Source organism: Oryza glaberrima, chromosome 6, assembly GCF_000147395.1.
Source record: "Oryza glaberrima chromosome 6, OglaRS2, whole genome shotgun sequence".
In the NCBI taxonomy this organism is placed as follows: domain Eukaryota; kingdom Viridiplantae; phylum Streptophyta; class Magnoliopsida; order Poales; family Poaceae; genus Oryza; species Oryza glaberrima.
Window position 1 is genome coordinate 6,492,420 of NC_068331.1, and position 72,089 is coordinate 6,564,508.

The 72,089-nt window shown below is 41.5% G+C and overlaps 5 protein-coding genes and 1 long non-coding RNA gene across 7 annotated transcripts; 3 read left to right on the forward strand and 3 right to left on the reverse strand.

Moving 5' to 3' along the window:
* The first annotated feature begins 5,871 nt into the window (after window positions 1–5,871).
* On the forward strand, window positions 5,872–9,032 carry LOC127775610 (transcription factor TCP14-like). The gene has a single exon (XM_052301874.1). It carries the CDS (start codon window positions 6,426–6,428, stop codon window positions 7,623–7,625), a length of 1,200 nt encoding a protein of 399 aa, XP_052157834.1. The 5' UTR covers window positions 5,872–6,425; the 3' UTR covers window positions 7,626–9,032.
* Window positions 9,033–21,264: 12,232 nt separating this feature from the next.
* LOC127775750 (sphinganine C4-monooxygenase 1-like) lies at window positions 21,265–23,750 on the reverse strand. The gene is made up of 3 exons (XM_052302040.1): window positions 23,447–23,750; window positions 23,041–23,309; window positions 21,265–22,411 (listed from the first exon to the last, which is right to left on the reverse strand). Exons 2-3 carry the CDS (start codon window positions 23,266–23,268, stop codon window positions 21,845–21,847), a joined length of 795 nt encoding a protein of 264 aa, XP_052158000.1. The 5' UTR covers window positions 23,269–23,309; window positions 23,447–23,750; the 3' UTR covers window positions 21,265–21,844.
* A 4,235-nt stretch (window positions 23,751–27,985) lies between these two features.
* LOC127776513 (uncharacterized) lies at window positions 27,986–34,296 on the reverse strand. Its single transcript, XM_052302913.1, has 5 exons — window positions 34,040–34,296; window positions 32,911–33,865; window positions 31,881–31,997; window positions 31,332–31,780; window positions 27,986–29,030 (listed from the first exon to the last, which is right to left on the reverse strand). Exons 2-5 carry the CDS (start codon window positions 33,853–33,855, stop codon window positions 28,454–28,456), a joined length of 2,088 nt encoding a protein of 695 aa, XP_052158873.1. The 5' UTR covers window positions 33,856–33,865; window positions 34,040–34,296; the 3' UTR covers window positions 27,986–28,453.
* A 1,378-nt stretch (window positions 34,297–35,674) lies between these two features.
* On the reverse strand, window positions 35,675–40,279 carry LOC127777912 (probable galacturonosyltransferase 9). Of its 2 annotated transcripts, XR_008018386.1 has the most exons (3): window positions 38,978–40,278; window positions 37,565–37,920; window positions 35,675–36,148 (listed from the first exon to the last, which is right to left on the reverse strand). XR_008018386.1 is itself a non-coding variant. In XM_052304537.1 (2 exons), exons 1-2 carry the CDS (start codon window positions 40,211–40,213, stop codon window positions 37,642–37,644), a joined length of 1,515 nt encoding a protein of 504 aa, XP_052160497.1. In that variant the 5' UTR covers window positions 40,214–40,279; the 3' UTR covers window positions 37,267–37,641. The 2 variants fall into 2 exon arrangements, 1 of the variants encoding a protein (XP_052160497.1); XM_052304537.1 differs by lacking the exon at window positions 35,675–36,148 and having other exon boundaries at window positions 37,267–37,920; window positions 38,978–40,279.
* A 4,111-nt stretch (window positions 40,280–44,390) lies between these two features.
* Window positions 44,391–45,327, forward strand: LOC127777839 (glutathione S-transferase U10-like). Its single transcript, XM_052304457.1, has one exon. The coding sequence runs from the start codon at window positions 44,460–44,462 to the stop codon at window positions 45,234–45,236; it is 777 nt and encodes a 258-aa protein (XP_052160417.1). The 5' UTR covers window positions 44,391–44,459; the 3' UTR covers window positions 45,237–45,327.
* A 4,900-nt stretch (window positions 45,328–50,227) lies between these two features.
* On the forward strand, window positions 50,228–51,553 carry LOC127777755 (uncharacterized). The gene is made up of 3 exons (XR_008018365.1): window positions 50,228–50,736; window positions 50,841–50,917; window positions 51,250–51,553. It is a non-coding gene; the product is annotated as an uncharacterized LOC127777755 (long non-coding RNA).
* The last annotated feature ends 20,536 nt before the right edge of the window (window positions 51,554–72,089 follow it).

Genomic DNA, 72,089 nt, shown 5'->3' on the forward strand with positions numbered 1-72,089 from the left:
TCAGGATTATTACTTTTCAAGCTTTGAGATCATGCCATGCATCTCAATATTATTTTTAGATATATATAATCATCACTAGGAACTTAATGCTAGATCATTAAAAATGGTAATGCTCTAATGCGCCTAATTCATTAGCTTGTGCATCGGTTCTGATAATTAAGCAACTTGCTGAGCCGATTAAGGAAGCTGGTTTCCGTACATATGTGTTGGTTAGTGAGCTAGCTGCAGACTGTTTGCAGCAATCATGCTGTTCAAACTTTGATAGTAATATTGTTGTCGCACCCAGCAATATTATGTTGCAAGTGGCCTTTCGGGGACCTAATTTAAGAGAGATTCCTTCTGAATTTCTGATAATTTGTACAGGTCAAAGATGTGCGGGTGAACACTTCTTACAAGTCAAAGATGGTCCACCCACTCACCCACAATTCAGGTACATGTCCAAACCTAAAATAATGTGGCACTCAGCTTACAATATTGATGCCATTTGCTTGTAGACTATGTTTTTCCTTTTTGGAGGCTTTGGCAACTTGTCTTCCTAATTAAGTTTTTTAAGCAATGTAATGGAGTATCAACTATGCTGCTGCTGCTGCTGCTACTATTACAGACTGATGGGGTATCAAAAGCTGAGAAACTGTACATGTGTAGATTGCTTCCCTCATCTTTTCCTCTTTACCACCCTTTTCCACAAAAGTGATATGGAATTCAACCCTTTAAAGGCTTTAAAAATTGGTGGCCATGCATCAAATCTTCACCCCAAAAAAAGTGGAAACCATGCAGTGCTGCTATAAGTACACCAAGGCTTGCACATGTTAACTATTAATTGTTTACAATGCTGAGAGCTCTTTAATTTGTCTTAATTTGTGACTTTCTTATTTCTATGGGATTAATTACTGTGATAGTTCCTTAATTATATGTATCTACACTCAAGCTGTTTGGTTTGCATTAAACATGTGAAGACGATAGGCAGTCTGCATGTATGATAGATTGAGCACTAGTAGTGGGAGAAATAGCTCTGCCTACCTGTGAGGCTGTGACAACTAACAGCTTTTGCTTTTTATCATTCCTCTCCATGTTAGGTCCTATACATTCACATTAACTAATCGATCAGTATTCATGGCAATTCAGGCATGGCTACCTTGTGTTTGTCTAGTTAGTTTACTCTCCCTGCATGTGGGGCCGGCCATTGATTAGACAAGTGAACTCCCCCGGTTAATTTTGATAAGAAATGTCCTCTCATGCATCAATTAGTCATTGCTAACAACTTAATCAAACTGATATTATTATACGTAGTGTAGTGAGCAAACAATTGATTGTCCAGACAAGGGTGAAGAGACAAATTGCAAATATATACTATGAATGCTTGTTCCAGAAGGATACATGGTCTATCTATGAAGTCATCTCTATATGAATACATATGCCTCAACCTAATTAATCTCATCACAAACAAAATGCAGAGCTATTCAAGTTAATTAATCTCATCACAAACAAAATGCAGAGCTATTCAAGTGGTTAACCTTCTTAGTGATACTGAAATTCTAGTAATACACAAAGATGTGACAAGACTGATGTTTTTTTATAAATATTCACATGTGCCATCTGCTGATCCATTAGAAATTGGTATGGATTATCACCATAATTAAGCATTATAGTAAATGTGAAACAATCACAATATAGTAACTCTGGAACATATTGTATTACTTGTGTTGTAGATCAGATGTCGGAAATTGTTTCCATTATCCAAAAGGAGTGCTAGCTCATTAAAAGCTAGAATGTGGTTAGGGGGCATCCTTAAATTTACTCTAATAAGTAAGAAAGGAACATGTAGGAGGTTTATATATCTAACACGATGGAGACTCATGGACCACACAGCAATTCCTGTGGTTCACAGGAAACACCAGAATCACATGGCACCGCCTGTTTAAAAGACAGAATTGATTTCATATGTCTTTCATCGTGTCCTTTTTTCTCCTATCGATCAATTCTTGTTCCAATTTACCACCCCTCTCCTTGGTCCTGACTCACACGGTCACACCTTCTCCTTAATTTAATTAATTATTTTAGCGGCAATACTTTTCAATCCAATATTTTGGAAGAGTAATATTTTCTGTTAACTAACTGGATTTTGTACGGTCTTCAGGAGGTACCAAGAAATTACGCACTGATTAATCAACAATATCTATATCCAGGTATGTCAAAGGATTAACACTAATTAGCGCTACTAGTTACAAGTGATTGTGAAAAATCTATGTTTGAAAAGTATGTTTATGTCATGAGTACACATAGCATATCTATTTGCCACTCCTCTTGGGCGCCTAGAGATGTGCATTGGCCCCTGTTTCTTGCTTTTGTTGTACATGTAGTTAAGTTGTTTGGCCTCTTCCCCTCCATATATATAGCTACTCCTAGATGTGTACAAGGCCAAGAAAACATGTGAGGATTCACATAGCTACTACTCCATAAATCAGCAAAGACATCATGGATCGATTTGTGGTAACACGAGACAGGCAAAGAGGATATACTGACGCTGCACACATGAAAAGCTTACCAGTTGGGCTCACGGCATCGACCGACCAGCTTTCTTACAGGTAAAGGCAAATCTACAATTAGCTACTATACGAGGAAATATATATCGGAAACAAAAACTTGGGTGCAAACTTGAAAATCATCGCATACAAGTTTTTAATTTTTTTTAAAGAGTCTCATGTATAGCTAAGGTTGTATTAGACAACCATATAAAATGTGCCTTTGATTAATGGGGATTTTGAACCACCTCATGGACTTGTGCCTAGTACGTAGTCTTATGATACATTTTAATCTATTTCTATTTACTAGCAATCCATATCCTTGATAAAGAGAGAGAAAACTAGAAAAAATAACTTATCTATAGTAAAACAGTGGGATCTTTGTAGTAGAATACTCTTTTTTTAGAAAATGGGATAAACCCGGCCTCTACATCCGATCGGATGTACACAGCCAAGAATACTCGTTTTTATGCGCCGACATGCCACCACGACATCATAGAAACTGACTATGGAAGGATCCTTCTAGTCTTCCCTAACCATTCAAACCAATCTGAGGTTGGAGATCCCGCACATGGCACACCTATCAGGTAGGCTATCATCCTTGTGCTACGTTAGATTCGGAAGTCGATTAGCATTGATTCTCGGTTCACCCTAACTCCACATCCATCCTCGCCTTGGTGCCTATGAGAGAGCCGAGCTATACTATAAGTCTAGCCATTATCCACACTGGCTTATGGTAAGTACGATAATTTCTCACAAGAGTTTTCGTGAATTGTGGTAAGTGAGATAGTATCTCAAGGCCATTCCCTATGAGTCTTAGGTAGCCGGCGTTGCCTCCCCCTCAATGGATGCCATAAATCCCCTTTAATGCACAATAATTCGATTTAGGGTTTTTTGTTTATAGTAAAAAAAAATAGTGAATATTCTAGAAATCATGACTAAATTCATATGAACTCCAGTAAATTCTAAAAATGCCAAAAGTCCAACTAATTATAAATTGGTTTCATGTGTTGTTTCATTAGATTCTAACGTTTCCGAAGCGCCATTGTACTTCGAGATCATCGCAGAGGTCCAAGTGTAGAGCAAGGCAAGTTATACTATTGTTCTTGACTCTATTCTACGTGAATTAAGCAAATGTTTTGCTTACTTGAAGTAAGCATTCATTGTTTCACAATTTCACATGGGATGTCAATGACCTATATGTAGTTGTAAGCTATAGTTCGAATACTATCATTTCCTCGATGACTTGGGTAACATGTGACTAGATGTTTGCCTAGGGATGTTTAGATCAACTAGCTCACTATTGGGATAATTACCTCTCTATTTTGTACCTAGGAATTAATTAATGGTGACACTTTGCACATGGTTCATGAGGATGACTAATCCAACTAAAAGATGACTAAATGGTGAGTTGTCGGTGCATGGTTTTGTTGATGCATCTATAGCAATTAAGGACTAATTCGTCAGAAACCCTTGTAAAATATTATTGTACTTAGCACGCCAGCATGATCAATGGTTGGGCTTATAATACAGCTCGCTCCTCTCCCAGGCACCAAGGTGAGGGTGGGCATGATGGAGTTGCGTTGGACCAGGGAACAAGTCCTGTCAATTTCTATGTTCGGCAATATAATTTATAGGGTGCACAAGATCAAAGAGAGATGGTGACACAGATTTATACTGGTTCAGGCCCTCGAGTGAGGTAATACCCTAGTGCAGTTGGTGTAGATTGGATCTATGTCGAGAGGTGCGGAGATCAGCAATGGAGTGGCTGATGGCGCGTGTAATGGAGTGTGTGAGTAACTCTTCAGGGTTCTTGCTGAAGCCCTTTATATAACGTTAGGGCTTCCGGCGGCATGCATGTCGCAATATCCCTTATAATCTAGGTACGTGCAATCTATTTACATGGGATTGGATAATATTTCTTATCTCTTATCCCTTCCTATACATTAAGGATAGCCACATGGACCTGGCTACTCGGCCTGCTCTATGTGACACGGCACAAAGGCCTTCCGTGAGGTACCCGGGTATCGTGCCCTCCACAGGTGTTGATCGACTTTTAAGTCCACAGTGGTGCAAGGGATATTTCATTTACTTTGAGTCATTATATGCATGTGGTAGCTTGATAGCTACTTAGTTAAAGCAGTTTTTATCCATATCATCTCGGAACCTCCGGAGAATTGACTGAAACCTAAGGTTCCAAACAATTGACCAGAGACTTTGAGAAATAATTTAATCCGCTACAAAAGTTTGTTTAAATTTCAGTTTTCGCCTATTCACTCCTCTCTAGGCTTTACAAGGGACTTTCAGCATCCACACAATAAAAGGTAGAGTTGAGCATATCGGTTATATGGAGAAAACATTAAAAAATTGAGGATGATGTAGAGAATATAAACAAAAGACAAGGTAGAAACTAACTGCAAGTTTATATGCAAATATAGCATGTCTAATTCCCTCCTCATATGTGCACCACACATTATAATCAACATCCAACTTGGTATGATCATCCAATCTTGGTTCACAAACACCAGAAGAGATTGTGCATACATGAGCATTTTATAAGTTTGTACACTAAATTACATCCAACTAACAAATTCGTATGCCATCAATGCAATTTGCTAACAATGAGTTTAATAGCAAAATGCTATACTTTCTATGGGTAAATTGACACTCATTTTAATGTTTGTCCATTGACAATACAGGAAACTATTCTAAACTCTCGAGAGAATATCCTCTCATTGTTTGCATGTCATCCAAATGATTATAATTTTCTTTTTAAAAAATAAGCAAGATAAATTAATATGTGATAAATCACTCCACAAGTATGCAAGGTTAAATTTAACTTCAACATGTTGCAATGAGAAAAAAAACAAATTTAACTATGAATATACGTTAACTAGCTTTTTTTTCAGATTGTGGAAGTTAAAATTTAACTTACATGTTTATGCAGTGATATATCATATATTAATCAATTTTCTTAATTTTCCATAACTATTTATATGACATGCAAACAATAATGGGATATCCTTTGGAGAGTTTAAAATCCACTCCATTGACGATATATTGTAATACTAGCATAATGCTCATGCTTTGCTCCATGTAAAGGAATATTTTTTATCGAAAATATATCAGTATCACTTGTTTGCTTATTATTTACATATATGGTATTCACTTATTTAAAACGAGAACCCTAGCCCTAGCAAAACCGGGCCGGGCTGGGCCGGGCTTCACTGCTTTACAAGAGCCAGCTTAGTGAACCTAATAATTCTGCTCCTGTCCTCCTTATCCTGATCAGTCCTCGGTCGGCTTTTCCTCTCTCTCTCTCTCATAAAACAGAGACCTTTAATGCGTCGTGATCTCTCCCCTCCAATCCCGACAAAGTACACACACCATCGTCTCCCCCTCCTGCCTCGATGCTAGCTCTCCCATTCCCATCTCTCCACTCTCCCTCCTATCATATGCTCCTCCCTTCTCCACTCTTCTTCTCAAACCCTCTCTCTTCCTCTTCGTCCTCCTCCTCTTGCAACCAAAAAACACCATAAAATAGTAATCCCAATCCACAAGCTCACCTCTCTCTTGCACACACACACACCTGACACAACACTTATACATCATACCAGAAGAAAAACCAATTCGATCTTGCCAAATTACCTAGCTATAGCATATAGGTAGGTAGCTAGGTAGCTTGGTTTTCCCTAATAGCTCTAGCTTGATCTCTTTCTAGCTCTACCGGCGGCGTGGCGGCGGCAGCGGCGGCCGCACCACTCTACATCATCACGTACACCTGACCAGCTTAGCGGGAAGCCCCACAAGAAGAGTTTGTAGGTCACCAATCAGATCATCAGTTCATCTTTGTGGTTGTGTGGGTGTGTGTGTGTGTGTATATACCATGGCGTGAGAGTAGCCATGGATGTCACCGGAGACGGCGGAGGAGGAGGGCGACGGCCCAATTTCCCCCTGCAGCTCCTCGGGAAGAAGGAGGAGCAGACGTGCTCGACGTCGCAGACTGCCGGGGCGGGCGGCGGCGGCGTCGTGGGCGCGAATGGGTCGGCGGCGGCGGCGCAGGGGGAGCTGCAGGTGAGAACGAAGGCGGCGGCGCCGCCGAAGCGGACGTCGACGAAGGACCGGCACACGAAGGTGGACGGGCGGGGGAGGCGCATCCGGATGCCGGCGATCTGCGCCGCGCGGGTGTTCCAGCTGACGCGGGAGCTCGGGCACAAGACCGACGGCGAGACCATCGAGTGGCTGCTGCAGCAGGCGGAGCCGGCGGTGATCGCGGCGACCGGGACGGGCACCATCCCGGCCAACTTCACCTCCCTCAACATCTCCCTCCGCTCCTCCGGCTCGTCGCTCTCCATCCCTTCTCACCTCCGCCTTGCCGGCTTGGCTGGCCCTCGCTTCGGCGGCGGCGCGCGGGCGGCGGACGCGTGGGACCGCGTCGTCGGCCTCGGGTTCGGCGGTGCGGCCGACGCCCCGTCCTCCGCCACCTCCTCCTCCTCGTCGCCGCTTCTGCTGAGCTTCCACTCCGGTAGCGTCGGCCTTGACGTGTCGCCGCCGTCGGCGTCGACCTCCCCGGCCGCCGCCGACCTCTCCCGGAAGCGGCGGTGGGAGCAAGAAATGCAGCAGCAGCAGCAGTACCAGCAGCAGATGGCCGGGTACACGCAGAGCCAAATTCCTGCGGGCACGGTGTGGATGGTGCCGAGCAGCAACGCGCAGGCCGCCGGTGGCGGCGCTCCGCCGGGAGGCGGCGGCGAGTCGATTTGGACGTTCCCGCAGTCAGGGAGCGGCGGCGGCGGCGGCGCGGCGACAGTGTACCGTGGCGTGCCAAGCGGACTACATTTCATGAACTTCCCGGCGACACCAATGGCGTTGCTCCCCGGCGGGCAGCAGCTCGGCCTCGCCGGCGCCGGCGGGGGTGGCGAGGGGCACCCGGGGATCCTCGCCGCGCTCAATGCCTACCGCGCACAGGCCGCGCAGCCGGACGCCGGCGCGGCGGCGCAGAATGGAGCGCAGGGCTCAAGTCAGCATCGTCAGCATCAGCATCACGGCGGCGCCGGCGGCGGCGGCGACGAGCGGCATGAGAGCATGAGCGCCAGCGACTCGTAGGGCTTCCGTTCCGTCCGGTGTGTGCCCCGCATTTTCTCTGGTTTTGATCTGTTCTTCTTTAATTTTCTCCGTTTTTGTTTGAGTTGTTGTCTACTAATGTCTATGGCTTTCTTCCTCGACCCATTATATATTCATGCAAGGATCATACAGTTGCATTCCATGCCATCTGCATAAAAATATCTTATTGTGTGCTCTTAAGAATGGATCACCAATTTCACCATGATAAAGCTCTTGCAAGTTGCAAGTGGTAGGGTTTGGTTAGAATGCTAGAGAACCTTTTTTTAAAAAAAAAAAATGAAAATGAGAATGCTAGAGAACCTAGAATCATTAATCAATAAATCATTGCTTTGGTATATTGATCGATCGATGAGGATTATCCACCAACTAATCCTCATCCAATGCATGCATGCAAGCTAGCTAGCATCCATTCGATCTGCCACTCTAAATAATTTCTTGTTGGTTATCTATTGCGTACACATTTCATACATCTTTTCTCTGTCACCGTATATAGCTTTTGCAAGACAAAAGTTTTTCATTCGAATTGTACTACTGGCATGCATGCATATAACCTCGAGAAAGTTCCTTTCATTTGAATGCATATGCAGTGCACGGTTCTACTAGCTAGCTAGCGGTTGGCCGGGCGGCAAAGGTTGCCAAAAACCAAGACAAGGTAGCACGGTAGCAATCAGGGATTGCATTGGGTTAATCCGAGGGTAAGCATCGACGACGAACTTCATCAATCAAATATAATTTTTAAAATAGTTTAACAGTGAAGAAAAATAGATCTACTTTCTACAATCCAGCTACTACCAGTGGCCCACTCCTTTACAGTCGTGGGAACACACGTTTTCAGATGTGGGGGCACTCTTACTAATTTGCAGAATATGCTTATATTTATAGTCACGTGTCAAAGTTCCAGTGGGCATAACACTACTAGTATCATAGGAGTTAGATAGTGATTTTATGAAGAAAAACATAGCCTTAAGTTAAATAGTACTACCTCTACTAGCGGTGACAATTAGTCAATTAGTCATCCGCTGGTCAGAGGATGGGTTAATCCATTGAGAGCTAGGAATATCCTTGACTTATTTTTAATCACCTGTCAAACTTGATACAAATAGTTAAAAAAATTCAAAAACAACATTGAAATATAGACTTCAGCAAAATTCAAGTTTACACTTAATCTACCTACACATCGAGAAAAATTTGAACAAATTTCTGTGTGAATAGCAGCTAGGTATTGTTCATATATATTATGTATTTGTTTTTTTCCTTCCTCGGTGTGTCATCAGTCTAGTTTAGACTTGATATTTTTGTTGCTAGCATGCATGTATATCTTTTCCGCAAATACGTCCATAACACATTTCACTAAATTTTTATTGAAAGCACACCTACATATTCACAACATTCATGTACAATAGAATTTGAATCCGTGGTTGAAATCATGTACCCACACGACTTTACCGTCACACCACTAGTACGTCCCACAACCATACATGTATATATCAATGTTACTTCCTCCGTTTCACAATGTAAGTAATTCTAGTATTTCCTACATTTATATTGATGCCAATGAATCTAGATAGATATATATATATGTCTAGATTCATTGGCATCAATATAAATATGGGAAATGTTAGAATGACTTACATAATGAAACGGAAGGAGTACCAAATATTTCCACAACATCTGGAAATTGTCCGCGCGTCGTATCTTCGGAGTGGAGGAACGTACGTACGTGGGTGGGGATTTTGTAATATGGAGAGCTAGCTTAGGTTATATATCCAGTACCCCCGATCGAGGCACCAACCACCAACACCAAGCCATCCATCCGACTATCCGAGAGCACACCGAGGCCCCCAACGCCGACTGATCCCCACCCCCCACCGCGAGGCGGCGCGCGTACGTCTCACCGATCGAGCGAAACGAAACGAAACGCTGCCTGCCACGGTGCATGCGCGCCCGGCGGCCCGTGCGCCCGCGGGATGGATGGGTAGATGCGGGCGGCCCCGCGCGTACGTACGGGACGGGAGGAAGAGATCGTACATCGCGCGAGCGAGCGCGACCGGCCCACGCGCGCCTACTGGCGCTGGCTGGCTGCAAACCGATCTCGCGATCGATAGCGCGCGGGGAGATGGAGCGGGAAGCGCGTGGTCCACGCCTTTCTCCGCCAGCGCGCAAGCGCAAACGGAGCCCCTGTGCCCGCCCGCCTGCAGGTGCAGGGGGGGCACTGTCGCGCCGGTCTCCCCCGCGGCTAGCTAGCTTCATCAATACAATCGCCCGCCTGCGCGGACGTACACTGCAGGTGGAGGGCCGGAGCATGTACCCCGCATCGCATCGCGCATGCATGCTATGCTATGCTCCACCAAAGGGTACGTTACGTATATATATCAGCCGGGCGAGACACGTACGTTTGCATATATTTTGCGGACAATTACCCCTTTGGATCGATGGACCTATTTAATAACCACACTGCATTTCTATAATATATATACGTAAACTTCTTTTATTAGGCGATGGGAACGGAAAGATGGTGGGTAGGAGGGAGTATATCTTCATCTAATTAATTTGTTGGGTTCCACACTTTATTAAAAAAATAACTTTTTTTTATAAATTCGAATGGTAGAATTCAATTATTCCAGGATGGAGATAGTAGGTCTGTTGGTAAAAAAAAAATTCTTTGAGAGGCTTTTGGATGGTAGGGTTCCCTCATAGAAAATTTTGAGAAACTATTACTATATACATATATACGACTCAAACCGTCCAACTAAATTTGATCAATGGTTGCAGTGTATATAAACATATGTTTCTTTGTTATTTGCATATCCCTAATTGTACATGAGTTATACAACTAGGTTGTACATATAGCAGCACTCGAAATTTTATATGTTAGGAAAAATTCTTTCACATTTTGTATAAATTCTTCTAGCAAATTAATTGCTTTGAAAGTTTCAATATACCTATCTCTCCCTTCTCTCTCTGATAAATGAACACATAATCTTATATTTTCTCCACTTTTCGATCGTACGAGGCATCCAAATAACTATTTTGTGTAATACTTGCGGTTTTGTTTCCTGCTACAAGAAACAATTTATAACATTTTAATCATATATCTTTTTATACTAATTCCTGTATTTTAAGGAACCCGGTTTCTTCGACTAGTGTGGTTGGCACTAGCTTGACCAGCTAATTGAATTGGTGACACGTTTGTGCATGGATGCGGTCATTGATGAACATGAAGACGATCGATCGAGAGACTACGCGTCGTTGCCTCGTTGGGGTTGGCCACATAATGAGCTACAATGTGGTGACTGCACAAGTGCACAGTTTGTGTGCGTGCAGGTGGGAGGGAGGAAAGAGGGGAGAGAGGTGAGAGGATGAGGCCAATAACGTGCGTGCTGGAGCTGTCGGTTGTTCTCTGCGCCAAATTGGAGCCGTCACATGTCCGGCTGATTGGCCGCATTGAGTGGCCTTGCCTAGCTAGTGGCCGCAGCACGTAGCAGCAGCAGCTGCTGCAGCGCCCTAAACACACCAGTGAAGCACATGTGTCGTGCCTCGCCTTGTCTCCCTAATACTGCCACTCGTTTCGAGCTAGCAGCTTAGAGCTAACACATCTCTGGAAAAGTATTAGTTCAAAAAAAATACTCTAGAAAAGTGATTATGATCCCATCAATTAACCAGGTGTTGGTTATAAATCAAAACGGGTGGACGGTGATGGCAACACACCCAGGGACACCTAGGAAAGGAGTCCACACTACCCTAATGCTCCTACTTCCGAGTGACATGGGAGATCTAGAAAGAAAAAAAACAAAGGGTATTTCAGCTCAACGAACTCTCAATGCTATCCCTCTCTGTGAAGATAAAAGAAGAGGCTAGCCCAGATCATCCCTTAGTCTTCTCCCTGTGAATTTACAATTCTTTACTTTCGTACGGTTCCTTTTCTCCCGCTATGTTTAATATGAAATATGCACATTCGGGTGCCGATTTGTTAAAAATAAATAAATCAATACGGTGTGTTTACGATATAAAATAATTTGTGAGTAAAATATTTACATATATACTCTTACCCACCTAACAGTCCAAATTAATTTTATAATTAAATTTTAAAATTTAAATTTTGACTGCGGTTGATTTCTTTAAGGTAAACGACGAGTCACATAGCTTAGACGAGATGAGTGCACTGTTTGACGCAAATTAATGCGCATGCAATCGTACACTCGTACGAGAGGGAGAGCATGTCATGTGATTTCGAGAGGCCTAGGAACATGTTGGTTCATCAGTCATGCCGGGGCGCATGCAGAATTAGTACTGCTCGGTAATTTGTGCGACTTTATGGTAATTTAGAGAGCAGCAGTACTGCAGTAGTAGTACGACATTACTACACTTATTTAATCGTCTGACTAATTAAACTAGTGTCAGTTTATTCAGTATCAGTATGATACTAATGATAGTATCTGATCTCAAGGTCGGCACTACTATGTTGGGAGCATACTCCCTCCGCACTCGTAAAGAAAATCGTTTAGAACAGCGACACGGTCTCCAAAACACAACTTTGACTTCTTGTTTCTATAAAAATATTTATTAAAAAGTGATATATGTATACTTTTATAAAAGTATTTTTCAAGACAAATCTATTCATATAATTTTTACATTTTTAAACTCAATAACTTGAGAGTTATTCATGATTTATATTTCCTGACTAAAACATTGTCCTAAACGACTTTCTTTACGAGTACAGAGGGAGTATATACTTTCTCCATCCCATATACTATATCTATATATCCTAAAAAAGTTATTTCTAACATGACAGTTTGTTTCAAAATAAAACTATTTCTCCATAGCCTCTCCTTTCACCCAACTATAATCATTATTTACTTAATTTCTTCATCTACTTTTTTTCTTAACGAATCACAATGTTTATTCATTATTTTAACTTCTTTTTTAATATCCGTGTTTATCTTAAAAAATACGTATATTTTGAAACAGAGTTGTATATATATTTTTGGAGTTCTTCCTAGGACGTAAGCATTTCTAAAGTTTGTCATGGTACATGACTAACGAGGAGAGATGTGAAGTTAAATTAAGATCAATATTGTGGTTAGTTAAAATAGGAGATACAGGGAGAAATAAATGAAAAATGATTGTGATCGATTAAAATGAGAAATTAAGTTGATGAATATATTACATAGTACTATATATTATTTGATAAAATTTAAACGCTAGCCGTAGCTATATTTTGGAACGGGCGAGAGTATTTCACTCACTCTGAATTTGACCTCCTCATGTTGCACTAGGTGGCTTTTGTCAGGACTAGCTGTGGCGCGCATTCCTCTTTTGAAAAGATAGGCAGGGTCGACGCAGGCAGGCAGGCGCATGTGTGCGTCTCTACCGAGGTGACAACAAAATCACAGGGAAAATTCTCCCCTTTCATAGGGATCAATGAGCTTAAGCACACAGCTCTCATGCCGTTGCTGCGTCCAGTCCTTTTCCTCTCCTCTGCATCATTTCCTTTCTCTCTGTCTGCGTGAGTGTGTGTGTGTGAGAGAGAGAGAGGGGAATCTGCAGAGAGGCCACGGTTGGATTTGCAAAACGCAGATACGGCTGTTTGCTCCCTGATCTCTACTGCATGCAGTAGCTAGCACTGCACTGCATGCTGGAGGAACAGGATGGGAGTAGGAGGAGCTAGCTAGCCGAGGAGGAGGGAGAGAGAGGAGGGCACAGCTTTCCCTCTACTCCCGTCGCTTTTGTGACCAGCTGATCGATGAGCTGAGCTGAGCTGAGCTGAGCTTAAGCCGGGAAGAACAGCTTTATGTGCGTGGTGAAATACGGAGCATTCACACACACACACACAGTGTACATGTGCATGTCAGTGTGAGATACCGAGGGCATGTTTAGATCAGTTTGTTGTGGAAAAATTTTTTTTTAAAAGTTTTGGTGGTAAAAGATTTGGCATTGAAGTTTTTCTAGTTGGTGTTTAGATGCATGGTAAAGTTTTATCATTTTACTAGTAAAGAGAGATAGCACGGCTCCCAACATATTTTTTGGTAAAATTTACTACTCTAGACACCCAAATAACAAATGCTAAATTGCTAACTTTTGCTACTAGTATTTAGATCCATTTTAACAAAAAGTACTCCAAAACAGTAAAACTTTTGCCATTTTAGAGGAACTAAGCAAGGCCTGAATGTTATGTGTATTGTGTTATTGCGTGGTGGCAGTAGTACAACTTCTACTCTTACCTCCCGTTTCCAGTGCGTGAGAGAGAGTAGAGATGGATACTACCCCACCCATTCATATTATAAGTCGTTTTATTTTTTCTAATTAGAATTTCTAAAGTTTAATTAAGCTTATAGAAAAATATATAATCATTTTTAACATAAAACAAACATAATATCCAAATATATTAAATGTTAGTTTTAACAAAACTAATTTGATATTATAAATATTGCTAATTTTTATATATATAGACTAATTAAAATAACTTATAATGTAAAAAATTATAACGGAGGTGGTACTACACTAGTACTCCTATGTTGCTTGCTCCTGAGCTAGCTTTCGACTTGTCGGCCGCTCTGATCGATGCTGCCCTTTATCCCTCTCCTTTCTGCCTCGATCCGGGCCATCGCATGATTTGCGTTTGATGCACCGGTGATGACCGTCCAACAGCGAATTCTGGCGGGCATGCATCACACCAATCGTCCAAGGATCACTTCCCCCCTCTTGCATGTCTTGACTGCTGTTCGCCGGTCACAAGAGCTCCCATGCTGGCCCTGTTTTAGGGAACTTTAAATAGCTACAGTTACTTCGAGAATCTCTAACTCCTTAAACAATCTAAGAGCATATTTGATACAGCTTCAACTCCTGAATTTAGCTCCATGAATTGAGTCTGGAGTAGAGTTGTGGAGCTGTCTAAACCCAGCTGCACAACTCTAGTACATTTTGTGAGAGAGCTCCACCCAACTCCACTCCTAGTTTTCGTGGAACTGAAATTGTTTGGCTGAGCTCGAGCTCCAGGAGGGGTGGAGCTGGAGCTAGAGCTGTGCCAAACAGACCCTAAGAGCCCGTTTGGCATAGCTCCAGCTCCACCTCTCTGCAGCCAAACAGTTTCAGCTCCACCTAAAATGGGAGTGGAGTTGGGTGGCTCTCTCACAAAATGAACTAGAGTTGTGGAGTTGGATTTAGGCAGCTCCACAACCCCACTCCAGACTCAACTCCTGGAGCTAAATTTAGGAATTGGAGCTCTACCAAACAGACCATTAGCGTTTAAATTATGTGACTCCATAGCGGAATACGAAAAAATAAACTAGCAGACAGAAGTTGTCCTCCTAAGGGCACTCACAGTGCAAGCACCAGTTGCCGGGTCCTAGCTCAAAAGGTTGGCCCAAAGACACACCTCCCCACAGTGCAAGTACCCTATTTTGTGTGGCTTAATTGGATGAAGATACTCTGGGAGGAAACTGAGTCCATAGTGAGCGTTATCCCAACCGCTTCGTTCTCTCCACAACGCACCAAATTTATCCCCAACCTACCCTCTCCTCGAGCGCTTCTTCTCCACGCACGGATGCATCACACACCCCTCGCCTTCGCTCTCTCCACAGCGCAGCACACCAGCCCGCCGGAGGAGGTCGGTCACCAGCCACATCGGGCTCGCCAGCGTGCGGGAGGGGGGGTAGGGCGTCGGTGTTCATGGCGACGGCGTGGTGCTCGCCGCGGACTCGGTGTCCGTGGCAACGACTCGATGCATCCCTCCTTCTCCCCGAGGAGATGCTGGTGCTCGACGCAGTCCGGAGCAGGGCAGACTACGTTGGCGGCGGCTGGCGCGCTGGCGTAGTGGCGGGAGGCGTCCCCGGCGTCGGCGGCTAGCACGGTGTGGCGGCGAGCAACCGGAGCGTGGGGCTGCGGTTCCGGCGCCGCCACAACCGGATCCGGCGGCTCAGCGTTGGATCTGACCGGGGTCGACGGGAGTGGACGGCACAATGCCAACGAGCGGCGGGAGCGGACAGCTTCTCCACCTCGCCGATTTCCCCTTCCTTTTCTCTACCAAATTACTCAAGAATTTTGTTGGTTTGGTCCGCATCTGTGGTGGGTTTTTTCCTTTTCTCTACCAAATTACTTGAGAAATTTTGTTGGTTTGGTCTGCATCTGTGGTGGTTTTGTTGGGGGGGGGGGGGATTCGCTGTGCGTTTGGAGGGATTTCAGTTCGTCGATGATTCCGTTGGAGGGTGATTTGGGGTTTTGCATAGGTGGATTTGGCGTGAGGGCACGAGGCAGCGAAGAAACGTTGCCCACAGCGCGCTTGCCTCGCTTTTCCCCGTCCGCTCGCGCCCTCGCCGCAACAAAGTTTTGCGCCGCTTAGGTAGGGGATAAGAAACCTAGCTGAGGTGAGGGCCTGGTCGCCTCGTTGACCCGAATCTGAGCTGGCGCAACAAGATCATGCACCAGCTCAGTGCACTGTGAAAGGCCTAATTTAAGTTTTCACCAGCTGGATACTTACAGGCACCAATGTTTTAGAATCTTCAGCCCCCTAAACATGGCATGTTTCCCTTTTGTTCAAACTTTTCGTAGTGGTGATGATATTATTGAAGCAATTTTCAATAAGAAAAGAAAATCTAGCAAACATATGCAGTTTCAGTTCTGCATGTTTATCCCATTTCGCCGTGCGTGCGCGTACTCTTTTTGGCCGGTGGAGTACACGGGTCACAGAGAATCGTTGCTGGGCGCTCCTGCAAAAAATACAAAATAAAGTGCCATGGATTTTAGTGCGTTTTTGGTCGCGTCTAAAAGGAATCAAAGTCATAATATATGCTACTGTGACCATCATGTATAGTACTACTATAATCACCATATTGTATATGTATCGATTGATTTATTCATTAGTCTATAGTGCTATTGTTGCTGCTACCGGTAGTGTCTAGTGTGTGGTGCTAATTAATATTCCTAGGCACTATAATTGGATTAGAAGGATCTAATCGTTTTTAATTAGATTTGGATGGTCCATGCCGTTTTGATGCTTAGCGCTCAGGATATGGTCATTGGGACCTAAATTATCTGGAGAAAGTGAACTATCTGATTAAAAATTATAGGTGTGCCATTTGTGCTTACGTACGCAGTCTCACCCAAAAACAGAAACTTCATTGTTTAAAGTACCATGCACAGAGGGAATGGTAATTTGGCACACCAAATTATTACTCCCTCCGTTTCATATTATAAGTCATTTTGACTTTAGTCAAAATCAAATCACTTCATATATGATCAAGTTTGTAGATAATTTATAACACCAAACTAGTTTCGTTAAATCTATAATTAAACATGTTTTCATAATATATTATTCTTGGGATAAAAACGTAACTAGTTTTCCTACAAAGTTGATTAAATTTGGAGCAATTTAGCTTTGACCAAAGTCAAAATGACTTTAATCCGTATAAGATGTGCACGGTGAGAAGAATATGATATAATAGAAGGGAACAAAGTCGACCATAGTGGCCTACAAGAGCACCTTCAATAGTCTCCTAATAATCCATCTTCAATAAAGTGATATTGAACTATCCCAATATCACTTTTTATTATTAGGAAGCTACTTTTGCAGCTCCCCAATACTTTATTTTCACTGTACATCATGACATATAGGCTCTATCCATTAGATGGCCAACACCATCTTCTTTATCTCTCCTTGACGGTCAAATTCATTGTCTCCGCCCTTCCTCCGCATCCCATGTTGGCAATGGGGCCTCATTTCCCATTTATGTGCGGGAAATTCTCTTTAGGACGGGAAAGGTTAGAATTGGTTCCTCATAAGAAGTCGAACGAGATAAATTATGTCACGTCAGGTTTCATGGGGGCAAAGATGATCCCCCATTCGATCATTCCCCGTCCCCTGCGGAGACCCACATAGGTTTCAATCTTTGCTAAGGGGGTATTTGAATCTCCTGAAGATGAAGATGAAGATTAAGTGTTTCACGCAAAATGAGATGGTAATAACGTGTGATTAATTGAGTTTTAATTATTGCAAACTTGAAAAAGGATTAATCTGATATTTTAGAACAACTTTCATATAAAAAGTTTCCGTATGAAATGCGCCGTTTACCAGTTTGAAAAGCGTGCCACGAATATCCAAAACTTAATCCATTTTTGTAAGTGGAAACGAAAGGGGCAAATATTAATATTATTTTTTATCATGTGAATTAGTAGATATATGTTGATATATTAATATAAAGTGTGAATATGCGTTTTACGTTCGCATATATAATTTGATATGTACATATTGTTCTAAGCAGGAACAGAGAGATTAATTCCCATGCGGAGGTGGGGATGGGACTAAAGTTTCCCCCATTATTTTTCGCCGAGACGAGGACACATAAAGGTTTGACTCGTGGATCGATAAAAATGGGGATGCATTCCCCGGCGAGGAATTCCCCGTTGTCATATCTACTGCGGTGTCTTGCGAGAAAGCCGAACAAGGTAGAGGCAAGCCTAGGTTGGAGGACGCATTGGATGAGTCAACGACGAGTGTGCGCTCGAATTTAGCGAGCAACGCCCTCTTCGGCTAGCTAGAGCTCGGGGCGGTGGAGCTCCTTTGGGCAGCGCTAGCTAGGCAGTGGTGGCAGAGCTCCTTGGGCACCAAAATTTGGAAAACTTTGATGGGGTATTTATTGTCAAAATTAAATGTGCTAACCGCATAAAAAATGCCACTTGTTCGTGACTGAAGGAGGGATTTGAGTACTATCATTTTGAGATCCCACCACGGAAGACACAATTTTACCCATCACACCCATGCACACCACATCCTCAATTACAAAATATAGAAAATTATATTTTAAAAAATATGTATCTTTATTTTATTTTTTTTTTGAAAAAAAGAACAAAACTCCAAGTACTTACGAAGGGCAGCCAAGCCCACCCGAGAATACATGTGCATGCATCTATCCATACTACTTTCGTTTAAAATAAATAAATTTAGTACGAAATGTGATATATTTTGGATCATTTAGTCCCATATACTATTTGGATCCAGGGACTAAAAATTGCTAAAGGCACGTGAACCAAGAGAGATGCTGGCACTTTAGTCCCTATAAGTACCTCCAAGAGGGACTAATGGATTTTAGTCCCAATATGCACTTTTAGTTTCTTTTAGTCACACCTGTTTGGATTTCTAGGGACTAAAAGAGATTAAGGTGATGTTTAAATCTTCTGAAGATGAAGATGAAAATGAGGTGTTTCACGTAAAACGAAGTGGTAATAACATGTGCTTAACTGAGTTTTAATTATTACAAACTTTAAAAAAAAATTAATCTGATATTTTAGAACAACTTTCATATAGAAAGTTTTCGCACGAATCGCACCGTTTAGCAGTTTGAAGAGCGTGCCACGAAAATCCAAAACTTTATCCAGTGTTAGCGGTGGAAACGAACGGAGCCTAGAATAGAGGGACTAATGGATTAGTCCTATGAACCAAACAGGATCTAAGATTATAAATCTGGACAAGCTTCCTATAGTCCTTATATACAATACAATATGTTACATCCCATATACTTCATCCGTTTCACGATGTAAGTCATTCTAGCATTTCCCACATTCATATTGATGGTAATGAATCTAGATATAATGCTAGAATAACTTACATTGTGAAACGGAGGAAGTAAAATTATTTTATTTGAACGGAAGTAGTACTTACCAAAACTGAAACTGAGCAAATTAATCAAAGTTGGTGGTTATGCCTGGTGGTTGACAGAAAAATCCAGGAGCTAGCTTACCTGTATATATCATCCCAACCCTATCAGCTGGCGCATGTGTGTGTGTGTCCTTGCAGCAGAAACAAATGAAGGGATAAAGCTCTCTAGCCTAAGCGATATCGATCAAGAGGTGGCTGCGGGGAAAGGGGAGGAAAGCGGCGTTGGGCCGGGCGACACGGCGGACGGCGACGTTGCCCATGGCTGTCGCCCCACGTAAACGAAGGAACACTGCCCCCGCGTCTCGATCGACGTACACACGAACGAACGCACGCAGCGCGGCCGCGTCGCCGTCGGCTGATCGATCACGTCGAGACGTCGCCCTCCGGTCGGGTCGGCTGCCGGCATCCGTCGTCACCAACAAGTGCAGCACGGTGAGAGGAGGAGAGCAAGCGAATCACTCCTAATTAAGCAGCAGCAGCTGTCTGATCGCCTGATGTTTGTGTAATTGTGTACAGATGATTACCAGCAGAGTCCGAACCACAAATGGGCTGAAAACCTTAGTGGGCCGAAATGGGGCCAGAGGCGGCAGTTTTTATCTTGAGGGGCCGAGGCCTGGTTTGGGAGGCCATTACCAAGCTCAGAGTGTTAATGTACAGGGGATTGCTATTTAGCACACACATTTTTTACTACTTTTTTTTGTGAAAGCTTTTATATGTAAAAATTTCATCTGGAAACTTCATTTGAAAATTTTTCTTCTCAAACTTTTCATAAGAAACTTTGGCGCGGGCTTTATGGATTGCTTATAAGCAAATGTTATAAAATAAACAACGATTAAAAAATACCACAAAAACTAACTTCAAAATTAGTTTTTAAAATAGATTTTGGCTAAAAAATCACAATGAAGAAAAACACAAATCAACTTAAAAATAAATTTTAAAATTTAAATTTAGGCTTATAAGTATGAGCCTAAGCGAAACAATGGGGCTAGTAGTATTTTTATGATATGGAAGGGAGGAAGAAGAATAACGTGTGTTGAACTATTGATCACCGGATGGTTTCATAGAAAAACTACTCCTACCTGATACTATTACCATGTACTCTCTCCCCCCAATCCAGATTTGTAGGACTGAGTGGTTTGATATATATTAGGACGGAGGTAGGTAGTACTACGTGTCATGTTCACTATAGAATCAGTAGTTAATTGTCTAAGTTTGTTGTAGCTAAACAAACGATCAATTATATGTAGTATTATTGTGTATAGATATGGCATGACGAGATTATATCGACAGTAACCGTCTAAACAGCTTTTCCCTAAAAAAAAAAAACCGTCTAAACAGCTATTCGTATCATACGGGAGAAAATCCTATAAAATCCGATCGAGCTTTGAAACAGACGCACATGTCACCAGCTTGTGGCTGTGTCTGCTTACAGATGGCGATTTGTTGATGCATATGGAATGGAAGCCGCCGTCTGTTTCATGGCAGCCAACAGTATACGGCTAAATATAGCTTGCAGATTCCTAAGCTGATTTGTGCCTTTATCACTCGATTAATTAAGCAGAGATAATTGTACCATGAGAGAGCAGTTGCCAGATGATACGTAGCCTTAAAATGGTGTTAACCTTATCACTTCTACTTGGCACTAGCAGTGTGATGTCATCATGATTAAAATGGTGGTCCATCAGAAGTTCAGAACTCCATTGGCTGACCATATTATTCAGAGCGAGGTCATCATGTGTGGCAACTTGCAAGCAACGGAAGAACTTGATGGGTAATTTTAAATTCTTCCCGAGAAAACAGCATGATCTGCACTGTGTAATTAACTAAAACGGATTTCTTTGGTCCACAGGCTGACAGGCTCCAAATGCCATCCTGACCAAGCAATAGAAGGGAAAAAAAAAAAGCAAGAGCACACAGATGCAAGACAGTCTAAGTCAGAACTCAGAAATAACAATACAGGCCCATTTCAATATACAAATGCCATCCCTCTTCAAGGTAAACTCTTTATACTGAAGATTATATCATTCAGTGTGCTGCTAGCTCTGACTCAGTTTGGAGCACTTGCTTTCTGTGGGCATTGCTGTTTTGAGCCACTTCAGTCAAGCTGGCATTGCACATCCGACAGCCTGGTCCATGAGCACAGCTCACTGCTCCTTTTAGAATACAATGACAGCCAAAGCATCACCATTAGCTAGAGTACGTGACAGAAAAAAGAAAGCTTTGAGAATGTGATGGCCAACTCACTGCTGCATGTAATGCTGTTTTCAGCTCACTTTGTCCATCAGCATGGAGAAGCAACAGGCACAATTCAGAGGAAACTAAATCTGACTAGATATTTCTTTTTAACACAATGCTTTATTTGCTATACCTTGGTACAAGATGGCATCCCCCACAAAAGGGTTTGTGTATATGAACATGAAAAAGACTTCTACTGACTACCAACACAAATGTAGTTAGAAAAATCAGGCAATACTACAACATGACATGAGCTTTGTGCACTGGCAGGAAGAACACTGCTTAATTGGCCTTACTCTGCTCTGCTAGATTGAGCTTAATCGGTCTTGCTCTGCTCTGCCACATTGAGCTTAATCGGGCGCGCCTCGAATCCACCTCCCTTGCGGTTCTCAAGAGTGTAAGGCATGTATGTTCCGAGGATCTTGTCCCACATGACAAAGAAGGGCTGCGAGAAGTTGTACTTGTTGCCATAGAGCTGGTGGTGAATGTCATGGTAGGCGCTGTTGTTGCTGAAGAAGACATGGAGGATGTTGCCCGGGAGCCACAGGCCGCAGTGGTCATCGACGGTCTTGATGGTCGCAAACGAGAAGAAGAATATGGCCGTCTTAGGAGTCATGCCGGCGATGAGGAAGGAGAGGGCGCCGCCGATGGTGTCCAGGATGAGGCCCTCAAGGGGATGGTTGTAGAGAGCTCCAAAGGCATACGGGACTACAAGAGTGTGGTGCTTGGAGTGGACATGCTTGTACAAGAACTTGTTGACATGCATATATCTGTGCATGAAGTATTGCCATGTGTCCATAACAAACATCGCAATGATGAATTGCAATGCTATCACAAGGGCCGGAGGCTGCTTCCTCACAGTACCACTTTCATCACCAATGATCTACATTTTGGGAAAATTGCAAGATTGTAAGTACAATAATCACATAAGAAGTTTCATCAAGTAGAACGAAAGTAGGTTCAAAGAGAAACTTCTATTAGTAGTGGGAACCGTTGCATACTATTTCAAACTTTATTGTTTTCTAGATCTTCATATATTAGCTTGCGCAAAATGTTTGAAATCCAATATAATAAATTTCCCCATGTTAAAGAAACCAACCAAACCCTGTTTACTTAACAGGTTAGCTTCAGAGTTAACTACAGTTTAAGGCATGTTCAACAGTGAGACAAAACTCAAGCTCATATGCTCCCAAAATCAACATGCAACCCCACCAATTCTGTTTGCTATTACCAGGCTAATTTTTCCCCACATTACAAATGCTACAAAAAAAACTGTCCAATTTCGCATTCACAGTTATCAAGAAAGCTATTGTTTCAGACTAGTTCATGACATATTCTCAAATCCATCCCCAAACTGAACTGTCCAATTTCGCATTCACAGTTATCAAGAAAGCTATTGTTTCAGACTAGTTCATGACATATTCTCAAATCCATCCCCAAACTGAATTTTCTTTTCCCTATGACAAGAACTAACAGCAGCGCTAAGACAAATGTGAGGAGAGGGATTGTTACCGTGAAGAGGAGGAGGGAGACGGCGATCTGGAAGGACTGCTGGACGAGGACGCCCTTGACGACGGTCCACTTGGAGACGACGTTCTTGGTGGCCTCCTCCCCCTTGGGGTGGAGCCTGTAGTCGTCCATCCCCATGGCGTCCAGCACGATGTACAGCCCCGAGTAGAGCCAGTACACCGCGATCGGGACGAACGTGCCGAGCAGCTCGTCGGACACCGCGAACGCCATCCTCTCAAGACACTCCAAATCTCCTTCAAATCCTCTACACACTGCCATCGAAAAAAGGCGCAAATCTGAATGAGCAATCTGAATCGCAATACGCAGGCATTGGCGGGCACCGAGCACAAAACCCTCAAAGAAACCAAAAAAAGAAAAACAAAAAGCAGGGAATCGATTCGGATCTTACCAGGAGGAGGAAGCAAAGAACGCAAGAAGGCTCTCCTTTGTTTGATTCTTGTGCTGCTGCTCCGAGGTGAGTGGATATGGTGCAGGGTGGCCACTCCGGCGAGTACTTATAGCGAAGCAATGCGGAGGGGGGGCAATGGCCAAGGCGGTGGCGGTGGCGGGCGGGCGGGGTCTGAGAAGGGCGGCGAGACCGGCGACTCGTACAAAGATTTGTTCTTTTTTTGGACGGAGGCGAGACGCACTCGAGGAAGGAAGGAAGACCGGCTCGGAGAGGAGAGGAGAGAAGGCGAGCCGTCCACTCCTCCTATCTGTTGCTGTCTTGACTTCACTGGAATCTGTGTGGAAGGAGAGGAGGGCTCTTCTCAAGCTGGACAAAGGGTTGGTTGCTGCTTCTCCGGTTTAGGTTGTGTTTTGGGGTTTTTTTTTTGTTTTGAAATTTTTGAATATTTAGTATTAAAAGTAAACTCTTGTAAAAGTTGTTTTCCAAGATGTGAATCTTTTGGCCACGCAAAATAATACTGTCATGTCGGTTTGGCATTTTTTTTCACATGCACGCTTTCCGAATTGCTAAACGGTATATATTTCTAAAAAAAGTCTATAGAAAAGTTTCTTTAAAAAATCATTTAAATCTATTTTTAATTTTTTTAAGTTAATACTTAATTAATTATATGCTAATAAGCTATCTCATTTTTTATGTGGGAAAGAAAAGTCCCCAACTCCTACTTCCAAATACATCTGGCAATCTAGGATTTAAATTATATAGAAAAGTTTCCTGTAGAAAATATTTAGAACAAAGAACTGATTCCCTACAAATTTCTTTGAAATTTTAGTGGACTAGGCTAGTATAGAGGAGTTGTGGAGAAAAATAATCATGTCTTCATCTTTCTATAATTTCAAGCTCATGTGTTTTTCCCATGTATAATTGAAACTGTAGTTTTGAGGCTTTTCTAAGTTTTTAGTTTTCATAGGAATTTAATTAGCACGATATTCTATTTTTTTTATTATTTTTTTTAGAGAAGGGTATTTTTTTTACCCGGCCTCTATATCCAACTGGATATATGCAGCCTTTTTTTAATAGGAATTTAGCCTATCGAACAGGGAACTAGCCCTCAAATAATCCAATTTGAAATTCGCTCCTATGGAGATTTGAACTCAGGATCTTGGGGTGCTACTCAGGTCACTACAATATTCTATTATATGTTTCTTTTTCATTTTTGTATTTTCACAATTCCACGTTTTAAAAGAAGACCTATAATCTAGATAACTAACCCTAGTGGTAAGTGGCGAATGTGATTACTGTTATACAATTGTCAAACAGAAAATTATGCCGGCTAGCACACAGGATTACAGGAGATTGGAATGGATTCTCAGATGCATTAACTGTTTTGAAGGAGATAGCACGTGCTGGGATGTTTTGACCAGGCCATTATTTTTTTTTACTCGAGTTGTTTTATGCCAGCCTGTACCGTCCAAAAGAAATTATTTGTACAATTTAAAATTTTAAAACTTAGTTTTGTAACTAAAATTAGATGTTTTTAGTTGTTTTTACTTAGTTTTGGCTTTATGAAAACTAAAAATAGAAGTGTACAAGTTTTATCGTAAAATTATTTTATATTAGTCATGTATTTTTAGTTAATAAGTCGCAGCTAAAAATACATCTTCAAGTGGACAACAACAGTATCACTTGGCAGGTTTGTAGGTTGACACAAATTAGGGTATTTTTATGTTGAAAAGGCACTTAATTATGGTGAGCACGTCACATTTTTTGCTTGGTATTTTTTGGTCAAACTTGGAGAAACCGGGATAACAGACCACAGGATCATCATATATACTATCATGATTCTACATATCATTCCACGTGAGATTTTGAGATTGACCTCTCGTCGCAGGATGTCACATTATCACATCCCATCACACCAAAGCACTATACTACTCTTAACGAGTAATTTTGCCCCAAATCTTCTACGGTGATTCAAATCAATGATCATTTTGATGGATGAATTGGACAACTTGGAATTGACAAATGGCATATGCCTTCCTCTACGCCTTTCCATTAAGGCAGGCGTTACAAAATTATTTGCCCGGACAGAATAAAGCTGCAAATTTAATTACTCCCTCAGTTTCACAATGTAAGTCATTCTAGCATTTTCCACATTTATATTGATGTTAATGAATTTAGATAGATATCAATATAAACGTGAAAAATGTTAGAATGACTTACATTATGAAACGGAGGAAGTAGTTTTTTTAATGAGTTACTTCGAGCCACCTAGCCATGTTGTCAGTGTGATAAAAAATACGAGCCTTTTGTTGTAAAAAAGTGTACATTTTCGCTTTTAATAGTGTGTGATAGAGCGCACGTGTGCGCGTATGAAATGACATCTATAAGCGTATGGAGTGGGCATGTATGCATATACATCTTTGTGTAATTAGAATAAAATCATTTTATTAAAATTAAGTAAGCGCAACTTAACTGATTAGATTCTTTATAGTGGAATCAACTCATTCGGATAAATTCTAAAACACGGGTGTTCGTATTTACGGTTAATTATTCTTTCCGTGATAGATAACGTATATGTCAATAGAGAGACTCACATGTGAATATCAAGATATGAGATCCAATTAAGATGCTTATAGGGGTATGATGTACCTATGCACGTTCATAAGAGTAAATGTGCGCGTGCTATGAGCGTATACGTTTGTACTGTGATTCTAAGATTACCTTCTATTTAAAAAACAAGGTAGTGTTTGAGAACCATAGTGTTCCACGCTAGGGAGAAGTACTACCGTACCGAACGAGGCTTTCAACTCCAAAGGCCAACCAATTTAGACCAGATCGTCCGATACGGAACGAAAAAACAGAACGGCGTTGTATTCCGTGGAACAGTAGCATCGCGTCCATGTTGCTCTACCGGCCATTCATCTATTCTGACATCTTCGGTGATGGCTTGGTCAGCAATGGCGCAGTTAAAAATATTTTTAAAAAAATAAGCAACAGAAGCCCATTCCCTTGACTAATTTCGCTCTGTCGCTACCAGGGTTTAAAAGAACCGGACTTCCTAACTGGTTCGAGTTCTAAAAAAAATCAAACTGGATTTTAGATTTGTGACAAAATTTAACCGAATTTTACCAAGAGTCAACGGTTTTCATAGAATAAACCGTCGACTTGAGAACGGTTTGATAAACCTGGTTGCTAGTGCATGTCACCATTCCATAATAGACTTGTTGGCCTTTTGCTTCCTACCATGGCAGATGGCACAACTGCTTCACACTGATTACGTTAAGTTTTGGACGACTGATCCACCACTCATCAACGTGCCTAATCTATTAATTAGATGCTACTGATAAATGATAATACACATATCCGCACCCACTTTTCTTGGCTCTAGAAAGGCTAGATAGCATCATGCCATGAATCTACTTCTCCGGTCTCTGCACGGTAGGGGCCAAAGTTGAATCATAGAATATAAGAGCGTTTTTTTGGAACGCGGGATTCTCAAAACGCAGAGAGAGATTAAAGTGTCATGACATCTCAAAACCCATGGATTGAAAAAACACATAAAAACATATGAATAGCCATTTGTATAGAACACATGAAAAATATAGGAATAAGGCCCTGTTTAGAGGTCGGCCGCGGCTCCCAATGAGGAGGAGCTCTGCAGCGAGTGAGCAAGGTCGGCCGCAGCGGTGGTGTTAGGACTTGGGCGGCGAAACGGTGAGGACGGCCCGCGATGTGAGAGAGGACGAGAAGGATGGAAAGAGTGACGGGGTGAATGAATAGAGTGACGGAGTGGTATGGTTCTAATTTTAAAAATTTTCAGTGGCACCCAACCGATAACGCGAATAGTAGTGTTATTTTTTTGATTTGCCACATTTGCAGTGGCATGGGTCCAATTAACCCAAGTTTTTTTCCAAACTTCCAATTTTCCATCACATCAAACCTTTCTTACACACAACTTTTCTATCACATCGTACCAATTTTAACCAAACTTCCAAACTAAACTTCAGTGTGACCTAAACACAGACTAAGAAGAGAGACCCTAAGGATTTTTCTCCAAGAGGTTGAAGTCCATGTTAAAATTCCTCCAGAATTCCTATGATTTGAGCCAATCCAAAGGAATTTCATAGGAATTTTTTTAATAGTTATTCCTATGAACCAAATGACCATTGAGGAAAAATTTCCATAGGATTGAAAATTTATAATGGTCTAGAATCAGCTACTAAGCTCTACTTGACCACCATCAAAAACTAGGTCAGAATGGGACTGCTGTAACTGCTAACCGCACGGCACGGCCATACGTCCATACGTACGTCACCTCGGACAAATCTGATGAAGCACACAAGGGCACAAGTAATAAAAATAATTGAAGAATACAATCCCCAGCGAATTAGCAAGGGTTATAATATTTATAGGAAGGCAAAATGCATCACCTTCCACAACAATGCGATTGAGAACTCGAAAAAAAATTCTCAGCTTTCATGATGCAATCAGCCCAAGGAGATCACATATATAGCCTTCTTGGATAGGGATGAAATCAGATTGGAATCAGGAGGACAATATTTGTACCAGATCCTGGGTTTGTATTATATACACTATCCAATACACTTTCATCCCTAGTCTTGGATCAAGAGTTTATAATCATCCAAGGTTCAAAGAACACAAACGAAACCACCCAGCCTCATAGCCCTACTTGAGCCTTGTTGCCTTGGCGGAATGCCAAGGCCAAAAGAATGCGGCAACACGCCAACAAAAAGATGAGCTTAAGATTCATGGATATAACTTTGCAGCACAATTCAACAGCATGGGTGAACAAGGTTGGACCAGGACATCATTTGTGCAGGGAGCAGATCAACGAGGACAGAAAATACAGGTAAAGCAAACCACAGTGACAGGAACTGTGACAACCATCCAGGTTTCCTAAGGTTTGGACACAACTTCTAAATGGCACCGATGCATCTAGCAGTATAACCGGCTCAGGGTAAAAACATGGTAAATTCAGAGTACCAATCATCGATACGCTGGCGCGCCAGGAAAGGAATAGAGAGACGAAACCGATGCACCAGGTGCATTAAGCCTTGTAGAGGCATACCTTTGACTGATATCAGAATATGCGGGATTGGGGACCTCATAATGAGCTGTTGGATAGGGTGCGCGGAGAGGGAGGTCCACAGCATGAGTGATGCGTTGGTCAGAACGGTAAAGATCCTCTACACGAACAGCACGAGCAGAAATTTCTCCAGGACGGTACAGATCCTCCACACGAGCACCACGGATAGGAATTTCTCCTGGACGATACAGATCCTCCATGCGAGCACTGTGAGCAGCAACCTCTCCTGGACGATAGAGCTCCTCCACACGAGAACCACGAGCAACAATCTCTCCTGGACGGTAGAGCTCCTCCACACGAGAACCGCGAGCAGCAAGCTCTCCTGGACGGTAGAGCTCCTCCACCCGAGCACCAAGTGAAGCAATATCCCCTATCTGCCTGAGTTCCTCAACACGGGCAGCACCATCAGATCTTGTGGCTGGGACTGCTGTATAATCTCTTGAAAGAAATGGATCAGCCACAGTTCTGGCAGCAACACTGAAGTTCAAGGAATTTGTTAGCCAAAAGCATGGTATTGTTCTAAGTAAGAAAATTGAAGCCTATAATAACCAAAATAGGATGTAATAGTTAGTTTGGGTTAGTATTCAAGTGTACACCTACAGCAAACAAAACATGCTTAATATAGATGATACGCTGATAGAAATTTATTAATACTATAGTGCATAAAACATTTGTCCAATTTGTTTTCACTGGTGGATTCATAGTTTACCAAACTAACATAGTGTCATAATAAGATCCACTCTCCGCAAGCGGGTTACCCACTTATTTAGCCAATAAGTGGGTTCACGGGTTGACCCACTTGAGCCTTACTCTCCATTGTCAAAAACTTAAAATTATTCTCCCTCTGTCCAAAATAAAGCAACCAAGGATGGGATGGGACATATCCTAGTACAACAAATCTAGACAGGATATGTCCCATCCCATCCTAGGTTGTTTTATTTTGGGACGGAGGGAGTATTGTAGCACTTTTCCGGTGGTATGTTGGGAAAAAAAAACATGAACTACGACATGTTTTCAGAACATATTTTTCCGTCAGGAATAAACTAACAAGACTAAGTTTCCACAAGGAATTAGGTCAAATTTAAGGATGGGCGTGGGTCACTGACTGGTGCATTTAGTTAATTTTGTTGAACTAGACAAATTCATGACAATCAAGCAACCAATGGAACTTCTCTTGCAAAGTTGCAAACGGAACTTTTCTCTTTTTCACACCTTAGAGAGCTATATCTCCAAGGGAACAGTTAAGATGAACTATAAATGGGCCATCATGTACATAACACACGTTAACCTTTCTTTTGCTCAGAACTGCTTTGTGTTACATTGGTCTATTGACAATCTGACACGCTTCTTCCATGGATTCCTTTTCTACATTTCCTAATATATAAACTATAAGGTTGTTAAGGCAGGTAAGGCGACCCACCCACGCCTTACTAGTTACCACTATAGTGTAAAACCGCTAAGGTATGGCGACACCATAACCTAAGTGATTAGCAGCATCAGAAGAGAGAGAGAAAGAAAACTCAGGCCAGCCCAACAAAGCCCAATAACGTTCATACCAGCCCAAAGTCAAAGAAATAACCCTAACACCCACACCAGGTACACACTCTCTCCTCTCAAAGCGCTGTCTCCAATGTCACTTCTTCCTCACGCCTGTATCGCTTCTTCCTTGTGCTAGCTCTGCTCCTCTATCTGTGCTCCTTACTCCCCTGATTCAGAATGAATCCAGTGCTTCTCTTTGTATGTGCTCCTTCCCTTGGATGGATCTAATGCTGCTCCCTTGAGTCAAGATGAATCTGGTGCAGGGGAGAGAAGAAAAGAGGAAACCAGAGCTAAGGGGGAGCAAGATGGCGATGGCATGGAGCAGAGAAATGGGAAAATGGTGTAGTTGCTGCTTCCTTCACCTCTTCTCCCTCTCCCTCTCTGGGTTATGGCATTAAGCCCTTAAGGTGGAGAGATGCCTTAACACCCTCAGGGAGCCCTAGAGCTATAGCGACGCCTTAACAACCATGATATAAACTAGAGATGGCATTATTATCAAGTATCAGAATTCTGTTGAACAATTCTAAAGAAATGCTAATAAAAAATCGTAATATATTTCTTAAACCTCAAGATTGTACCATAGAAATATTTGTGGATTAGATAAGTTATGAGCACTTCAGTTTAACTGATAACATAAAATTGCACTTGCAGAGCTGAATGATAAGAGAGGTGAAGGCATTTGGGCTCGGTTCAATTATCTAAGAAAGTGTTTCACGGGATATATACTCTATTTTAAAACCAGGATACTGGCCATGTTCCATTCGTATAAAAGACAATAAAAATGTTCTAGGTTGCTAATGCATGCATTGATAGTAACAAGTCCAAACATTTCTCACACGGTATCTTTACATTTCGGAAAAAACACAGCTTCAAGCGTTAATCTACAAAAATAACTAGCTAATCAATTTTATGTCAGTTTTCAAATATTTAACTAACCAATGGAAAGATCAACTTAATTTGCTGAATTAGTAAGTATTTTCCCGTCTCCAAACACTATGCGTTTCCAAATGTTTTACTACCTTTGTCCCAAAAAGAGTTCACTTTTAGAAACGAATCTGGGCATGCCTCTTGTCCAGATTCATGTATAAAAGTGCAGTCTTTTTGGGACAGAGGTAGTATTTATTAACCACAATGACAGACCAACATGCAAGAGAGAGAAGCTCTCGCAAAATTTCTACAAGACATGTTACGAATAATAAATATGGACCACAACTTAGGAAGCTTTGTGCATTAGCGTACCGATTAGGCAGTGGATCCACTTGAGAACGATAATATGGAACATCAGATGGAGCCAAATGGCGGTAGTATGCATGTGGAACATGCTGAATCTCTGGGATAGAAGGGCCATGACGAGGCTCTAGGGCATGCGGCACAAGACGAGGCTCTATGTCAAGAGGAACACGCTGAGACTCGCGTGCAACAAGTGTTTGCTGATAATGTATGTGGGGACCATCATGAGCATTAGACAAAGAATGATCAATCCTATAATCCACTGGATGTGGATCAAAGCGTGTTGCCCTGTATAAGTCTTTAGGGGGAGGAACATGCATGACAGGCAAAGAAGATCGTCTTTCTTCATATTGATGTGGCTGTGATTTTCCTTCATAGTGGTGCATCTCTTCAAGAGGCTTCTGTGGAGCTGGTTGAGGTACACTCACAGACTCAAATAGAGCTATTAGCCTATGGACCTGCACAATATCATGTAATACATAAGATAAAGTAAATACTAACATCTATGATTTGTCTTTTAAAACTTTCTGTTTTGAACAAAATTCAAATGACACTCACTTGTCTAGAGTTGAGCTCGGGATTGAACTTGCTCTTTGCACTATAGTTCTCTCTGATTGCATCCTTAAATCTGCTCTCAGGAAGTGGAAGGCAATCTTTATCTATCTTAAATTTCACCTGTGGCAAGCTCAAGCACAAAAAATAGTTTTGAGTACAACGAAAATATCAAATCTTCAACACTAACTACTCTAGATGAAGCCCATTTTCAAACAGAAGGTTGTGTGGAATCTTGTGCCCATGAATTCGTGCTTGATCATTGAAAGTAGATAACAGTCCAAATATGCAATTGTGAGGTCTTAAAAGTTGTGCACGGAATTGGCAATGGTGGTCCTAATATACATGCTGTACAGTCTTAGGTAAGAACCACTTGTACAAACTTTCGTGACTTTCCATCATATGGTTTCCCAGATATGGTAAATTCCAACTAACCAATGGAAGTGCAGTAAAAACAAATCGACCCTCACAGAGTTACAGTTATATCTGAAATGACAACTTGAATATAAACCAAGCATCAAAGAACTCTATGGACATAAATGGTCACAAGCAAATCCTGTTATTAAGAAACAGGGGCAGTGAATGTTCTCTTAGCAGTCTATCAAATCATTCAGTCACATTACTTACAGCACCACCTGTTTTCTTAATTAAAGCAAAGATGAATATAGCTAGCTAGTATATCTACATCTGTTTCAACAGATAACCAATGCAAATGCACAATTCAAGTTACAGCTGATGATGATGTCTAATGCATATGCATCAATCTTCCGAAAATGGAAATGCAATCTGTATCGACAACAGGGTTATTTTGTTCTCAGAAACAGTGTGAACCAGAAAGATACCATTTCTACTACCGCCAATCATAGGTTTGTGTACAAAAATCATTGGTGCACCATAGTATCAATCAATCCCCAAAATAGTATGTATACCCTTAAGTATAAAAACATAAACCCCAAAAAACCATATTCACTTCCTCTTTAAAAAAAAACATTCACAGCATATGAGTTTGTCTACAGCGATGGAATACCAGAATTACCTGTGCAGGGAATTTTCCACTGAATGCATCTCGAACAAGATCAAGCCCACCCTTTGATACTGCCTTGTACACCCCATAAAGTAGCTTCAAGTCAAAATCATAGAGGAACAACCTCATCCCTGGTCGGATCTTCTCAACTATTCTGATTTTCCCTCTGGGATACCCAAACAAGCGGCTCTGAAAGCATTCTGGTTTAGTCTGCGCATTACACATGAATATAAGCCCTCCTCCCTTACTGTCAAGCCTCTCTTCCTTCTTGCTTCCCTCCTCCTCCTTCCTCCTTTCCTTCACATTGCTAGTCCTCTCCCCAGCAATCTCTCTTTTTCTCTTCTTGATGGCATCACCATCGTTGTTATCAGCACCTACACCATTCTTGGTGGCAACTACAGCATTAGCATTAGCATTAGCCTCAGCCAGCTTTGGTTTTAGCTTTAGCCTTCGCTTTGGCGTTGATGCTTCAGGCACAGTAGCTGATCCATCGGCCACAGTAGCTGATCGCGGAGCCGGGGCTGCAGGCGATGCATCAGCATTGCCACCAGCAGCACCAACGGATGGGGACCCTGAAGCGGCAGCAGCTGCTGCAGCCTTCACCTTCGCCTTCACCTTATTCAACCTAGATGTCTTCTTGACCGATGCAGGGGTGGAAGGGCTCCCCTTGGATGCCCCGTCCGCATCAGCCACCGCGGCCGGTCGCAAAGCCGGAGCCGCAGGCGATGCATCAGCATTGCCACCAGCATCACCCAGGGACGCGGCCTCTTTACCAGCCGCAGCGGCTGGCGCAGCAGCCTTCTCCCGGCTAGCCTTCGCCTTCACCTTCGCCTTCCCCTTGACCAACTTAGTCACCCTGAGCGATGCAGGGGTGGAAGGGCTCCCCTTGGACGACCCCCCATCCGCCCCACCGGCGGCGGCCGCCTTGACCTTGGCGGCGACGTTGGGCTTCTTCATCGTGGTTGACCTAGCGTGGACCAAATGGGGGGCAAACAAACGAACGAAAACCTATCATCAAAAGCTACACCACGCGCGCATCAAACGAACCAAATCGGGAAGGAAGAACAAATCGAATCGATCCCAACTCCGGATTGGATCTCCGACGAGGGAGGGCTACGAGAGAGATAGAGATGAAAAATACCTTCGATTCGATTCGATTCGCACCTGCTCGCGGGCAGCAGGGGAGAAGGCGCACGGGCGGGGAGGAGAGGAGCAGGCCGACCGACCACCGGTTTGCCCCCGGCCCCTCGTCGCCGGCGACGTGCGCCGGAGCGAGGCGAGGCGGCGGAAGTTTTCCGGCCGTGCCTCCGCCGGAACGGCGTTTCTCTTCGCAAACTAGGGTTACGATAGCGCAAACGGAGAATCGAAGATAAAGCGAGACGGAGAGAGGGGTGGAGGTGTGGAAGGGGAAATGCTTTATGGGCCTTTATTTCCAAATTAGTAAATTTAGCACATTTTAGAAAACTTTTTTTCTTCAACTGTCAATTTCCTTGAACTTTTCGTTTGCCTTGCTAGTAATGGGTATATATATGCCACAAGTAGGATGACTCATCTAAGGCCATGTTTTTTTCAGCTTCGGATTATTATAATCCAGATTATTAGGAGTAAGCTGAAAGAAACGGATAACTTATTGAAGTAGTTTATTATAATCTAGAGCCCAGCTTATTATAATCTGATAAGCTCATTTAGGTGAGCTTTTTCTAGATTATTGAGTGAAAAATTACTCACCATGCCACCCCACTCCCTCTTTAGACTTGCAAACCCAATAATCTAGGCTCTAATAATCGGGAAAGAAACAACTAACCGCTTATTCTACTACAGATTATAACAATCTAGCTTATAGTAATCTAACTCAATAATCTAGATTATAATAATCCCAAGCTGAAAGAAACAAGGCCTAAGACTCTTATATCTACATATGTACTTCCTCTGTTCCATTCTAAAATTGCACGGTGAATATTAAAGGTAAAGTGTTTTTCAAGCAATATAGTTTTTCTTTAATATGTCAAGCTAAATTTTTGCAAAATGCTAATCTCGATAAAATAGGTATAGTTTCGTGACATTTATTCCGATTAATGGATATCACTATTAGGAACACTCACTAAGAACCTGCATAAATAGTAATAAGTGGTTTTTAATGGAGTATCCGCCAATAAATTTCCCGCCAAAGTCTACCTCCTCACTAGCTAAAACCTCATGCCTATGTTATGCAAATCCGATCAATAATATTTTTTTACCTATCTAAATTACAACACCTTAACATCATAATGTCTTGCTCATATTGATGTTGTTAAAAGAGAAAAATGTAATTGATGTTTGTAGAATTTGAAGGGTATTCCTGAAGATCAATGTCAAACATAATAAGAGAGATGACTTGTTTGGACCCCTAAGACCACCAAAGAGAGATGCCATTCATTCTATCCTAAGAACTAAAATCCTAGTGTGCGATGACATAGTGACGATTATCATGTTGCTTAAGAGCATAGGAAATTATACGAATGAGTTTGAATATATGGTTAGATGTTTTCTCTTTGCTATCACTTGTTGGTAAACCGGAGGAATGTGAGGAATCCAATGGTATAAAGCCCTACAATTTAAAGCTTGCGGCACACGCCAAACTAACTGATGAATAAAGTACCTATTTGGTGACATTCAAAAAATTTTAACATTCATGAGGATATTTTCACCTTCGCGTGAATTCACAATCTGTTAACCACCATCATCATTATGTCAATGACATGAGTGTGTTGCACAACTTATTTTGGGCAAACTAAGATTTAAGCATCAATACATCGACAATTATCTCAACTGAAATTATGAAAGAAATAGCAATTTCGTAACAAAGGAATTTGTCATGTACATAAACATACATAAGGCAGGAGATGGAGCGGAGCTTGAACAATAAAATGAAGGGGCCAATATGTAAGTTTCTTTGAAGTATAGGCTACTATACTAACATGTGACAGATTACAGTGGACAAACTTCCCAAGCCCCAAGCTAACAAAAAAAATTTCTTCATCAGTATTTCTCAGAATATCCTTTAAATTAATTAATTTTTCAACTTTCAAATATTTAACTACTTTCTTTGTGCCTTCCTATAATTGTCATAACCTCAGTTTTATTCCTCAACCATCAATACTCTACAAGCATGGCCTTTAACTTCAAGCAGTCATGGGCATCAGGTTGACATCATAACCAATCACTTTGGTAGAATCCTTTTACAGTCCCATACTCCCATCCTGATTCAGCACTGCAGAAAAAGGGGAAAATTAGAACAACATTGCATCATCTAGCTGACCAGCTCTAATCCATCACCGCACATAGGCAATCCATGCGAACATGTGATGCAGCTTTCCATATTTTCTTCGTATTACTCAAAATATTGACTAGCCACTTCTTGGCAAAAGAATCACAGCATGATCAAATACATATTTCTCATGGACAGACGGCAGCTGGTGAGTCCACTAAGGGTGAGTTTGAGGAGGAGGAGATTGAGAAGATTGGGAAGATACGAAAAACGAGGTGAGCCATTAGCGCATGATTAATTGAGTATTAACTATTTTAAATTTGAAAAATAGATTAATATGAATTTTTAAAGCAACTTTCCTATAGAAAATTTTTGTAAAAAATACACCCTTTAGTAATTTGGGAAGCGTACGCGCGGAAATAGAAACAAACTCACTCACTTTCTTCAGCTGCCGAACTCAGCCTAAAGATTGAGATGGCAGCAGCTGATAAGAGCTAGCAGAACAGAAAGCTGCTTCATGTGTCATACTCCCTCCGCCGCAATATATCCAAACTTATAGTACTAAACTGTGTCTAATCTAATACTAGGTTGCTATATTTTAGAATGGATGGAGTACATAAAAAGTTAGTGTCTCAGCTAACATCACAAACGGACACAATTTTCCTATTATTCGATAGAGTCATGCCAAATGACGAAGAGATCGAAATAAATTATTTTCCTCTCCTAACAAGGTCAACAGGGAAGGTTTCAGGAGAAGACTGCGAGAACTAAAATACAAACAAAATCCTGGTCATAAAATCAAATGCATCAGCAATATCTATACACAGCGTACTCAATTTTTCCAGGAACAAATAATCAAATCTGTGGAGAAAAATCAAGCAGCCAAGCTAAACGCATACAATTTTATTAAAACTATATACCTATCCATTTCATGCAGAAACTAGTGAGCATTCTGTCGTGCCAATTACAGTTGAAAAATCTAGTTGACCTGGCATTTCGAAACTATACATGCAGGAACTTTCAATAATTATTCATAAATTTGTTGCCCACAAATGAAGTTCTATCCAGTAACATTATGCCTCAATAAAATACTCCAACTATTAGTGCAGTGGAGTAAGATATGGGAAACATTGACAAAATAAAATGTCACTGGATATATAACTCTTTCTCCTTTTTGGATAGATACAATTGGGAGATAAGTTTGCTATAAATAATACAGGAGCATTCAGCTATAGTTTCCTTCCAATAGACTGCCACATACTCTATTACTCTACACCATGATGGTCCAGTACAGTTTAGCTAATGAAACAATACTATCATAAACCAGCAAGAAAAATCTACAAGAAAGTTTCTGCCCAGCACAGTTGTAAGAAAATGCTACAAAGGAAAATTTTGTTACAGATAACAAAGAACACTCACGTAAAATTCTCCTGGCCAGTAAAACAACAGCATATCAGTGGTTTCCTCATTATTGGGAGTATTTTTTTTAACTTCCTTCATAGACCAAAGTTGCATAGTGTCAGGAATTCCATTTCAGTGTCAACATACTTGGTCCAGAGAGCTTTGTACTGGTTCAACGCAACATCAAGCCACGGTTTCATATTCCCATTAAAATGTATCACGGCAGCACCAGCGATAACCTCAGGACTGATGCTTGGATTATACCCAAGGCCCATTACATGCCATGATTTGTCAAGCGGCTTTGTATTGCCATAGAATGTCATCAGCCCAGCAGGTAGAACAGATGTGGGATCCCAAAGCACACCATCCTCATTCTGCCATGAAAATAATGGGTCATACATTCATACACATATCATGCCTTGGTGAGTGCAAACGCATGCTAGTAAGATGCAAAAATAGACAACTATGAGATCATTTGCATAACTGCATATGTATATAGTATATTACACAGGACAGGACAAAGTAGGTCAAGATAACATGCAAACATAAATTGTATATCGGGGCTGTTATTGTTTTAATTACTACACAATGGCCAATGAACACAAAAAGCTTAGGGCTCAGCAAAAAAGTATCACATATGCATGGCAATAGAAACCTAGTGATGAATTCATCTTGTGTTTTGTGGAACACTAGTTGAGAAGTCAAGATCATGAAGCGCTCGATCAGGCGACTATTATACACTAACTGACATGATTGGTTAGATCCTTGTTTACAAGATTTAGCCACACTGGTTGAATCGGCTAAACTAGAACCAGTAGGTTTGATGACTTGGTTCACAATTATAGCCATACGTTTCAACATGAAAAACCAGCAGTGTATACCTTCATGTCTATATCTCTATTTTTTTACTTCTCTCCCTTCATATCTCTACATCTCTCAATCTTCAACATTTAGTGGACTAAGCAACACAATACTTAGGGGCTCAAGAAATATCTATAACCACATCGTACAATCGCATGGGAAATTCGCTAGTTGATAAACTTTTACAAATGTGGTACATTTCTGATTATCCATACACATCATTGATAGTAGCTAATTGGAATAGTCACCCAAGAGACTACATAATTCTTCGTATGTCACAGAAGGAATGTATTGCCCTATAATTTCCTATACCAAATGCCCACTCAGGTTATTTAAAAATTGCAGGAAACATCAAGATACCTGAATCGCATGATGATCAATCACAAAATATCTTAAGAACTTCCATCGAGCTAGTGAAACTGCAAACTAAATGCATATGCACAACCAAATGGCACGAATCGAGGAGATTGGGCACTGAGCATAACTATAAGCGGCAGTCGCGTATCAAACCCAATGCACTCCAATGCTACTCATATATGTTATATATAACCGGATAAAACAGAAGCTTACCATTTCCATGTACTGATGGAACAGCTCCGTGCAGCCATCCCTTCGCCATGCCTCAAGATCATACACATTGACCCCATATGCCCAAGCACATGCGCCAGGATCGAACCGCTCCTGCACGATGGCCTGCGTGAAGTTGAGATACTTGCTATATCTCCTGAATCCACCGAAGCACATCTCGACGGCACCATTCACCTTCCCATCCAAGTCGAGATGCCAGAGCCCAGCCAAATCCTTCTGCACCACCACATCATCCTCCAGGAGCACCACCCTCTGCAGTGCCGGGAACATGTCTGGGAGGTAGAACCTCAGGTAATCGAGCAATGCCACGTCCCTCTTGCCGGCCTCGATCTGCCTGAGCACCGGCGAGGAGGTCTCGTTGAGGAACGGGAAGTCGGAGTAGGCGAGGAGCTGGACGTGCACGCCGAGCGGCGGCGGGCGGCGGGCGAACCAGACGCGGAATGCCGGCAGGTACATGGGCGCGGTGACCACGTGGAAGACGTGGCGCGAGGGGTCGGCCGCGGCGCGCGCGGCGGAGGCCACCACGACGGAGACGGCGAGCACATTGTCGGAGAACACGGCGTAGTGGTACAGCGAAGGGTCGTCGAACTCCGGGGACGGGTCGGGGTCGTCGGCGAAAGCGGAGGGCTTGGCGAGGCGGGCCTCGAGGAGGCGCATGGCGAGGCAGTGGAGGGACTTGGGGGTGGAGCCCGCGGCGATGCGGGAGGACATGCGGCCCGCGCGGCGGGCGCGGGCCAGATGCTCGCCGACGGCGAACACCGTGTCGGAGAGCTTCTGGATCTTGGACTGCGTGTCGAACCCTTCCTTGGCGTCGGCGGCGAGGAGGCGGGCGAGCTTGATGCGGTCGCGCGCCTCCTTCTCCAGGGGCTTCACCGCGTCCTCCGGGAGGGAGAGGTGGGAGGCGAGGCGCGACGACAGCGCCGACAGGTCGGACGACATCGTGGCGAAGGACAGCGACTGCGCCGCCGACGCCTCCTTGAGCCTCCGCGCGTGCGCGGCGTACGCCGCCAGCACCGCCGCGTGGTCCGCCGCGTGGCGTCGGATGGCGGCGAGGCGGGACGGCGGCGAGGACGAGAGGTAGGAGGAGCGGTGCGAGGCGTGCGTCGGCGGCGGCGAGGAGAGGAGGAACGAGAGCGTCGCCAGCAAGAGCAGCGTCAGGAGGGCCGCGAACGCCGCGCGGCGCGGCGCCGACGGCCGGAACGCGCGGCCGCCGGCCATCGGAGCAGTGGAGGGGAGGGGGACTGGAGTGGGAAGCGCGTCGCGGATCTGAGACTGATGAAGGAGACGGGTGGGCCCGCGGTGTCAGTGGGCGCGGGGTCGGGTATCCCGGCGTAAACAGTGGGTGGGCTTGTCGGTGAGGATAGATTTTAGGTTAGTACTACGTATTTGTTTATATGATGTTATTATTGGTGGATTAAGCTGTGGGTTTAATTAAGGTGGGGACATTATTAATCATTTGATTAACTGACTGACTGGTGGGGCCACCGTTGGATTCATGAGAAGGTGATTCGTGTTAATGACATGTGGGGCTCGTTACGTTGGGTCCACTTGTCAGTGAGGTATTAAGATTGGGAGTAGTTGGTTTAGGTGGGAGTATGGGAGCAAGTTCCGGCCAGGCTGGATAGATATCGGGAGTCAAGACAGACATTCTAATCGCAATTTTAGAATAGATCAAATTCGATCATAAGATTAGTTTTAAACCACGTACCGGGCCGACACTCGACAGTGGATGGTCAACGCGGTTCCCCTGCTCTACTCCACTGAATTTTGCTCCATTTTGTTCTATTGAAACATAAATAAACATTAACAATTCTTTGACAATGGCTAGCTGAACAATTGATATAAGGGTGATCGAAGGCCGAAAACATAGCCAACCTATACATAAATGTTGTTACGATCTGACCGTTAATTAGTTTTGCTTACTCTAATACAATTGTAACGTATTCGGTACTCCCTCTATCCCAAAATATAGCAACTTTTAGATGGATATGACATATCATAGTAATACGAATTTGGACAGGCCTCTTATCCATATTCGTAGAATTAGAATATGTCCCAACCAACTAAAAGTTACTATATTTTAGGACGGAGGGAGTATATACATAGAAAACATCCTTCTTTGACCGAGACATCGATACACTTATCTAATACGAGAGGGTGGACCAGAATACGACATGTGTACTCGGTCCCCCAGCGATGTAACTTGCAATGTAGGTTGGCGAAGCTGACTGATAGGATAGATCCATGTGTAGAGATCGCAAATGTGCCACCCTTGCAGAGGTTTTGGCCAGTTACGATGCCCCTAGGGTGCAGGGATAGGCTGAGACTAGCCGATGAAGGGATGTCTTTACATTGACGATACAGTGGAAGCTCCATGAGAGCAATGAGGCTAGGGTGACAAATTTGAGTGCAATGATCCCTCTAGACGGCGTTGTCAAGGTGGCTCGCTCTCCCTTCCACTGGTCATTTCAGGGTGAAAACCATATGTTCAGTTTTCCTTTTGCGGGCGATGGTGGTGCTATGGTGTTGTATCTTTATTGAAGGCGTTGTCTTGGAGGATCTGTTTTTGCCTTCCGTTTTCAGACAGTTGAGCCTATGTTTTTGGATGACGACGGTCCGTTCTTTCTCACACTCTCCCTCTGCAACCCCTCTCGGTTGTCTGGTAGACTTTGGTATCTATCGTCTTTTGGCGTGTTGGGTTGTTCAGTTTTGGATCTGCCATGGCTCTAGTGATGTCTGATCTGGCTAAATTGTAGTCAGTGTGGTGCTAGTCCTTTGGTCCGTATAGACATTATCGATGTGTGATGGTGATTTTGTTTTACTTTTCTTGATTAAAGTCTTATGTTTTCTTTTTATCTCCTGTATCAATATAAAACATCACAATATCTCCTAATGTTAAAAAACAAGTAAATTGTACATTGGATCACCTAGTCCACCTCTTAACTCATCTTTTCACTTCAGACAACCCCTTTCTTGCCTTTTGTTTCACTAGCATATTAGAGTAAGTTTAATAGTATAGCTCACTACTAGCTCCAATTCATCTATAGCCAATCTAATAGTCAATTCATACAATAGTTGCTCACTATACTATTAATATATGGTCCCACCTGTCATACACACATCGCGTCTTGGAGTCCGTGCTACAGCTGGCTACAGATCTATAGCCCATTGCTCTTCTTTCTCATCTTTTATCTTATTAAAATATGTTTATAGCTGGCTAATAATCTGCTATTGTACCTACTCTTACCCATGCGTTGCAATAGGATTTTAATCAATGAAAATTACCATTAACCTCATTATTACCATTATTCTTTGTCTACATGTTTTAAAAAGTTAGGGAGTTGGTACTGGTGGAGATTATAGATTCAGCACTCACCACCACCACTATTCCTTTTTAAAGGAGTATAGATTTTGGACCCTTACTGTCCTCTAGCTCTCCTATCTATTTCTTGGCATAGAGCTAGATATAAGCTGCTAATCTCCTCACAAGTTAGTTATAAGTTATCAGCAAACCAGGACATGTTGAAGTTGGAGAAGAAGAATGAGGTTGAAGATGAAACAAACGGTAAGAAATGATGGTCTAGAGGGAAAAATACAGGTTAAAAGATAGTCCAAATGATGGTCTAGAGTGAAATTCACTTTTTAGAAAAGGAAAAGTACGAATTACCCCCTAAACTCTTGTGACAGTACGAATTACCCCCTTGAACCACAAAATCAGACATATTACACCTTGAACTATTGATACCGGATGAATTACCCCCCTGACTCAATCCTGAGCGGTTTTTCTCCTATGTGGCATACACGTGGCGCCGACGTGGAAATCCAATCAGCAAAAAGAAATAAAATAAAATAAAGGGCCCACCTGCCATTACCTCTCTTCCCCCTCCCCCCCTCTCTCTCTCTCGGGTATGCGTGAACGGGCAGTGGGCAGCGTCGGCGGCACGTGGAGGGCGGTCGGCGTGCGGGGGCCGGCGGGACATGTGGCACGCCGGGCGGCGGGCGGCGCGGAGGAGGCGAGGCGGCGGTGGAGGAGGCGAGGCGGCGGTGGAGGAGGCGAGGTGAGGAGGTGGCGAGGTGGCCGGCTCGTCAAGCTCACTATTAGGGCCTCGTCAATCTTGCGGTCAGGGGAGTGACGGCTAGCACCGAACTTGCGACAGGGGTGAGGGGGCGGTGCGAGCGGCGACCGTGGAGGCGAGGGCGGAGACCTGGGCGACTGCGATGAACGGGGCCACCGCAGCATCCCGTCCCCGTCCACCGTCTGTCCCCGCATGCCCCGGCGCACCCTCCCGCCCACCCCCGTGCGCCGTCGTCCACCGTCCGTCCCTGCGCGCCCCGCCGCAGCCTCCCGCCCGCCTGCCACGCCCGCCCCCGCACGCCACCATCCACCGCCCGTCCCTGCGCACCGCCATCCACCGCCCACCTCCACGCCGACATTGACCGCTCGTCCCTGCGCGCCCCGCCGCAGCCTCCTGCCCCCGAGCTTGCTCCGCCCCTACCTCCACCGCCGGCCACCCGAGCTACCGCTGCCACCCCGAGGTCAAGTGGCGCCACTGTCAACGGCGAGGAGGTTGGGGATGGGGAAGCCACGGTCGGTCACCCGAGCTCGCTCCATCTCTGTCGTTGGCCCCGCGCTCCTCCCCCACCCCTGTCTTCAGCACAGCGATGTCCTCCGCCGACGAGCATGTGCGCGGCGACGCCTCTCTCGTCTCCGCCTCCATTCTGGGCGCGCTTGTGCTCCTCCTCCGTGGCGAGCGTGTGCGCTAGTTGGCCACCGCTGCGAGCTCGCCGTGGAGGCGGCGAGATCGGCGGCGAGCTCCGCTACCTGCCTTGATGCGCAAGAGATGAGAGAAGGGAAGGGGCAAAGAAGAAGGGGAGAAGAGGAGGATTGGGCTGACAGTGGGCCCCACCATATTTATTTGTTGTGGCTGACAAGTGGGTCCCATATATTTTTCTTTTGTTTTGGCTAACCGGACTGCCACGTGTGCGTCCACGTAGGACCGAAACCACCCTGGATCGATCTAGGGGGTAATTCGCCCGGATTGTAAATTTTAGGGTTAAAAATAACTAGTATTGGAGTTTAGGGTTAAAAATCGAATGACCGTAATTGTTGAGGGGGCAATTCGTGGAAAAAGATCTTGTAGGCTTATCAAACAGACCAGCTTATACTCGATGCATGAATATTTTAGGATCGGATACCAACTCCACTACTCGACTAGAGTAATCAACAAATTAAAACATTTTCTTGCCGAACAAGCACAGCCACGTCGAAAGATTTCCATTCTAACACCATACACGTGCCTCCCTTATAGCATTCCAATTTCAATTGCAAAAACCAAATCCATTTCTTAATCCGCAAGAAGATCAGCATCCGCAAGAATATATATTCATCGATGAATTTATCATCCATGGACAAGTAGAAGAAACTCACAGCAACTCACCAGCACAGTAGACGAAGATCACAAGCATGGCGATGACGACGGCGGCGGTGGCGGCGGCGGCGCAGCCCAAGGAGGTGAAGCTGTACGGCGCGTGGGGCAGCGCGCACGCCGCCATGGCCAGGAACGCGCTGGAGCTCAAGGGCGTGCGCTACGAGTACGTCGAGGAGGACCTCGAGCGCAAGAGCGAGACGCTGCTGCTGCGCCTCAACCCCGCCCACGCCGGGAAGGTCCCGGTGCTGGTCGTCGACGACGACGGCGGCGGCGGCGGCTGCCCCCTCGCCGAGTCGCTCGTCATCCTCGAGTACGTCGACGAGGTGTGGCCACAGGCGCCGCGGCTGCTTCCGCCGCCGTCGTCCCCGCGCGCTCGCGCCGCGGCCAGGTTCTGGGCGAGGTTCTTCCACGGCGAGGTGTCGCCGCTGTCGCGCGCGGCGGCGGTGCTCGCGCCGACGCCGGAGGAGCGGGCGGAGGCGGTGCGGGAGATGAAGGCGCGGATGGCCGTGATGGAGGCCGGGTTTGAGAGGGACTTCCCGTCGTCGGTCGTCGGCGGCCCGTTCGTGCACGGCGCGACGCCGGGGCTGCTCGACGTGATACTGGGCTCCTGCGCCGCCGGGACGAGGGCGATCTCCGCCATGGCCGGCGAGGAGGTCGTGGAGCCGGACGCGCTGCCGCACGTGCACGCCAGCCTGGCCGCGTTCGACGAGCGCGTCGCAGGGTTCGGGACCAGCGTGCCGCACGAGCTCCTCCTCGCGCGGCTGCTCGAGAGGGAGGAGAGGCGGCGCGCCGCAGCGTCGGCGTCGGCGTGAAAACGTCTTCGTGTACCGACATGAGGATGAACGCACACGCATGCTTTGTACCCCTTCCGCCATAAATTATTCGTCATTTTGATTGTTTTTAGTTATAACGTTGGATCATTCGTCTTATTTAAAAATTATAACGTTGGATCATTCGTCTTATTTAAAAATTAGTATAAATATAAAAAGGATAAATCATAGTTAATATACTTTTAATAATAAAGCAAGTCACAAATAAAATAAACTAGCTGGGTGACCCGTGCAATTGCGCGGCTAGCACCTAAACAAAATCATATATTTTTCAGTATGATTTTACTTCAAATTTATTAAATAGCTATGTCGTTGTCTTAAAATTTTGAAAGACCAAACCTTACCATCCCTGTATTTCTAATTATATAGTTTTCAAAAGTCACGCCAGCTGCTACCCCTTACTTCTGTCATATCCTTCTTTATTTGCTTGCTCGATCTACCACTATTTCTATTCATTCACCTTGAAACCTTTAAAAATTGAATCTTATAGTTTTTAGAGTTTATTGTTTCGTTGGGTTTTGTTTTTATAATTTCTAGAAGTCCCGTCAAACGCTGTCGTTATACTTCTCTACGACCCGTCCACTGTCTTTTCTCTTTATTGTTATTGGGATTTTAAAAATCAAACATAATTATTGTTTGGGTTCATTTTTTACTTTATAGAAGTCCAGCCAAACCATCAGCGGCTTTGCCATTGTACTCCTTTTGTGGCTCGCCCGCTACCTCCCTATTTTATTGTCACAGAGTTTAAAATCGAACATAATTATTATTGGGTTTTTTTTTTACTTTTTAGAAATTCCGAACCTTTAAAAATTTTCTCCTTGTAGTTTTTAGAGTTTATTGTCTTGTTGGGTTTCATTTTTTATAATTTTTAGAAGTCCCGTTAAACGATGCGTGTATACTCCTCTACAGCCCATCCGCCGCCTACTCTTTATTATCATTGAGATTCTAAAAATCGAACATATCTATCGTTGGAATTCATTTTTTATTTTCTAGAAGTCTTGCCAACCATCAATGGCTCTGCAACTACACTCCTATACACCCCGCCCTCTGTTTCTCCTTTTTATTGTCATTGAGATTTTAAAAATCAAATATAATTATCAATGGGGTTTATTTTTTTTACTTTCTAGAAGTTCCAGCAACCGTCTTGCCCGTCAGCTTTACGGCCTACCTGTCGTTCCTCATTTTAATCGTCATTAGGATTCTATTTGATGTTTTATTAACAGTTTTTATATGTTGTATCAACCGCCACCACACTACTCCTTTATAGGCCTGTTACTTATTTTATCTCATCATGTGTTTTAGATGGTCTTTTTTTTTTCAATAGTCTATTTCTTATCACCAATTTTAGTTATTTATAAATTGTATTCCTAATGGAAATCTTTTTTATTTTTCTAATTTCAGAATTTATTTTTTATTTTTGAATTTAAGTTGTTTCAAAATTGTATTCCTACTTGAACTCTCTTTTAATTTTTTTACTTTCTAGAAGTTCCAGAAACCGTCTTGCCCGTCAGCTTTACGGCCTACCTGTCGTTCCTCATTTTAATCGTCATTAGGATTCTATTTGGTGTTTTATTAACAGTTTTTATATGTTGTATCAATCGCCACCACACTACTCCTTTATAGGTCTGTTATTTATTTTATCTCATCATGTGTTTTAGATGGTCTTTTTTTTTCAATAGTCTATTTTTTTATCACCAATTTTAGTTATTTATAAATTGTATTTCTGATCGAAATCTTTTTTATTTTTCTAATTTCAGAATTTATTTTTTTATTTTTGAATTTAAGTTGATTCAAAATTGTATTCCTACTTGAACTCTCTTTTAATTTTTTTACTTTCTAGAAGTTCCAGCAACTGTGTTGCCCGTCAGCTTTACGGCCTGCCTGTCGTTCCTCATTTTAATCGTCATTAGGATTCTATTTGGTGTTTTATTAACAGTTTTCATATGTTGTATCAACCGCCACCACACTACTCCTTTATAGGCACGTTACTTATTTTATCTCATCATGTGTTTTAGATGGTCTTTTTTTTTCAATAGTCTATTTTTTTATCACCAATTTTAGTTATTTATAAATTGTATTCCTAATTGAAATCTTTTTTATTTTTCTAATTTCAGAATTTATTTTTTTATTTTTGAATTTAAGTTGTTTCAAAATTGTACCTACTTGAACCCTCTTTTAATTTTTCTAATTTTGGATATTATTTTAATTTTCATTCTGAATTTTAAATAATCTCGTATTGGGCTCTTATATGGATTCTTCTTTCAATATTGATTATTTTTAATTCCGAATTTTAGTTAATTTTAAATTGTATTCCTACTTGAACTCTTGTTTTCTTTTTTCCAATTTTGGATTTTATTTTTATTTTTATTCCGAATATTAATTAGTCTCGTGTTGTGTTCTTATATCGACTCTTCTCTCAATATTCCTTATTTTTAATTCCGAATTTCAGTTATTTTTAAATTATATTCCTACTTGGACTCTCATTTTCTTTTCTAATTTCGGATTTTATTTTATTTTTATTCCGAATTTAGATTAATCTCGTATTGGGTTCTTATATGGACTCTTCTCTCAATATTGCTTATTTTTAATTCTGAATTTCAGCTATTTTTAAATTTTATTTCTACTTGGACTCTCATTTTCTTTTTCTCCGATTAATGTGAGAATTTTTAGCCCCCACAACGAACGTGGTGCCTCCTTTCAAAGCCATTTTAATAATATAATAGATAACAATTTTATAATCTTTTGAATAAGACGAATAGTTTAAATGTTTAAAAAAACTCAAAACGAACGATGGATATCTATCCACCAAATAAAGTTTATTCTGGTTTCGATGAATATCCATCCAGGGTTTCCCAGACCGCTGGGGCCGGGGTTACCGTGCCCCGGCGGTAAGCACGGTTACCGCGCGGTAACCGCGGTAACCGTGAAAAACCGTATGAAACTGCGCAAAATTTATCAAAAATTTAAATTATTTTTTAAATTTATTTGAATTTAAGGAGGTTACCGCGGTATTTATATTACCGTACCCCTGTGGTAACCACGCGGTTACCGGCGGTAAGTCGATCCCTAATCCATCCATCCGACTTGCCTCCAGATCAGCGTTCCAAGGTGATCTAATATCTCAGTTTCAAACAATAAAATTTATTATTCTAGTTTCGATGATTATCCATCCGATTTGTTGCATATTTGGAAGAGTTTCTAGCTGCTGCAGCTTCTCGTAAAATCAGAAGCTCCATCAAACAATTCAGCATTTGGTCTAAATTCGAAGAATCCATAGTTATAGAATCTAGAAAATGAACTAGAACCCAGACCCAGAAGTTGGAAAACCCAGCCTTTTTATATTCTCCGAAGCTGGCTACCAACCAGCTCTTTCTTAGAATTTTAAGCTTTTCAAATATGCCCTTGATTTCAGTATAAGCTCATAGTGCTAGCGCAACCAAGCTGTCAAATAGTTTTCCATTCGGTTTTGATCGTCACATTTGCTATGGGCAGCGAGACTACGAAAATAAAACGCGGGCGTGATCAAACTTCATAACTCTGCATCGATATTCAGTCCTGGAGTCGCTTTGGTAATTGGTCTTCCCGCTCCATGTTCTTCGATCCTACATGCACTCCCACAGCTGTCCAATACAGGATTTGCCGATCCAGTCTTCGAAAATGCTCATAGATGTAGGATTTACGCGCGTGCATTTATAGGGGTGAGTGTGCGTGTGTTGTGAGTGTCTGTATTGTTCAGTGTAATTCTAAAAAAATACATGCGGCCATGCAAGAAACAAATAAGATATCAATGGGGTAGTTGAGAGAAATATGCTGCTGATCACATTTTATTATAATATAATTGCATTTGAAAGTTTTTTAACCAAATGAATTGCAGAATGTTGCATACCTATACACCCTAAATTGATCATGAATCAGATGCAAATAAATTTTAAATAAGTGGTGGGCTTAGAAGACGGCCTTTGTTTCCCATAGAGCCGGCCCAAAGCAGCCAGTCGCCACTCTCGTGTTTAATATTGGGCCAAAAATAGTGAGTTCCTGTTGGACGTCGGGCCCTTTCGGCCGATGCATGTGGTGATATGGGCCAATTGCTTCAGATAAGATGACGGCCTGGGCAGTCTGGGTATCAACTAGCCATCAGCCATGCAGCAAGGCCGAAAGTTAACATTTCTGATTTCTGTGTGGTAAACTAGCCCAAAACACACACACACACACAACCTTTTCTATCATTTGTCTACTATTTTAAAAACGGAGTCATCCTCTTGCACCCCTTTCCCACCGTAAGTGTCATCCGGTACTTTTCTTAGGTAACCACAAACCGAGCCAATCCCGAAATATATATCTGACCCATGCAGTGTTTTATTCTTAATTCACCCACCCAGTCAATCTTCAATTGTATGAGCTTGATCCATTACAATGTATATGTGCAAATCATATTCTTTTTTCCGATTACATGGAACAAGAACACGAACAAGCGCCATTTATAGAATTTGCAATTAATCAAACCGTGAAACTAAGCAGTATCCTGCCCACTAGGAAATTGGCTCGAATCAAATTGGCTCGAGTCAATCGTAGAACTTTTTTTTTTCCGATTATATTATATGGAAACGCATACATAAACACATGCGCATCCAAATCAATCATAGAATTTGTAACCAAAGTGCGTAGAAACTGAATAGTATCCTCATTACAAGTACCAACACACATGGATAGGGACTGTCTTGCAGTACTGTCTATACAGTGGTTGTCGCTGACATCCAAGTCCCAGCATGATGGCTTGAATTATTATATGGGTTTGCATATCATCCGAGTCATTTGCAGATGTTTTCTTTATGAAATGGAAGGCTTATGTGCACTCAAATCAATAGGACAATTTGCAACTGAAATGTGTAGAAACTAAAAAGTATGCTCACCAAAAGACCATTGACTTGAAAGCTTTTCAGATCCTCAAAGCTCTTGCCCTTCTTAAAAAAAAAAACATTGACTTGAATCATATCATATCATATCATATTAAATCTTTAGTTTTTGTGACCCACTACCAACAGTGAATCGACGATTCTCAGCCCAGAAAGCCTGCTACAGTACTACAGGACCTCACCCTTCATGCACCGTCCGGGACGTTGTCCACGGGTTCATCGATCCATCCGTCTACGCCTCATAGCCGCATCACCCCGATCCCCTCCGTCATCGCTCCTAACCAATCAGCGCACCCATCGTCCCAAAATCCCCAAATCTTCATCGCCTCCTCGTGAGGTTCGTCGGCGCCGACACCGCCTTCTTGCGGAGCCTGCGGCCAGCGTCGCCGCTTTCTTGTCGAGCCAGCGAGGGAAATCGCGGCGCCATCTTCGCCGCCCTCGCCGGACCAGCGTCGCCACGGAGCTAGCCGGCGGCATCTGCCTTCTCACGGAGCCATCGGGCAAGCGCCGCAGCCGACCGCCGCCCTCGTCTCTTCGGCGATCCAGCAGCTGCCGCCGCCTTTCGTCTGGTACGCACTCCTTCTCACGGACAGGGAATGCATGCAGGTTACTGCTGTCTCCAAATCCACATACTCTACTTAATTTTCTTACTGAACCGGCCAATTTCACTCAGCTAGCTGCTAACGGTTGTCCAACTAGCTCGATCCCTGTCCGTGCTGCTCCGTATCCTCTTTCATTCGTCAGTTTCAGGTATATATCCATATAAAGTAATCTTGACGAAAGATAACCTCATAAAGAGAAATTGGAGGGGAAACAAGCAATGTTGTTTTTTAATACACAAGAGACCATCCAACATCTTTTCTTTGACTGTCATGTTGCACATTTTGCTTGGCGATGTGTCTTCTTTGCCTTCAACATCCCCCCTCCCCACAATGCAAAAGATATTTTTGGTGACTGGCTAAGGGGAGTGCCTAGACCCAAAAAAAATGATTTTGTTTGGAGCTAGTGCTTTATGTTGGTCAATTTGGCGTTGCCGTAATGATATAGTTTTTAACCATAAAAAAATGTCTAACATCATGCAGGTTATCTTCATGTGTTCCAGTTGGCTACACTCTTGGTGTATGATGCTTTCATAGGAACAACAGGATGCTATGTGCAATGATGCTACACGCTTGGAATTAGTAGCTAAAGAACTTTTATTTCAGTTTGGATGGCGCAGTACCTACAGAATTTCGTGATAGAATCTATGTGATTTTGAAAAAAATATTATTTTAGTAGATCATATCATCGGTATAAGTTGGGGGTTTGTCTCATCTGGCTAGTTATATATTTATGCATGCATCCAAGTCAATTATTGATTTTTTTTCGATTACATAGGGCTCCACCGTTTGGCCTAATAAGCTAAAACCAAAATCAAAATTTGATTTTTAAACTTAATTTTAAAGTTAATTTTAAGATATTTCAACATAATTTTTTTATATTAGCTTTTAAATCACTAAAAACATATATACAAAAGTTTTACATACAAATTAATTTTTTATTTTCTAATAAGCTATTTTGGCTTATTAGGGAACATGTGTAACATGTGAGGCTAATAGAAAACACAAACGTACACGCATCAATCATAGAATTTACAACCAAAGTGCGTAGAAACTAAATAATATCCTCGCCACCAGTGGAATGGCTTGAATTATACTATCTGTTTTTTAATAGATGACGTCATTGACTTTTTATCACACGTTTAACAATTTGTGTTATTAAAAAAATTATGTAATTATAATTTATTCCGTTGTGAGTTGTTTTAGCACTCGAAATACTTTAAACATGATTTATATCTTATACATTTATATAAATTTTTTTAAATAAAACGAATGGTTAAACATATATTCGAAAGACGGCATCATCTATTAACTAAGGAAGTATGTGCTTGCACATCTATCCTGAGTCAATCATATATGTTTTTTTTTACGATTACACGAAAGGCACATACGTATCCAAATCAGTCGTAGAATTTGCTACCAAACTACGTAGAAACTAAATAGTATATATCCTGATCACTACCAGTGGATTGAAAGGCTTGAATTATATGTGTTTGCACATCCATACTGAGTCAATCATATATGTTTTTCTTTTACGATTACACGAATGGCACATACGCACCCAAATCGATCATAGAATTTGCTACCAAAGTGCGTAGAAACTAAACAGTATCCTCACCACTAGCAAAGAAATTGGCTAATTTCTTTGAACAAAGTTTATATATATGTACGTGGTTTCTCAAAACGAACAAACTCCACGGTTAGTTTGCTGTTGGCCTGCTAAGACCAACACCAGGAGAGAAGAAAATGGTAATGGTGATTGCTTTCAGAAAATGGCAACAACAATGGAGATGCAGGTCAGTATCATGGAGATACATCCATATATACTAGCTGCGTGTCGAATAAGATGACAGCTTCTGATTCGAGCTAAGTGGGCTTTACCGAAGTATAAATCACCTACACACAAACGCATGACAAGCTAAAGTAGTGGCTTAGAATTAATCAGTCTCCATCTGTGGACCAGAGAGTGTATCAAGTACCAGGTAATTTAGCCCATCAATGGTTAATCTATATTAAATTTTTTACTTTCTTTGGAAAAGAGAGGCGCACTTTAGTTCCTTGCTGTTGGAACCGGGAACATTTGGATCTGTGGACGAGATCATATCCTACCTACAAAAAAATAAATAGAGAGCAAAGCTAGACTAACAGCCAGTTCAATTAAAATATTATGGTAGCACCTTTAGAGACAAAGTTTACGCATATGAGAAATCATTAAGTTTGTGTTTCAAAAGTTCATGTCATTTTCTTAATTGTGGGAAAACACTGCAACAATCTTCTTTTTATATATAGTACATATTGACATGTTCTTCTAGAAGTCTCCGCATTAATCTTTGAAAGATAAAAGGCTGGAAATTTCTATGAAAAGGGGAAAAAAAGAAACTCACGCATTGATCAAATAAAGAAAATTAAAAAGTATACCTGAACCGTTACATGTGACATCCTAACTAAAAAAACAGAGCATCTTTCGCTTGTGAGGTGCACACCATTTCGTACAGCTAAAAAGCTTACCTACAAAAATCCTGGTAAAAAAACTTTATGAGATTCTTAGTCTGGAAACAAAACGGCCAGTATGAACTAGAGGCTAATAATAAACGGGCTAAATGTATATGCTTGCCTCCATATGAATTGGAGAAGCAAAACATGAGGCCCAAAATGCATATTCCAATCTTTTTGTTCCATCTAATTATAAAGCTAGACGCACTAACCCATGCCCTATCAAATCCAGCAGAGTTGTACTGGACTTGCCATGCCACCCTCTTTCCTCCTACTTTCATTTGGCTTAATCAGCTAATTAATCTCACTTAATTATCTTGGGTTGATTAGTAACATAAATATTATTACTTATGTCAAACCATGTCTGAACTCTGAACCCTGACTTTCCAAAGTCACCTTAATTGTGGTGAAGGAAAATGACAGAAGGAAGCTGCGTGTGCTCCCTGCTTTTCACATTATTTTTTACCAGCAGTAATAAACCTATCAATGATAAAAAAATTTCCAAGATTCCAGACACCACTTCAGGAGACCTCCATTGGAACACACATCACAAAGGTGATCCCATGAGTAAACAAGCACTATATATACATGAGACATCCCTAATAGAAAATGACCCGATGGAGACCTGAGTTTGTAGTAGTGCGCTTGTGATCCATGCATCAATCATTAATTTGGACTTTACATCCTAAGGTCCGAAATAGCACAAGGCCAAAATTTTCTGGATATATACGATCTGTTATAGTAACCATTCTACATGGATAAACAATTAACCTGCATTTTCTTAATGCGTCTCATTGACATGTAGGTCCAACCAACCAATATATGCTGCAATTAGCACATAGATTAACCAGTGATTCCATGACATTCCATGGAACGCAAGTTAAGTTTATGCGAAATTAAAGGAGTACAAATTTGAGTAACATCATTGTATAAGATTTTTAGTATATTAAATTTAAAAATAAATTTAATTTATGATATTTTTATATGAAATGCTATAAAGTGTGAATATTGGAAAGTCTTAATTAGGGCACATGCCTAGTATAGTTAAAGATAAAACAACCACTTCAATGACATAATTCTCCGTAAATTCTTATTCTTACTCTGGCCGTGTTTAGTCACCCTCAACTACCCTAAACTTTTAACTTTCCATCACATTACATCACATCGAAAACTTTTCTACACACATAAACTTTCAACTTTCCCCTAACTTTAAACTTTTTTTAGGAACTAAACACAGCCTATGGTACTCCTAGTTAGCATCACTACTTCACTCCCCCAAAATATGAAACGCACGAGAGATATTAAAAAAAAAGAATCAAGAAAGCTACCAATATATGGATTGTTTAGCTTTCTGGACGGTGGCTGCGCCGCAATCAACAAAAACAGTTAAGCAAGCACCACAGCGGGCTATGTAGCCATAGCACCACCTGTGTAACAGCCTCATCTACTGTTTTTTTTCTCCCTAGCCATTGGTTATACGTGGGCCCACTCATTTTTAATGGCTTTGGAACCGATGCAAGTTGATTCTCAAATCTTTGCTCCTAGCTAGCTTCGCCTTCTCAAGTGGTTGGAATTGATAAAACACAATCTCTCTTCTTGCTTGGTACGGTGAAATCATATGCGAGACATGGCCTTATAATCTTCAGTCCCCCTAACCATGCATCCACAATACAAATATTTTTAGAATCCATGCATATACAATGAAATGCTTTAGCAAAATCTATGGTTGAACTCTTTTTATGCGGTGGATATGCATGGTTAGTACACTTGAAACACAGATTCTCATAGGAATTCCCTATAGGAACATAAATATTTTTTCCTTCATTCCAATTCATAAATTAACATACACTCATTTGTTGTGGGGGTCATCCCCTGCCAATAAGCTGGGACCCATTGTAAACCTTTCAATATGGCATTCCACCACAGTACACAATACTACCACAATCATCCATCCATCCGGCAGCACACGCACACACGCACATCAACAGTACACCTCTGATCCGATCGAGAGTCTCAATCTGCAGTTGAGAGTGCATGGGTCCAGCCCCGGCCGGTGATCGATCACACATCAACAGTGCAGACACAAACGCGACACACGAACACCTGAACAGGACACCGATCGACGAAGAGCCCACATAATTCTTTCCAAGTGCAACACACACATCGTGACCACTATTAGAACAGGTACAATAGCATACTATTAGCCAGCTATAAACATATTTTAATGATATAAAAGATGAAAGAGAAAAACAGCGGGCTACAAATCTGTAGCTAGCTGCAGCACGGACTCCAAGAGACAGTGTGTGTATGACAGGTGAGACCATATATTAATAGTATAGTAAGCAACTATTGTATGAATTGGCTATTAGATTGGCTATAGATGAATTGGAGCTAGTAGTGGGCTATACTGTTAAACTTGCTCGACCGATCTCGATCGATCGATCATGGTGGTGGATGGGGTTGCACTAGCTATAGCTCTAGCTAGTTCGATGCGGCGCGGCCGGCGGGTAGACGACGGCGACGGATCATATCATCGCCTGCGTGTGCATGCCGGCCGGCGAGCGTGACGGTGACTGTACATGCATCGATCGATGTGTGTGTGTGTTTTTTCCATGTGGGTTTCTTTAGTTTTTGGGCGCAGTGCGTGTGCTTGCGTTGCTAGTGATGCGCGAGAGGCCTACTGCTATAGCTTTTATTAGCTATAGATCTCCATGGTGGCATGTAGCTTTCGGGGGACGAATATATGTATGTGATCGATTTGATCGAGTTTATGGTGAAGACTATACATGCGTGGCGTGGCGTGCCGAAGTGATCATATGGATGTGCCTTTCAAGATGATTCATGTATTTTAGGCTCAGCTTGAAAGCTCATTTAGCTATTGCAATACAACTTTTCTCGTTTATCATGAGCACGCTTCTAACTGCTAATATAAATGATGTAATTTTGCACAAAACTTTTTATATAGAAGTTTTTTAATAAAAAATCAAACAAACCCATTTTCCATAATTGTAATACTTAATACTTAATTAAGTATACACTAATTATATTTCTTGTTTCGCGTACGAAAAAAAGCTAAGCCAAACAGTTCTTTCAAACGGAGCCTTACTCCGTTAAGATACAGTAGTACAATGAAAAGTGCTCTCAATGGATATGTACCAAAATTTAGAAAAAAAATGTACAATGTGTAACACAAATAAAGACCCTCTAGGAGTACGACCACATTCATGGAGTCTTTTCGGTACGGTCCTTGCCTATTGATCACTACTTGAGATTGTTTTAGGGCTATGATGATCCGTGGCGTGCGGTTTTTGCTGGCTGGAGAGGTATTGGATGGTAGAATATGGATCTTTGGTGGGTCGAAGAAGTGGTCTACAAGTGCAATGTGTTCGATGGTTCGAAGGGGTGTTTGATATGGTTTGAACGAGTCTTTGATTGTTCTGAAGTACACTTTTGTTGATTGAAGGCATCAGGGCCGGTCCTATGATTTTGAGGGCCCTAGGCGAACTCATCGCGATAGGCCCTCTAAGCTATATATAAAATTTTATGATATATATAGACATTAATTTTACTTGCAAAACGAAAACAAATACATCCATATATTAAATTTAACATGTCTGCTAATTATCAAGAAATAAAGTCGACCAAAATAATAATATATTTGTAACATGGAACTAATATCATTATTCATTTAACTTAATGAATAATAGAACCCCATCATATCCATTGCTTCCCATGAAAAGATACTTCCTCGGGCATTTCTTAATTCAAAATCATCAAGAACGGTATTAAGATCAATAGTGTAGATATCCTTTTCGATTGAGCATATAGCCAAGCCATTTAAGCTTTCTTGCGACATAGTTGATCTCAAATAATTCTTCAAAACTTCAATTTTGAGAAACTTCTTTCAGCTGAAGCTGCCGTCACAGGTACAGTTAAGAGAATTCGATAGGCAACAAAAACATTTGGATAGCAATCTGCATCTATAACAAACTTCAGAATCTCAGGCGTGGACATCGAAGAATCTGGCAAACTTACTTGCAACACCTTTAATTCTGAAAAAAAATCATTGATTTCAACGTCGGATGAAATACTAGACTACTAGTATTGGGTGTTGGCCCCCATCATCATGGGCCCCCCACCATCATGGGCCCCGGTGGTTGCCTCGGTTGCATAGGGCAAGGGCCGGCCCTGGAAGGCATAGAACCCTCTAAAATAGTAGGCTTATCTCTGTCATGCGGTCATTTTGATTCTTTCCGCAATGAGTCAAAGACTAAAAAACTATTGAGTAAAGTGCATTGGCGGTCTTTAAACTTATAGGGTTATGTCATATAGTTCCCCAAACTCTCAAAATGTAGATTCAGGTCACAGAACTTATCAAAGTGTGTCATTTAGGTCCCAAAACGACACAGCCCCTCGAGGAACCTACATGACGCTGATGTGGCATGCCACATGGACGTGACGTGTCCTTTTTTTTCTTTTTCTTCTTTTATTTTTCTTTTTCGTTTTCTTCTCATTCTTCTTTTTTTCCCTTTCTTTTGCTCGGGTCATATAAAAAGGAGAAGAAAGGAAAAAAATAGAAGAAGGAGAAAAAAAGAGAAGAAAAGAAGAAAAATGAAAATTTTAAATGGGTTCCATTTGTAAGTCAAAATGATGTCACGTCATGTTCGTGTGCCATGTCACATCAGCGACATGTACGATCCTTAAGGGGTTATGGTGATTTGGGACCTAGATGGCACACTATGACAAGTTCTCGGAATTGGTTGAGAGTTTAGGGACCTAAATAATACACCTCTATAAGTTTAAGGACCGCCCCTGTACTTTACTCAAAACTATTTATAGTCTACAATACTGCAAGCACCTCAGATCCACATGCTAGCGACGTCTTATTATTTAGCATTGCGGTTGTGGCTGCTAGATAAGTATTTATAGAAAGGTGGTGGCCAGAGATAATAGCTTGGTTGAGGAAGTTCCAATGGTTAGGATGCCACAGTAAGGACACATGCTAGTACTACTCTTTAATATTGGGAAGTTGAAGGTGGTGTGGTAGGAAAGCAGCTCCTTCATAGGTGGGGCCTGTACTCATGGGCGCACAAGTGAAAGACACATGTCTCTCTTACTTATGTTAGAGGAGCCTCATCCGTAATATGGATTTAGAGATGGAGACGTGAAGAAAGCTGTGCTACGGAAAATTGCGGTGGTGGATGTGACGGAGGGTGTAGGAGAAGGATGACTGTGTGTCAAAGGTGCATGGATGTGTTTTATTAGGATCATGAAAGGTTAGAGCTTGTTTCGACCATTGAATCCACGTCGGATGATTAGGAAATTAACCATCACTCCCTTCACCCTAAAATACATTTAACTTCTAGCGTTCAGAATGTCTCAAAATAACAATGTCTCTACCTACTTTCTCATCTAAACCAATAACAACCATCTTTATTTTAATTTCTTCATCTACTATTTTATCTCAATCGATAACAATCATTCCTCATTTGGTTTCATTTCTCTCCTAATTAAATCTCCATGAAAAACTCGTAGTAATTATATTTTTGGGGGCAGAGAGAGTATATGAGAGAAAAATAAGTTCATTTTAACCACTCGAACTATTTTACTGGATCGGTTAACCTTTCAATTCACCTCTGACCATCAAATTAAATGTGAATAACCCGTCCTCCTCTCTTTGAAACAAGGGACGCTTCCGGTTCTGTGCGTGCTTTGTTCATTTTACCCCAAAACTATTGAAAATATTTACTTTACTCCTTAATAATTTTTTTTATTTCTTATGATTGTATTTTAAGTTGAAATATTTTAGAGCCATATGTGACTATTATGAAAATTTAAAAATATTTTAAGCTAAAATCTCGATGTTAAATCAATCTGAGGTGTTTCCAACCTATGTAAACACTAATAAAAATTCTAAAAAGAAATACCACGACATAAGTTGTAATGTGTCTTTTCATTCTACCGAATTTCAGTGCAAAACATCAATTTTATGCGGACAGAGAGAGAGGGAGAGAGAAGAGAAATACCATTTAGAAGTAAAACGAACCTGGTGTACCTACAATGAACTTAAAAGTAATTTAGGGGGTTGGGTAAGTGCTCTGCTAAAATAGTACGAGGCAGTAAAATATAATTTTTTTGAGAAAATAACAAGCTACTCTCCTATTTACAGAATTAAATTTGAAAATATATTGTTCATTCATTTTTTTAGAAATATTCGGGATTCAAATTTTCTTTGCACAAATATACTGGTTGTGCGAAAATGACGTGGCGTGACGTCGTGGGCGGTATCGCATGGGAAAAGTGCGAGACCACGTGGTCTCGTGGAATGGAAGAGCGAGACCGAACGGTCTCGCTGAATTAGTGATTAATTATCATAATTAGCCATCATTATTTAACCGGTAATGATGATAATTAATCACTAATTATTATTAGTTACTCCATCTGTCCCAAAATATAAGTATTTTTAGCATAGTGACAAGTCAAACATTTTAAACTTTAACTATTAATAACAAAAATATAAAAAAGAGCAATCATGTAAAATTAATGTTACTAGATTTATCATTAAACAAATTATCATAATATGCAACTATTTTTTATTTAAAACATCTTACTTTTATAGATATTGTTGGTCAAAGTAGCATCTCGGAGACCGTGTCAGTTCAAAAATGCTTATATTTTAGGACGCATGGAGTAATAGTTAACTATGTCATTAGTCACTGTTTCGGCGTTCGCTGTTTCGGCGTTGGGACGGTGTCGCTGTCTCTTTCAGCGGGACCACGCGGTCTCGCACTTTCATCTCGTGATACCTCGCGATACCGCCTGCAACGTCACGCTCACGTCATTTTCACACAACGGTTGGGCGAGACCGACGGTATATTTCTGCAAAAAAATTTACATCCCGAATATTCTAAAAAGAAATTGAATGAACAATATCTTTTCAAATTTAATTCCCTGTTTACATGTACGAATACATGTATACGGCTTACACGAGTTGGATGGAATAGTGTATTTGTGAGTCAAATAGACTCTTAAAAGATTAGGTGCACGTGGGTAGGTTCATGATCAAAGAGTTTATCATGGTGGGGGGTGTGCGAGCCTTTTCTTTCAGATAGAAACAAAGAAGGAAAGAGAAAGAAATTAAGAAACTAAAGATCGAAGAGTGCTAGCTAATTTTGTGTACACACACATTTCGATATGTTTTCTCAAAATGAACAGTGAACGGATAGATTAAAATTATACAAGTAGACAAGCTTAACATCCAGTAGTCTCGTCATCTTTTGGCGTTGCAATATACTAGACGCAAGAGAAAGAAAGTGTGTGTGTGCATTGCACTTTGCCTACAAGATGCGATATTATGTGTGTGCAACTTTGGGTACATACACATTTCTGACCAATCGACAAGGCAAACTAGACATTTAACAGGACAACTCTGCACCGTATCACAAAGACAGCCAGCAGCTGGCAGAGTATTTATTTCCTGCGGTGAGATAGATATGCATTGTACTTTTTCACAGCTCAGCGTGATTCATTTTGTGCAATGCATGATTGAGCACTAAGTACTCTGTTGCATGAAAGTTCAAAGGGGTAATTGCACTGAATTATAGCTCATTGCATTCAGATATGACCATACCTGAATGATGGAAAATTTGCAAGAGATATGATGGCCAGTTGATCCTGATCTGAATTGCGTTGCCTACAAGCAATGAAAGAAAAGAAGTGTACGTCTCCATTTATATTCACGTTGCAGGACAGGGCTATTTTGATTTGCTTTGGCAAATGCGACATAACAAATCACAGTGAAGCATATATAGTGGGGTTTGATCCCCCTCAACGGGAGAGACAATCGAGGGTCATATCAGATGAAACCCCGCACATATATATATATATTGCCCAACAAGAATGCAAGACAAAAATGTTAATATATGATTTGCAAAGCGGATTAACTTTTACAGTCAGACAGTTTTACTTTATGCGCTTTATACATTTTCGCACCCGTAAATGCGTAATCCATCATACAAAGGTAAAAGTAATTGAGATGATTTGACCTCATAACAAAAGAGAATGCAATACGAAGTGAGTATTGATTTGACTTCATAACGAAAGAGGGAATGCCACGCGAAGTGAGCTGCATGGTTTGTTTATCATACGTATGAACCTATCCATTCGAGTCCAAATCCTAAGCCTATCATATGTAGTCGTAATTAATTTCTATACTAGTTGATATCCACATCGATAGTGAGGCAACCATAGAACTTTTAAAATATATTGATCCAGTCTCTTGGAGGTATTCATATAGGGTGAATATACGCGAGCGTGTGTATAGGTGCTTGTGTTTATCCCGTGTTTCTTAAAAAAGAGAGAGAATGTAAAAATTGCTTAGGTAATTTGTCTTCATAATTGGACAGATAATTGCTAACATTTTACATTAAAAATACTTAGGGCTCCTGTAAAACAGGGGTATTTTATGATTAAATTAAATTCATTAAAAATCTATTCCAGAAAAAGCCACGGAGAGATAGAGAGAGAGAGAGAGAGAGTACTTTTTAACTTTCTAGCAACATTTGCTATAGGGATTCTAAATTTCGTTATATGCTCTAAGACACTACAATTTTGTATCTTTGTTCAAGGAAACTTTAGTTTTATGGTTCTTTGCTAAAGAAAAAACACTCTTATCATTATTAATTATAATATATCTTCTTCTATTAGATAGATAAAACTTTGTAAAAGATGAATTTACCCTTAGGCCACCATGTAAGATTTAAATTAAACAAATATTTGTTGAATTTCAACATATATTTTTTTAAAATTTAAAAAATGTTTAAATTATCAAAATAAACATATTTTAAAAATATTGATATTGAGCTAATATGTTTAATTAAATTTGGAGTGTCTTTTGGGAAAAAAACATAGTGCCCTAGAGGAACTAGATTAAGTTGACGTATTCCCAAAAAATATTGAGGAAACACATAGACACCGGTAAGTCCACGGAGTCGAACACACGACACTTCCATTGAAATTAAATCCAAGCACCCCTACTACTGCCCTAGCAAGTGCTTCTCACATGAGTATGTATACTTCATCCGTCCTATAAAAAATACATCTAGTATAAATTGTGATATATCAGTATTAGAATATGTCAAATCTCGTATTAGATTTATTCTTTTTGAAAGAGAGTAACACTCATGTTTCTTCTATAGACATATATATACTTGAATATAGTCAATGTCAACATGACTACTTCTTTTCAAAATATAACAAGAAAGAAAAAAAATAAAAAAAACGTGGGGAATCTAAAGTCTATAGACCAATTTTCTCCGGGGGAATAATGATGGTTTGCTGGGAAGAGAAAATTAAACCCCGATCGATCATGACCAGTCAGTCGTACATGCATGCACCAGCTAAGGATCGATATATATCGATCGATCGTCAGAATCAGAACAGGGATTAATTAGTGGCACACACACTACTGTTAATTATTCCAAACTCGTAGTACCACACGCCCGACTAGCTAATAATGGACGGCACTGCATGCGTCCCAAAAGACTAGGCACTACTGTTCCACACAACAATGGCCACTGTGCAGCATTGCATTTTATCGCACTACTAAAAAAGAATTTCTTTCTGGATAAGACTCTCTTTATATTGTAAACGTATCATAACTGAGTGTGTCTGAATCGAGTTCCGTACGTAAACTTCCGATTTTTACATACGGATGCGCCACCTGCATGAAAAAATAATCGCTGTTTTTGCAGATCTTCTCGGACAGACGAGAGGCCCAACGGTTTGGAAAAATGAGTTTTCTCCGTTTGGAAAATCGTTTTGTAGCAGTGTCATCTAGCTAGATCGATTAATCCTAATCCGATATGCATGCACCATCTCCCTGTCATGGCGACTGTTGGTATTTGGTCTGTCGATCCGGCCGCCGGTCGGTCGACCACCATTGGCGGCGACGACGCGATCGACCATATGCAAATGGCGCCCCGCGCGCCACCGTGACCTCAAATCTGAGGGCGACGACCACGACGACGACGGACGGTGGATATATTGGCAGTTGCATATATATGCGTTAGTTATGGGCTCATGGCCGCGGACCCCCCTCCTGCCGGCCGGCAGCGCATGGGACGGCCGGGGATACCCGATGTGAGACTCAATCAAACAACAACGTGCACAAATATTTTAGATACTATATTGATATATGTAGTGATTAATTGCATGGGCATTAGCATATTCCTCTATCATCTATCTGCATTATTAGGGAAGCAATATAGTGTGAGAGTGGAGTAGTGGGTGTACGGGTGCATGGCTCTACTATTCAAATCGTAATGTTCATCGGAATATAAAGGGCTTGTTTGGGGTAGCTTCTCGCTGCAACAGTTTCTTCCAGAATCAGAAGCTCTCCAAACAATTCAGCTTTTGATCAAAATTTTCCAGATTCTCAGAAGCTGGCTACCAACTAGCTGCTTCTCAGAATCTTAAACTTTCCCAAACAGGCCAAAGAAAGATACGTACGTAAGGATGTGTTCACAAATATAGATGTATGGACCCTTAGTTGGTATAGAGGTCGAAAGTTGTGCTTTCTCTGTAAATATATGCATTATTGTGATCTCTTTCTCTATGTGTGTGTATTATATGTGCTAGTTGAAGGGTAGGATGGAAGTGCGTGTTGGTACAAGGAAAATGGGTTGTCATATCAACTTAGGCTAATGCCAGTGACGAATCTACAACTGAAGTTATTGGGTGTCTAGGCATATTAATACATTTTTATACAATGAAAGAATTTCACTAAAATAAAATTATAACCTACCTCTGTATTATCTACCATGAATGTACACAAACTAGAAAGAAAAAGGGGGAAAAAAACTAAGATAAACACAAACATATCATATTATCTTACATCAATTCACTCATATAAAACTAAGACAAAACAAAAAATACTAACTAGACGTTTACTATATAACAACACTTTAAAGAATGACCCAACACTTGTCTGCTACTATCCTCTAACAGTGGACTAGCTTTCCATCCAAAGTACGAGATGTCACCTTCAACAAAGGAGCCGACTAGAAAAGCATTGACATTATCAAATATGCTAGATGAACTATATCAGTGTTTTCACCCTAGAGCCATCGTCTAGTACTCCATGCTACCGTCCAGCTACTTAAAGCTAGCAAGTCAGAAAAAACAAATGTCCATATATATCGATTGTTGCCCGCCAAAACTATCTTGAAAAAGGTTTACATGGACACGATCGATCGTAGCCGCTGAAACAACTTCGGCTGTCACTAACCAATCTTCCTGATTAAAAGGGAAGTCATCATCCCTTATCTAATCACCAATAACAAACACAAATCAGTAACAATGTGCAAAGACCATGGATAAAACACCAGTCTTCTCTATTTGTCTCTATTTGGGCAAATAGGATAACCTTGTCATATAGGACAAGGTCCTATTTTTTTTTGGTTTAGGAAAGACAAACTCCTAGTTTTGGAGAATCGAAGAAAGTCATTCATTGATTTATGAGGAGCATTCTCCATCATTGACCAGGCTAACCAACCTCGTTTGGATTATGGTGAAGCGCCTCCGCACCACAACACCAGTCTACCAAAATTGTGCATTCCTCCCACTAGTTTAATTTGTCCCTCTTCCAATAGCTGCCTTGGTCAATAGGTGTGACATCCCAGCCTAGGGCTTAATAGGATTAATAGAATACTCATATCAACATGCAACTTTTTTTTTCGGAAGCCGATCTCTAAAGAACTTCAGGGTTAAGCGTGCTTGGCCTGGAACAATTTAGGGATGGGTGACCGATCGGGAAATTCTTCCTATGAAAGCTATTAGATGTAAGCGGGCCCGCCTAGGAGAGGCGGGACGTTACAAAGTGGTATCAGAGCATGGCACATGCGCTGGCACTGGACACACGGACGTGGCTAAGAGGGGACGTTCCTGGCCTGGGGTTGATCGACGAGGACGTCGGACGTGGCTAAGAGGGGACGTTCCTGGCCTGGGGTTGATCGACGAGGACGTCGATCTTCTAAGGGGGTGAGGATGTGACATCCCAGCCTAGGGCTTAATAGGATTAATAGAATACTCATATCAACAAGTTGCAACTTTTTTCCGGAAGCCGATCTCCAAAGAACTCCAGGGTTAAGCGTGCTTGGCTTGGAGCAATTTAGGGATGGGTGACCGATCGGGAAATTCTTCCCGGGTGCGAAAAGACTTGTGTTGGTCTGTGAGGGCAGCAGCACTAATCCACCACTTGGTGATGAGAACCTACAACCAACGACCGTCAATGAGTAGAGGAGCGACCCAAGAGGCAATTATTAAAATAAAAATATGGGTTAATGGTTAAATTGCGACTGTAAGAGATTTTTTGAGGAGTCAGCTTGGACCATAGAATGTGCTATATGTGGTTGACGAGGCTGATGGACATCTATAAACTATACTGCATGGGCATATGCCCTATGTTCTTTTTTTTCATCAAGGTGATGAGCAAGGACAATAGAATATTGGAGTCTGAAAGAGCCCACTAATCCATGAAAAAAAGATAGTGGAGATCGACATAACATTCTCCCTATGTGCGATGGAAATATAATCGATCAAGCGTTAGAGGAGCGACCCAAGAGGCAATTATTAAAATAAAAATATGGGTTAATGGTTAAATTGCGACTGTAAGAGATTTTTTGAGGAGTCAGCTTGGACCATAGAATGTGCTATATGTGGTTGACGAGGCTGATGGACATCTATAAACTATACTGCATGGGCATATGCCCTATGTTCTTTTTTTTCATCAAGGTGATGAGCAAGGACAATAGAATATTGGAGTCTGAAAGAGCCCACTAATCCATGAAAAAAAGATAGTGGAGATCGACATAACACTCTCCCTATGTGCGATGGAAATATAATCGATCAAGCGTCAGAATGCCAGATAATACATGATAGTTCTAAGCTACAAGATGGAGGCAATAACTATATTTCTCGCCATTACTAGTTTGAAATTCAATGGTTCTTTGTACTATTTTATATAATAGTGTTGCTTTGTACTTATAGCATGATCATTAGTCTACAGCTGATAAGTTGTAAAACGACATATAAGCAACTAAATAAGAATTTGTGGTTAAAAAACTATCATATTTGTATCATGCACGAATTAAAACACTATTATGATGAAAAAAAGCCTCAAAATCAACTCTAAAATTAAGTTTTGGCAACAACTTATAAGGTAAAAGATCCTCAATTGTAACTCTGTTCTATACCTGATGAGGATACTAGGTCCTGATCTTCCGATAGGTATTGATAACTCTCGATTTGGTGGAAACTTGACACACACGATCCAGCTTCCGATCAAACCCGATCCGAACCCTGCAATCGCAGCACCACGTTTCCTCTGGTTACCAACCGTGCCGAAACCCGGTTGACCTCGCCGAGAAGGCTAATCACTGCATGCAAATCAAAGAACACAAGCAATAACAAGATAGATAGCAACACAATTGCATATGAACGATTAAGCACTCGAATTTGGGCTTCCACAAACCGATCTAGCGGCGAAACTGCAATGGCAGAAATAATCTAAGCAAAACCCAACTCTAAATGATGACGACTTCTGAATAAATATGATTAGGGACGTCCTAGGGTTGCTTTAGGGCGCACACCCCTTTGGGCTTATCTCACGACACAATTACAAGGCCCAAGACCCAAATCAGATTCGGACTGGATGAGGTACGTGGCTTATTTTTCATATTCCTAACAGCTCGGTAGGAATTTAGATGTGGACCAAAACCATCTAAAAGTATACTCCATAAGCTTTCCAACAAATACTCATGGGCTCCGAAATTCATTCTAGATCAGCAGCTAGATCCGTTCGAAGTTGATGTTGATAGGAGGCCTGAATCCGAATCCAAAACGTGTAGGACTTTATCTCTTGTTTTCTATGGACCAAAAGTGACGTGATGAGGTAGAAGTGGATTTGGAGAAGGTCTTAATTTGGTCCCCAATCAACTTCTTTGATCATCCATGCATTCTTTATGCTCGGTCTCTTTTTCATCACCCAAGCTGTACCGCTGCAAAGAAAACATAGGAAACTCATTGTGTAGCAGCATTTGTTCAAATATATAACAAGTGAATCTAATATAAAACATATGCACCTTTGGTTGATGAATACATGAGGTAGTCATGGTCATATCTGAGCTAGTTGTGTCCTCATCATACTCATACTTAGTAGAATGAGGAAAAAGAATCTTAATGTTTATCCATCCATCTTAACGTGACTATGGTTCATATTAACAGAAGAGTTTAAATTCAATATCACTTGGGTACTTTTTACTCTGAATATCAAAAATAAGTAAATAATAGAAATACTAAACTAAGACTCCAAAATATAGTAACTTTGCATCTATTCTACATTATTTATTAAATCAATAAAAAAAACTAAAATTAAGACCCCACAACAAGTATATCTTTGCATTTTATTTAATCAACTTTCTGAGATTGTTAAACCAAGAAAACAAAAAATAATAAGAATGTGTCATAGTGGACTATATGTACAATGTTGTAAAAACTACTATCGAATTCATCTAACTCTTAATAAAATAATTGTTTTAGACTGGTAAAATTTAGACCAAAATATGTAGAACAAACACTACGTGATAACGGAACCCCAATGATGCCTCTCACAATATTCCCTCCCCCTAACCGTCGCCAATGCCATTCTCATAGACACGACAACTCTTGTCCACCAACTTGCAAGATCCAAATAGATGGAAAAAGAACTGGACATAGATCGACAAGGTGATTGGAAGTTTGGGTTGGATCACACAATGACCGACCACCCCCCCCCCCCCTCGGGGGGCTGTTTAGCTATGGTATGTGACCTAGAGACGCACTCATCGACAATTGAGGATTGGAGATTTGGTGATGTGCTCATGTCATCACGTGGACTGTGCACATATCTACATCAAGTGGTTGCGATGGCGCTCCTATCATAGTCTCAACATGGTTTGCAAGCCTAGATTGATGGATCGTGCATGCATCATCCTGCTACAGTGGTGCTTCTGTCATGTGAACGAGAGTTCAAGTGGTGCAGGAGAATTAATGCATATGCACTCTTTGTGTGTGACTAGCGAGCGATCCACCATCGTCTAGCTTCCGTTTTTCAAGAGAAAATTGCGAGTGTGGATCATAGACTCCATGACGTCGATAGCTCTGTAACTTCAAAGAGAGGGCCTTCTCTAGGATTGTGATTTCAAGATGGGTGGCGATGGTATATATGCTCCGTACATACATGACAACAAGGCTTTCGCCATCCATCCACATGGTGGAGGCATATCGAAGAGGTCAACTATTCGTCCGATGATGATGGTGTCTCTAGTCCCGCTAGGGTTTCAACTAATGGTGATCAGACTGAGGATGCTACATGGGTAGTGACCTTTGTTATGGTCAGGAAAATTGTTTAGCGACAGTTCAAGGTGTCTTGGTGGTGCTAAAATAATCATGCATTGGTTATTTTGGATGTTTGCTTCTTGGTCGATGGCAACCGCTGGTGGTATTACTACCACTTATGTTTATGGTTGTGGTCGTTAGCATGATGTTCTATTGGTAACTTTGATCCAGTTAGTTGGATCTGACAATATCATATCGATGTTCATTTGTCATTTCTTTATTTAATGTGTTGCCACATAGAAATCTATGGATGAAAATCTAGTAGTGACCGTTAAGTTGGTTCTGACGATTATGACTTGGGTCATTGATGTCGGACCCAAAACCGGCACCTATGAGGGTCTCCGAACACCTATGACCTTTTCTGCAGTAGTCCGTATTGTTTAGTGTCATAGACATTATGTTATAGTTCTGGATGTAGGAGCATAAGTCAACATGATATATTCAAGTTTTATTTATTACTTCCTCCATTCCAAATTGATCTATATATTTCATAAGTACATCAAGACCAAGAAAAGCTAATAACTCCCTCATACTATATTTACTCTAGCAACAAACTCTATGCATTCACCATCCCCAATATTTCCTAGCCAATAGCAAATCAAGATATTGCATGTGGATTATAAATAGTTGTGTGCATGGATGCATGCATCAATGTCCATTTACTCTAATACACAAATAACGAATAGACTTAATAAATAAACACAAATATATAGATCATTTAGGAATAACCTCAAAAAAAACTATATGTAGATCAATTTGAAATAGAGGGAGTATTTTTTTTCCAAGTCGTGTGCATCCCTTACCATTAATGTGCAAAGGCCAGAAGTAATTTCATTTCTTATTGTACTAAATATTATTAAAAAAAATCATGTGCCGACCGTTTTCATGCAAATCCTGAAATCGAAAATGTGGATATTATTGGGCGGACATTTCGACATCCCCGTCACTGTAACCCCGACCAGAAACCCTGTATCCCTCCTGCGACGTAACCCGGTGATGTTGGCAGCCGGCCGGGGGCAAAGGAATGATGTGCGCTAGCTCGCAGGTCGCTCGCTCGATCGATCGATCCAGCTGCTTCTTCTGTCCATTCGTGCGTGCGCGCGCGCATGATTGAATTCACCCCCCCTCCGGCGGCGTGGGGACGGCGCGCGCGCGCGCGATCGGTGACAGCGAGTGTTTCGGGCGGGTCGGCGCCCAGCCGGGCGCACTTCGGTTGATCGATCGCTCGCGCTCGCGCGCGCGGCATGGCGGTGTGTGACGCCTCGGCGCACTCAGCTCAGCTCAGTCAGCTATAGGCTATAGCTAGCTCCTTTGTCTGGGACGATGAATGGTTGGCTACGCATGGGGCCATCCAGTACTGCAGGTGCAGGTGGGAGCTATTTGTGACTTGTGAGGGGGCCTAGCTGTGTTCGTTGGGACACTTTCTCAATTTCTACTCACTTGTTTTCTGCACGTACTCTTTCCATCCAAAAAAAAAATACACAATGTATTTCCGTATCTAACGTTTGACCGTCCGTCTTATTTAAAAAAAAATTAAAAAAAATTAAAAAGACAAGTCATGCATAAAGTATTAATCATGTTTTATCATCTAACAACATTGAAAATACTAATTATAAAAAAATTTTATATAAGACGGACAATCAAACGTTATCTTTATTTTTGGACGGAGGGACTATCTTTCTTGTATCTTTCTTAAACGGTTGAACAATATGTTTTTCTAAAAAAATATAGAAAAATTGCTTTAGAAAATTGTATTGATTTATTTTTAAAAATTTTAATTAACCATACGTTGTCATTTCGTTTTACATATCGAGAGAGGAAGGGTTTTTAGTCCTATCAAAAAGGAACCCAGCTTAGGTGGAGGGCAAGATTTCCTGTGTCTTTTTTTTTAGATAATGAGATTTCCTGTGTCTTGGTGTCCCTTTGCCTCATGTGGACCTGCAGATATGTGCGACCTGCATATGCATGTGTGTTTACTATTGGACTGCACTAGCCGGTCAACTCTGGAACAGGAAATACTTCAATTCGATGATGTTGATCACCATATGGATGCCCTTTTTCTTGTGAGGACATATTTATGGTTGAATTTCCCACACATAATCGTGTGAGGTTTCCTGAAAAAGAATTATACCATCTCTAGCTATTTCAAAATATAATAACCTAATACTAAATGAGATATATATTAGAATTATAAATTTGTACAGTCTCTGTCTAAATTTATAGTACTGTGATATATCATATTTGATATTAGGTTACTAAATTTTATAACGATGGTAATATTTGGTATTTAGCATGCTATATATGCAGTTGTGATTTTTTATCGTTATTTTGGCTTGTGAGAGGAAGTTAGAATTTGTCGTTATGTTTTCTTTAAACTTTTAACATAGAATCATTGGTTGCATGCTTGAAGTCAAAGGCTAGAGATGTAACTATGTTAATTTTTGCTACTTAAAAAAATCAATGTTATACTGCTATAATTAATTTGATTCAGCTATGATGGACTGTTTGGAGTTTTCTCCTTTTTTTCCACTTATAATTGTGGTATTTCTTCCTACTAGATCATTAGGAACCATTTTCTGGCGCCTTATTGAAAAATGATATAGTACATGCACGCACGTCTCGAAGTGAAGGTTGTGTTATATCTGACTATTAGAGTTTGGTGTATATCAAACTAGCGTTAATTGTGCCTAATTTAAACATAAGTCATAACAAACATATTTTTTTTCAACAATGATATTTAATTATACTTTCAGTAGTTTATTTTCTGCATCTATCTCGATCTTATTCGGTTAAAAGATTGAGCGCTGTGCTTTCAAAGTACACTACACAATTCCTCATATATTTTATTCAGCAGCTTTGGGTCAACCTCAGTAGGGGAAAAAATGCTTTGGGTGTACCCACTAATAAACCTTGGCTGGATGAGACTAAAAATATTTAGTTCCAGTCAAATCGGATGTTTGACACTAATTAGAAGTATTAAACGTAGACTATTGACAAAACATAGACTAATTCGTAAGACGAATCTATTGAGCCTAATTAATCCATGATTAGCCTATGTGATTCTACAGTAAACATGCGCTAATTATAGATTAATTAGGCTAAACATGTGCTAATTATGGATTAATTAGATTTAAAAAACTTGTCACGCGAATTAGCTTTCATTTATTTAATTAGTTTTGTAAGTAGTCTATGCTTAATACTCCAAATTACTATCCAAACATCTGATGTGACATGGACACGTATAGGCCCTCGATCCAAGCACCCTAAGTTCAGAACCCTCATTCCCGACACGTAAAACGGAGCAACGGTTAGTGCATGATTTATTAAGTATTAGCTAAAATAAACTTAAAAAATAGACTAATATAATTTTTTAAAGCAACTTTCATATATAATTT

Bases quoted from the DNA above. Each gene is read 5' to 3' on its own strand.
- LOC127775610 (XM_052301874.1), top strand. From the start codon at position 6,426: ATGGATGTCACCGGAGACGGCGGAGGAGGAGGGCGACGGCCCAATTTC.
- LOC127777912 (XM_052304537.1), bottom strand. From the start codon at position 40,213: ATGGCCGGCGGCCGCGCGTTCCGGCCGTCGGCGCCGCGCCGCGCGGCG. The intron at 37,921-38,977 runs GTAAGCTTCTGT...TTTTCATGGCAG, and splicing joins TCCATCAGTACATGGAAATG to AATGAGGATGGTGTGCTTTG.
- LOC127777839 (XM_052304457.1), top strand. From the start codon at position 44,460: ATGGCGATGACGACGGCGGCGGTGGCGGCGGCGGCGCAGCCCAAGGAG.
- LOC127776513 (XM_052302913.1), bottom strand. From the start codon at position 33,855: ATGAAGAAGCCCAACGTCGCCGCCAAGGTCAAGGCGGCCGCCGCCGGT. The intron at 31,998-32,910 runs GTAATTCTGGTA...AGCTTGCCACAG, and splicing joins GTGGAAAATTCCCTGCACAG to GTGAAATTTAAGATAGATAA. The intron at 29,031-31,331 runs GTACGCTAATGC...CTTGAACTTCAG, and splicing joins GTGGATCCACTGCCTAATCG to TGTTGCTGCCAGAACTGTGG.
- LOC127775750 (XM_052302040.1), bottom strand. From the start codon at position 23,268: ATGGCGTTCGCGGTGTCCGACGAGCTGCTCGGCACGTTCGTCCCGATC. The intron at 22,412-23,040 runs GTAACAATCCCT...CCCAAAATGTAG, and splicing joins TCTCCCTCCTCCTCTTCACG to ATCATTGGTGATGAAAGTGG.